At 51.9% G+C, this 72,089-nt stretch overlaps 1 protein-coding gene across 1 annotated transcript; it reads right to left on the bottom strand.

Annotated features, from left to right (window-relative positions):
• Positions 1 to 31,188: 31,188 nt before the first annotated feature.
• Positions 31,189 to 71,629, bottom strand: LOC140493440 (tetraspanin-4-like). Its single transcript, XM_072591881.1, has 6 exons — positions 71,450 to 71,629; positions 67,780 to 67,854; positions 60,653 to 60,754; positions 54,701 to 54,832; positions 49,830 to 49,913; positions 31,189 to 34,900 (listed from the first exon to the last, which is right to left on the bottom strand). The coding sequence occupies exons 1-6, from the start codon at positions 71,510 to 71,512 to the stop codon at positions 34,832 to 34,834; spliced, it is 525 nt and encodes a 174-aa protein (XP_072447982.1). The 5' UTR covers positions 71,513 to 71,629; the 3' UTR covers positions 31,189 to 34,831.
• Positions 71,630 to 72,089: the final 460 nt, after the last annotated feature.

Here is a 72,089-nt window from a genome sequence, read left to right as displayed (position 1 = left end):
CCGTCTGATACTGTAACACACCGTGACAGTCACTGCTCCACCCTGATACTGTAACACACTGTGACAGTCACTGCTTCCCCCGGATACTGTAACACACTGTGACAGTCACTGCTCCCCCCTGATACTGTAACACACCGTGACAGCCACTGCTCCCCCTGATACTGTAACACACTGTGACAGTCAATGCTCCCCCCGATCGTGTAACACACTGTGACAGTCACTGCTCCCCATGATACTGTAACACACCGTGACAGTCACTGCTCCCCCCGATACTGGAACACACCGTGACAGTCACTTCTCCCCCCTGATACTGTAACACACCGTGACAGTAACTGCTCCCCCGATCGTGTAACACTCCGTAACAGTCATTGCTCCCCCTGATACTGTGACATACCGTGACAGTCACTGCTCCCCCCGATACTGTAACACACCGTGACAGTCACTGCTCCCCCTGATACTGTGACACACCGTGACAGTCACTGCTCCCCCGATACTGTAACACACCGTGACAGTTACTGCTCCCCGATCGTGTTACACACCGTGACAGTCACTGCTCCCCCGATTGTGTTCCACTCCGTGACAGTCACTGCTCCCCCCGTTACTGTAACACACCGGGACAGTCACTGCTCCCCCTGATACTGTAACACACCGTGACAGTCACTGCTCCCCCTGATACTGTAACACACCGTGACAGTCACTGCTCCCCCCGATACTGTAACACACCGTGACAGTCACTGCTCCCCCTGATACTGTAACACACCGTGACAGTCACTGCTCCCCCTGATACTGTAACACACCGTGACAGTCACTGCTCCCCCAGATACTGTAACGCACTGTGACAGTCACTGCTCCCCCTGATACTGTAACACACCGTGACAGTCACTGCTCCCCCTGATACTGTAACTCACCGTGACAGACCCTGCTCCCCCTGATACTGTAACACACCGTGACAGTCACTGCTCCCCCAGATACTGTAACGCACTGTGACAGTCACTGCTCCCCCTGATACTGTAACACACAGTGAGAGTCACTGCTCCCCCTGATACTGTAACACACCGTGACAGTCACTGCTCCCCCTGATACTGTAACACACCGTGACAGTCACTGCTCCCCCTGATACTGTAACTCACCGTGACAGACCCTGCTCCCCCTGATACTGTAACACACCGTGACAGTCACTGCTCCCCCAGATACTGTAACGCACTGTGACAGTCACTGCTCCCCCTGATACTGTAACACACAGTGAGAGTCACTGATCCCCCTGATACTGTAACACACCGTGACAGTCACTGCTCCCCCTGATACTGTAACACACCGTGACAGTCACTGCTCCGCCTGATACTGTGACACACCGTGACAGTCACTGATCCCCCTCATACTGTAACACACCGTGACAGTCACTGCTCCCCCCGATACTGTAACACACTGTGACAGTCACTGCTCCACTGATACTGTAACACACCGTGACAGTCACTGCTCCCACGGATACTGTAACACACCGTGACAGTCAATGCTCCCCCTGATACTGTAACACACCGTGACAGTCACTGCTCCCCCTGATACTGTAACACACTGTGACAGTCACTGCTCCCCCTGATACTGTAACACACCGTGACAGTCACTGCTCCCCCCTGATACTGTAACACACCGTGACAGTCACTGCTCCCCCTGATACTGTAACACACCGTGACAGTCACTGCTCCCCCCTGATACTGTAACACACCGTGACAGTCACTGCTCCCCCCTGATACTGGAACACACTGTGACAGTCAATGCTCCCCCCGATAGTGTAACACACTGTGACAGTCACTGCTCCCCCTGATACTGTAACAACATGTGACAGTCACTGCTCCCCCTGATACTGTAACACACCGTGACAGTCGCTGCTCCCCCTGATACTGTGACACACCGTGACAGTCACTGCTCCCCCCGATACTGTAACACACCGTGACAGTCACTGCTCCCCCTGATACTGTAACACACCGTGACAGTCGCTGCTCCCCCTGATACTGTGACACACCGTGACAGTCACTGCTCCCCCTGATACTGTAACGCACTGTGACAGTCACTGCTCCCCCTGATACTGTAACACACCGTGACAGTCACTGCTCCCCCTAATACTGTAACACACCGTGACAGTCACTGCTCCCCCTGATACTTTAACACACTGTGACAGTCACTGCTCCCCCCTGATACTGTAACACACCGTGACAGTCACTGCTCCCCCGTTACTGTAACACACCGTGACAGACACTGCTCCCCCTGATACTGTAACACACCGTGACAGTCACTGCTCCCCCTGATACTGTAACACACTGTGACAGTCACTGCTCCCCCTGATACTGTCACACACCGTGACAGTCACTGCTCCCCCTGATACTGTAACACACCGTGACAGTCACTGCTCCCCCGATACTGGAACACACCGTGACAGTCACTTCTCCCCCCTGATACTGTAACACACCGTGACAGTAACTGCTCCCCCGATCGTGTAACACTCCGTAACAGTCACTGCTCCCCCTGATACTGTGACACACCGTGACAGTCACTGCTCCCCCGATACTGTAACACACCGTGACAGTCACTGCTCCCCCGATCGTGTTACACACCGTGACAGTCACTGCTCCCCCGATCGTGTAACACTCCGTGACAGTCACTGCTCCCCCTGATACTGTAACACACAGTGACAGTCACTGCTCCCTCTGATACTGTAACACACTGTGACAGTCACTGCTCCCCCCGATACTGTAACACACCGTGACAGTCACTGCTCCCCCTGATACTGTGACACACCGTGACAGTCACTGCTCCCCCTGATACTGTAACACACCGTGACAGTCACTGCTCCCCCTCATACTGTAACACACCGTGACAGTCAATGCTCCCCTGATACTTTAACACATTGTGACAGTCACTGTTCCCTCTGATACTGTAACAAACTGTGACAGTCACTGCTCCCCCTGATACTGTAACACACCGTGACAGTCACTGCTCCCCCTGATACTGTAACACAACGTGACAGTCACTGCTCCCCCCGATACTGTAACACACCGTGACAGTCACTGCTCCCGCTGATACTGTAACACACCGTGAGAGTCACTGCTCCCCCTGATACTGGAACACACCGTGACAGTCACTGCTCCCCCCGATACTGTAACACATCGTGACAGTCACTGCTCCCCCCGATACTGTAACACACCGTGACAGTCACTGATCCCCCTGATACTATAACACACCGTGACAGTCACTGCTTCCCCCGATACTGTAACACACTGTGACAGTCACTGCTCCCCCCGATTCTGTAACACAATGTGACAGTCACTGCTCCCCCTGATACTGTGACACATTGCGACAATCACTGCTCCCCCCGATACTGTAATGCACTGTGACAGTCACTGTTTCTCCCGATACTGTAACACACCGTGACAGTCACTGCTCCCCCTGATACTGTAACACACCGTGACAGTCACTGCTCCCCCCGATACTGTAACACACCGTGACAGTCACTGCTCCCCCTGATACTGTAACACACAGTGACAGTCACTGCTCCCCCTGATACTGTAACACACCGTGACAGTCACTGCTCCCCCTGATACTGTGACACATTGTGACAATCACTGCTCCCCCCGATACTGTAATGCACTGTGACAGTCACTGTTTCTCCCGATACTGTAACACACCGTGACAGTCACTGCTCCCCCTGATACTGTAACACACCGTGACAGTCACTGCTCCCCCCGATACTGTAACACACCGTGACAGTCACTGCTCCCCCTGATACTGTAACACACAGTGACAGTCACTGCTCCCCCTGATACTGTAACACACCGTGACAGTCACTGCTCCCCCTGATACTGTAACTCACCGTGACAGACCCTGCTCCCCCTGATACTGTAACACACCATGACAGTCACTGCTCCCCCAGATACTGTAACGCACTGTGACAGTCACTGCTCCCCCTGATACTGTAACACACAGTGAGAGTCACTGATCCCCCTGATACTGTAACACACCGTGACAGTCACTGCTCCCCCTGATACTGTAACACACCGTGATAGTCACTGCTCCGCCTGATACTGTGACACACCGTGACAGTCACTGATCCCCCTCATACTGTAACACACCGTGACTGTCACTGCTCCCCCCGATACTGTAACACACTGTGACAGTCACTGCTCCACTGATACTGTAACACACCGTGACAGTCACTGCTCCCCCCGATACTGTAACACACCGTGACAGTCAATGCTCCCCCTGATACTGTAACACACCGTGACAGTCACTGCTCCCCCTGATACTGTAACACACTGTGACAGTCACTGCTCCCCCTGATACTGTAACACACCGTGACAGTCACTGCTCCCCCCTGATACTGTAACACACCGTGACAGTCACTGCTCCCCCTGATACTGTAACACACCGTGACAGTCACTGCTCCCCCCTGATACTGTAACACACCGTGACAGTCACTGCTCCCCCCTGATACTGGAACACACTGTGACAGTCAATGCTCCCCCCGATAGTGTAACACACTGTGACAGTCACTGCTCCCCCCGATACTGTAACACACCGTGACAGTCACTTCTCCCCTCTGATACTGTAACACACCGTGACAGTCACGGCTCCCCCGATCGTGTAACACTCCGTGGCAGTCACTGCTCTCCCCGATACTGTAACACACCGTGACAGTCACTTCTCCCCCTGATACTGTAACACACCGTGACAGTCACTGCTCCACCCGATACTGTAACACACTGTGACAGTCACTGCTCCCCTGATACTGTAACACACTGTGACAGTCACTGCTCCCCCCGATACTGAAACACACCGTGACAGTCACTGCTCCCCCAGATACTGTAACACACCGTGACAGTCAATGCTCCCCTGATACTTTAACACATTGTGACAGTCACTGTTCCCTCTGATACTGTAACAAACTGTGACAGTCACTGCTCCCCCTGATACTGTAACACACCGTGACAGTCACTGCTCCCGCTGATACTGTAACACACCGTGAGAGTCACTGCTCCCCCTGATACTGTAACACACCGTGACAGTCACTGCTCCCCCGATACTGTAACACATCGTGACAGTCACTGCTCCCCCCGATACTGTAACACACCGTGACAGTCACTGATCCCCCTGATACTATAACACACCGTGACAGTCACTGCTTCCCCCGATACTGTAACACACTGTGACAGTCACTGCTCCCCCCGATTCTGTAACACAATGCGACAGTCACTGCTCCCCCTGATACTGTGACACATTGTGACAATCACTGCTCCCCCCGATACTGTAATGCACTGTGACAGTCACTGTTTCTCCCGATACTGTAACACACCGTGACAGTCACTGCTCCCCCTGATACTGTAACACATCGTGACAGTCACTGCTCCCCCCGATACTGTAACACACCGTGACAGTCACTGCTCCCCCTGATACTGTAACACACAGTGACAGTCACTGCTCCCCCTGATACTGTAACACACCGTGACAGTCACTGCTCCCCCTGATACTGTGACACATTGTGACAATCACTGCTCCCCCCGATACTGTAATGCACTGTGACAGTCACTGTTTCTCCCGATACTGTAACACACCGTGACAGTCACTGCTCCCCCTGATACTGTAACACACCGTGACAGTCACTGCTCCCCCCGATACTGTAACACACCGTGACAGTCACTGCTCCCCCTGATACTGTAACACACAGTGACAGTCACTGCTCCCCCTGATACTGTAACACACAGTGACAGTCACTGCTCCCCCCGATACTGTAACACACCGTGACAGTCACTGCTCCCCCTGATACTGTAACACACCGTGACAGCCACTGCTCCGCCTGATACTGTGACACACCGTGACAGTCACTGATCCCCCTCATACTGTAACACACCGTGACAGTCACTGCTCCCCCCGATACTGTAACACACTGTGACAGTCACTGCTCCCCTGATACTGTAACACATCGTGACAGTCACTGCTCCCCCCGATACTGTAACACACCGTGACAGTCAATGCTCCCCCTGATACTGTAACACACCGTGACAGTCACTGCTCCCCCTGATACTGTAACACACTGTGACAGTCACTGCTCCCCCGGATAATGTAACTCACTGGGACAGTCACTACTCCCCCCGATAGTGTAACATACTGTGACGGTTACTGCTCCCCCCGATCGTGTAACACACCGTGACAGTCACTGCTTCCCCTGATACTGTAACACACCGTGACAGTCACTGTTCCCCCTGATACTGTAACACACTGTGACAGTCACTGCTCCCCCCTGATACTGTAACACACCGTGACAGTCACTGCTCCCCCTGATACTGTAACACACCGTGACAGTCACTGCTCCCCCCTGATACTGGAACACACTGTGACAGTCAATGCTCCCCCCGATAGTGTAACACACTGTGACAGTCACTGCTCCCCCCGATACTGTAACACACCGTGACAGTCACTGCTCCCCCCGATACTGTAACACACCGTGACAGTCACTGCTCCCCCTGATTCTGTAACACACCGTGACAGTCACTTCTCCCCTCTGATACTGTAACACACCGTGACAGTCACTGCTCCCCCTGATACTGTAACACAGTACCTCTTCGAGGAGGTGACCAAGCATGTGGATGAGGGTAGAGCAGTGGATGTAGTGTACATGGATTTTAGTAAGGCATTTGATAAGGTTCCCCATGGTAGGCTTATGCGGAAAGTCAGGAGGCATGGGATAGAGGGAAATTTGGCCAATTGGATAGAAAACTGGCTAACCGGTCGAAGTCAGAGAGTGGTGGTAGATGGTAAATATTCAGCATGGAGTCCAGTTACAAGTGGAGTTCCGCAGGGATCAGTTCTGGGTCCTCTGCTGTTTGTAATTTTTATTAATGACTTAGATGAGGGAGTCGAAGGGTGGGTCAGTAAATTTGCAGATGATACAAAGATAGGTGGAGTTGTGGACAGTGAGGAGGGCTGTTGTCGGCTGCAGAGGGACTTAGATATGATGCAGAGCTGGGCTGAGGAGTGGCAGATGGAGTTCAACCCTGCCAAGTGTGAGGTTGTCCATTTTGGAAGAACAAATAAGAATGCGGAATACAGGGTTAATGGTAGGGTTCTTGGTCAGGTGGAGGAACAGAGGGATCTTGGGGTCTATGTACATAGATCTTTGAAGGTTGCCACTCAGGTGGATAGAGTTTGTAAGAAGGCCTATGGAGTATTATCGTTCATTAGCAGAGGGATTGAATTCAAGAGTCGTGAGGTGATGTTGCAGCTGTACAGGACCTTGGTTAGGCCACATTTGGAGTACTGTGTGCAGTTCTGGTCGCCTCACTTTAGGAAAGATGTGGAAGCTTTGGAGAGGGTGCAGAGAAGATTTACTGGGATGTTGCCTGGAATGGAGAGTAGGTCGTACGAGGATAGGCTGACAGTTCTCGACCTTTTCTCATTGGAACGGCGAAGGATGAGGGGTGACTTGATAGAGGTTTATAAGATTATCAGAGGAATAGATAGAGTAGACAGTCAGAAACTTTTTCCCCGGGTACAACAGAGTGTTACAAGGGGACATAAATTTAAGGTGAAGGGTGGAAGGTATAGGGGAGATGTCAGGGGTGGGTTCTTCACCCAGAGAGTGGTGGGGGCATGGAATGCGCTGCCCGTGGGAGTGGTAGAGTCAGATTCATTGGCGACCTTTAAGCGGCATTTGGATAGGTACATGGATGGGTGCTTAATCTAGGATAGAAGTTCGGCACAACATCGTGGGCCGAAGGGCCTGTTCTGTGCTGTATTGTTCTATGTTCTATGTTCTATGTTCTACACCGTGACAGTCACTGCTCCCCCGATACTGTAACACACCGTGACAGTCACTGCTCCCCCTGATACTGTAACACACTGTGACAGTCACTGCTCCCCCTGATACTGTAACACACCGTGACAGTCACTGCTCCCCCCGATACTGTAACACACCGTGACAGTCACTGCTCCCCCTGATACTGTAACACACCATGACAGTCAGTGCTCCCCCGTTACTGTAACACACCGTGACAGTCACTGCTCCCCCTGATTCTGTAACACACCGTGACAGTCACTGCTCCCCCTGATACTGTGACAGACACTGCTCCCCCTGAGACTGTAACACACCGTGACAGTCACTGCTCCCCCTGATACTGTAACACACTGTGACAGTCACTGCTCCCCCTGATACTGTAACACACCGTGACAGTCACTGCTCCCCCCGATACTGTAACACACCGTGACAGTCACTGCTCCCCCTGATACTGTAACACACCATGACAGTCAGTGCTCCCCCGTTACTGTAACACACCGTGACAGTCACTGCTCCCCCTGATTCTGTAACACACCGTGACAGTCACTGCTCCCCCTGATACTGTGACAGACACTGCTCCCCCTGAGACTGTAACACACCGTGACAGTCACTGCTCCCCCTGATACTGTAACACACTGTGACAGTCACTGCTCCCCCCGATACTGAAACACACCGTGACAGTCACTGCTCCCCCTGATACTGTAACTCACCGTGACAGTCACTGATCCCCCCGATACTGTAACACACCGTGACAGTCACTGCTCCCCCTGATACTTTAACACACCGTGACAGTCACTGCTCCCCCCGATACTGTAACACACTGTGAGAGTCACTTCTCCCCCCGATACTGTAACACACCGTGACAGTCACTGCTCCCCCTGATACTTTAACACACCGTGACAGTCACTGCTCCCCCCGATACTGTAACACACTGTGAGAGTCACTTCTCCCCCCGATACTGTAACACACCGTGAGAGTCACTGCTCCCCCCGATACTGTAACACACCGTGACAGTCACTGCTCCCCCTGATACTGTGACACACCGTGACAGTCACTGCTCCCCCAGATACTGTAACGCACTGTGACAGTCACTGCTCCCCCCGATACTGTAACACACAGTGACAGTCACTGATCCCCCTGATACTGTAACACACCGTGACAGTCACTGCTCCCCCTGATACTGTAACACACCGTGACAGTCACTGCTCCGCCTGATACTGTGACACACCGTGACAGTCACTGATCCCCCTCATACTGTAACACACCGTGACAGTCACTGCTCCCCCCGATACTGTAACACACTGTGACAGTCACTGCTCCCCTGATACTGTAACACACAGTGACAGTCACTGCTCCCCCCGATACTGTAACACACCGTGACAGTCAATGCTCCCCCTGATACTGTAACACACCGTGACAGTCACTGCTCCCCCTGATACTGTAACACACTGTGACAGTCACTGCTCCCCCTGATACTGTAACACACCGTGACAGTCACTGCTCCCCCCTGATACTGTAACACACCGTGACAGTCACTGCTCCCCCTGATACTGTAACACACCGTGACAGTCACTGCTCCCCCCTGATACTGTAACACACCGTGACAGTCACTGCTCCCCCCTGATACTGGAACACACTGTGACAGTCAATGCTCCCCCCGATAGTGTCACACACTGTGACAGTCACTGCTCCCCCCGATACTGTAACACACCGTGACAGTCACTTCTCCCCTCTGATACTGTAACACACCGTGACAGTCACGGCTCCCCCGATCGTGTAACACTCCGTGGCAGTCACTGCTCTCCCCGATACTGTAACACACCGTGACAGTCACTGCTCCCCCTGATACTGTAACACACCGTGACAGTCACTGCTCCACCCGATACTGTAACACACTGTGACAGTCACTGCTCCCCTGATACTGTAACACACTGTGACAGTCACTGCTCCCCCCGATACTGAAACACACCGTGACAGTCACTGCTCCCCCAGATACTGTAACACACCGTGACAGTCAATGCTCCCCTGATACTTTAACACATTGTGACAGTCACTGTTCCCTCTGATACTGTAACAAACTGTGACAGTCACTGCTCCCCCTGATACTGTAACACACCGTGACAGTCACTGCTCCCCCTGATACTGTAACACAACGTGACAGTCACTGCTCCCCCCGATACTGTAACACACCGTGACAGTCACTGCTTCCGCTGATACTGTAACACACCGTGAGAGTCACTGCTCCCCCTGATACTGTAACACACCGTGACAGTCACTGCTCCCCTGATACTGTAACACACTGTGACAGTCACTGCTCCCCCCGATACTGAAACACACCGTGACAGTCACTGCTTCCGCTGATACTGTAACACACCGTGAGAGTCACTGCTCCCCCTGATACTGTAACACACCGTGACAGTCACTGCTCCCCCCGATACTGTAACACATCGTGACAGTCACTGCTTCCGCTGATACTGTAACACACCGTGAGAGTCACTGCTCCCCCTGATACTGTAACACACCGTGACAGTCACTGCTCCCCCCGATACTGTAACACATCGTGACAGTCACTGCTCCCCCCGATACTGTAACACACCGTGACAGTCACTGATCCCCCAGATACTATAACACACCGTGACAGTCACTGCTTCCCCCGATACTGTAACACACTGTGACAGTCACTGCTCCCCCCGATTCTGTAACACAATGTGACCGTCACTGCTCCCCCTGATACTGTGACACATTGTGACAATCACTGCTCCCCCCGATACTGTAATGCACTGTGACAGTCACTGTTTCTCCCGATACTGTAACACACCGTGACAGTCACTGCTCCCCCTGATACTGTAACACACCGTGACAGTCACTGCTCCCCCCGATACTGTAACACACCGTGACAGTCACTGCTCCCCCTGATACTGTAACACACAGTGACAGTCACTGCTCCCCCTGATACTGTAACACACTGTGACAGTCACTGCTCCCCCTGATACTGTAACACACCGTGACAGCCACTGCTCCGCCTGATACTGTGACACACCGTGACAGTCACTGATCCCCCTCATACTGTAACACACCGTGACAGTCACTGCTCCCCCCGATACTGTAACACACTGTGACAGTCACTGCTCCCCTGATACTGTAACACATCGTGACAGTCACTGCTCCCCCCGATACTGTAACACACCGTGACAGTCAATGCTCCCCCTGATACTGTAACACACCGTGACAGTCACTGCTCCCCCTGATACTGTAACACACTGTGACAGTCACTGCTCCCCCGGATAATGTAACTCACTGGGACAGTCACTACTCCCCCCGATAGTGTAACATACTGTGACGGTTACTGCTCCCCCCGATCGTGTAACACACCGTGACAGTCACTGCTTCCCCTGATACTATAACACACCGTGACAGTCACTGTTCCCCCTGATACTGTAACACACTGTGACAGTCACTGCTCCCCCCTGATACTGTAACACACCGTGACAGTCACTGCTCCCCCTGATACTGTAACACACCGTGACAGTCACTGCTCCCCCCTGATACTGGAACACACTGTGACAGTCAATGCTCCCCCCGATAGTGTAACACACTGTGACAGTCACTGCTCCCCCCGATACTGTAACACACCGTGACAGTCACTGCTCCCCCCGATACTGTAACACACCGTGACAGTCACTGCTCCCCCTGATTCTGTAACACACCGTGACAGTCACTTCTCCCCTCTGATACTGTAACACACCGTGACAGTCACGGCTCCCCCGATCGTGTAACACTCCGTGGCAGTCACTGCTCCCCCGATACTGTAACACACCGTGACAGTCACTGCTCCCCCCGATACTGTAACACACCGTGACAGTCACTGCTCCCCCTGATACTGTAACACACTGTGACAGTCACTGCTCCCCCTGATACTGTAACACACCGTGACAGTCACTGCTCCCCCCGATACTGTAACACACCGTGACAGTCACTGCTCCCCCTGATACTGTAACACACCATGACAGTCACTGCTCCCCCGTTACTGTAACACACCGTGACAGTCACTGTTCCCCCTGATTCTGTAACACACCGTGACAGTCACTGCTCCCCCTGTTACTGTAACACACCGTGACAGTCACTGCTCCCCCTGATTCTGTAACACACCGTGACAGTCACTGCTCCCCCTGATACTTTAACACATTGTGACAGTCACTGTTCCCTCTGATACTGTAACAAACTGTGACAGTCACTGCTCCCCCTGACACTGTAACACACCGTGACAGTCACTGCTCCCCCTGATACTGTAACACACCATGACAGTCACTGCTCCCCCTGATACTTTAACACACCGTGACAGTCACTGCTCCCCCCGATACTGTAACACACTGTGAGAGTCACTGCTCCCCCAGATACTGTAACACACCGTGACAGTCAATGCTCCCCTGATACTTTAACACATTGTGACAGTCACTGTTCCCTCTGATACTGTAACAAACTGTGACAGTCCCTGCTCCCCCTGATACTGTAACACAACGTGACAGTCACTGCTCCCCCCGATACTGTAACACACCGTGACAGTCACTGCTCCCCCTGATACTGTAACACACCGTGAGAGTCACTGCTCCCCCTGATACTGTAACACACCGTGACAGTCACTGCTCCCCCCGATACTGTAACACATCGTGACAGTCACTGCTCCCCCCGATACTGTAACACACCGTGACAGTCACTGATCCCCCTGATACTATAACACACCGTGACAGTCACTGCTTCCCCCGATACTGTAACACACTGGGACAGTCACTGCTCCCCCCGATTCTGTAACACAATGTGACAGTCACTGCTCCCCCTGATACTGTGACACATTGTGACAATCACTGCTCCCCCCGATATTGTAATGCACTGTGACAGTCACTGTTTCTCCCGAGACTGTAACACACCGTGACAGTCACTGCTCCCCCTGATACTGTAACACACCGTGACAGTCACTGCTCCCCCTGATACTGTAACTCACCGTGACAGACCCTGCTCCCCCTGATACTGTAACACACCGTGACAGTCACTGCTCCCCCTGATACTGTAACACACCATGACAGTCACTGCTTCCCCTGATACTTTAACACACCGTGACAGTCACTGCTCCCCCCGATACTGTAACACTCTGTGAGAGTCACTGCTCCCCCCGATACTGTAACACACCGTGAGAGTCACTGCTCCCCCCGATACTGTAACACACCGTGACAGTCACTGCTCCCCCTGATACTGTAACACACCGTGACAGTCACTGCTCCGCCCGATACTGTAACACACCGTGACAGTCACTGCTCCCCCCGATACTGTAACACACCGTGACAGTCACTGCTCCCCCTGATACTGTAACACACCGTGACAGTCACTGCTCCCCCCGATACTGTAACACACCGTGACAGTCACTGTTCCCCCCGATACTGTAACACACTGTGACAGTCACTGCTCCCCCGATGCTGTAACACACCGTGACAATCACTGCTTCCCCTCGATACTGTAACACACTGTGACAGTCTCTGCTCCCCCCGATACTGTAACACACCGGGACAGTCACTGCTCCCCCCGATACTGTAGCACACCGTGACAGTCACTGCTCCGCCTGATACTGTAACACACCGTGACAGTCACTGCTCCCCCTCATACTGTAACACACCGTGACAGTCACTGCTCCCCCTGATTCTGTAACACACCGTGACAGTCACTTCTCCCCTCTGATACTGTAACACACCGTGACAGTCACGGCTCCCCCGATCGTGTAACACTCCGTGGCAGTCACTGCTCCCCCGATACTGTAACACACCGTGACAGTCACTGCTCCCCCCGATACTGTAACACACCGTGACAGTCACTGCTCCCCCTGATACTGTAACACACTGTGACAGTCACTGCTCCCCCTGATACTGTAACACACCGTGACAGTCACTGCTCCCCCCGATACTGTAACACACCGTGACAGTCACTGCTCCCCCTGATACTGTAACACACCATGACAGTCACTGCTCCCCCGTTACTGTAACACACCGTGACAGTCACTGTTCCCCCTGATTCTGTAACACACCGTGACAGTCACTGCTCCCCCTGTTACTGTAACACACCGTGACAGTCACTGCTCCCCCTGATTCTGTAACACACCGTGACAGTCACTGCTCCCCCTGATACTTTAACACATTGTGACAGTCACTGTTCCCTCTGATACTGTAACAAACTGTGACAGTCACTGCTCCCCCTGACACTGTAACACACCGTGACAGTCACTGCTCCCCCTGATACTGTAACACACCATGACAGTCACTGCTCCCCCTGATACTTTAACACACCGTGACAGTCACTGCTCCCCCCGATACTGTAACACACTGTGAGAGTCACTGCTCCCCCAGATACTGTAACACACCGTGACAGTCAATGCTCCCCTGATACTTTAACACATTGTGACAGTCACTGTTCCCTCTGATACTGTAACAAACTGTGACAGTCCCTGCTCCCCCTGATACTGTAACACAACGTGACAGTCACTGCTCCCCCCGATACTGTAACACACCGTGACAGTCACTGCTCCCCCTGATACTGTAACACACCGTGAGAGTCACTGCTCCCCCTGATACTGTAACACACCGTGACAGTCACTGCTCCCCCCGATACTGTAACACATCGTGACAGTCACTGCTCCCCCCGATACTGTAACACACCGTGACAGTCACTGATCCCCCTGATACTATAACACACCGTGACAGTCACTGCTTCCCCCGATACTGTAACACACTGGGACAGTCACTGCTCCCCCCGATTCTGTAACACAATGTGACAGTCACTGCTCCCCCTGATACTGTGACACATTGTGACAATCACTGCTCCCCCCGATATTGTAATGCACTGTGACAGTCACTGTTTCTCCCGAGACTGTAACACACCGTGACAGTCACTGCTCCCCCTGATACTGTAACACACCGTGACAGTCACTGCTCCCCCTGATACTGTAACTCACCGTGACAGACCCTGCTCCCCCTGATACTGTAACACACCGTGACAGTCACTGCTCCCCCTGATACTGTAACACACCATGACAGTCACTGCTTCCCCTGATACTTTAACACACCGTGACAGTCACTGCTCCCCCCGATACTGTAACACTCTGTGAGAGTCACTGCTCCCCCCGATACTGTAACACACCGTGAGAGTCACTGCTCCCCCCGATACTGTAACACACCGTGACAGTCACTGCTCCCCCTGATACTGTAACACACCGTGACAGTCACTGCTCCGCCCGATACTGTAACACACCGTGACAGTCACTGCTCCCCCCGATACTGTAACACACCGTGACAGTCACTGCTCCCCCTGATACTGTAACACACCGTGACAGTCACTGCTCCCCCCGATACTGTAACACACCGTGACAGTCACTGTTCCCCCCGATACTGTAACACACTGTGACAGTCACTGCTCCCCCGATGCTGTAACACACCGTGACAATCACTGCTTCCCCTCGATACTGTAACACACTGTGACAGTCTCTGCTCCCCCCGATACTGTAACACACCGGGACAGTCACTGCTCCCCCCGATACTGTAGCACACCGTGACAGTCACTGCTCCGCCTGATACTGTAACACACCGTGACAGTCACTGCTCCCCCTCATACTGTAACACACCGTGACAGTCACTGCTCCGCCTGATACTGTAACACACCGTGAAAGTCACTGCTCCCCCTGATACTGTAACATACCGTGACATTCACTGCTCCCCCCGAAAATGTAACACACTGTGACGGTCACTGCTCCCCCCGATACTGTAACACACTGTGACAGTCACTGCTCCCCCCGATACTGTAACACACTGTGACAGTCACTGCTCCCCCCGATACTGTAACACACCGTGACAGTCACTGCTCCCCCCGATACTGTAACACACCGTGACAGTCACTGCTACCCCCGATACTGTAACAACATGTGAGAGTCACTGCTCCCACCGATACTGTAACATACCATGACAATCACTGCTCCCCCCGATATTGTAACACACCGTGACAGTCACTGCTCCCCGCGATACTGTAACACAAAGTGACAGTCACTGCTCCCCCGATACTGTAACACACCGTGACAGTCACTGCTCCCCCCGATACTGTAACACACCGTGACAGTCACTGCTCCCCCCGATACTGTAACACACCGTGACAGTCACTGATCCCCCCGATACTGTAACACACCGTGACAGACACTGCTGCCCCCGATACTGTAACACCCTGTGACAGTCACTGGTCCCCCCGATACATTAACAGACCGTGACAGTCACTGCTCCCCCCTGATACTGTAACACACCGTGACAGTCACTGCTCCCCCTGATACAGTTACACACCGTGACAGTCACTGCTCCCCCTGATACTGTAACACACCGTGACAGTCACTGCTCCCCCTGATACTGTGACACACCGTGACAGTCACTGCTCCCCCTGATACTGTAACACACCGTGACAGTCACTGCTCCCCCTGATACTGTAACACACCGTGACAGTCACTGCTCCCCCGATACTGTGATACACCGTGACAGTCACTGCTCCCCCCCGTTACAGTAACACACCGTGACAGTCACTGCTCCCCCTGATACTGTAACACACCGTGATAGTCACTGCTCACCCGATACAGTAACACACCGTGACAGTCACTGCTCCCCCTGATACTGTAACACACCGTGACAGTCACTGCTCCCCCTCATACTGTAACACACCGTGACAGTCACTGCTCCCCCTGATACTGTAACACACCGTGACAGTCACTGCTCCCCCTGATACTGTAACACACCGTGACAGTCACTGCTCCCCCTGATACTGTAACTCACCGTGACAGTCACTGCTCCCCCTGATACTGTAACACAACGTGACAGTCACTGCTCCCCCTGATACTGTAACACACCGTGACAGTCACTGCTCCGCCTGATACTGTAACACACCGTGACAGTCACTTCTCCCCCTGATACTGTAACACACCGTGACAGTCTCTGCTCCCCCCGATACTGTAACACACCGTGACAGTCACTGCTCCCCCCGATACTGTAACACACCGTGACAGTCACTGCTCCGCCTGATACTGTAACACACCATGACAGTCACTGCTCCCCCTCATACTGTAACACACCGTGACAGTCACTGCTCCGCCTGATACTGTAACACACCGTGAAAGTCACTGCTCCCCCTGATACTGTAACATACCGTGACATTCACTGCTCCCCCCGATACTGTAACACACTGTGACAGTCACTGCTCCCCCCGATACTGTAACACACTGTGACGGTCACTGCTCCCCCCGATACTGTAACACACCGTGACAGTCACTGCTCCCCCCGATACTGTAACACACCGTGACAGTCACTGCTACCCCCGATACTGTAACAACATGTGACAGTCACTGCTCCCCCCGATACTGTAACATACCATGACAATCACTGCTCCCCCCGATACTGTAACACACCGTGACAGTCACTGCTCCCCGCAATACTTTAACACACCGTGACAGTCACTGCTCCCCCTGATACTGTAACACACCGTGACAGTCACTGATCCCCCCGATACTGTAACACACCGTGACAGTCACAGCTCCCCCCGATACTGTAACACACCGTGACAGTCACAGCTCCCCCCGATACTGTAACACACCGTGACAGTCACTGCTCCCCCCGATACTGTAACACACCGTGACAGACACTGCGGCCCCCGATACTGTAACACACTGTGACAGTCACTGCTCCCCCCGATACTGTAACACACTGTGACAGTCACCGCACCCCCCCCGAAACAGTAACACAACGTGACAGTCACTGCTCCCCCCTGATACTGAAACACACCGTGACAGTCACTGCTCCCCCTGATACTGCGACACACCGTGACAGTCACTGCTCCCCCCGTTACAGTAACACACCGTGACAGTCACTGCTCCCCCCGTTACAGTAACACACCATGACAGTCACTGCTCCCCCTGATACTGTAACACACCGTGACAGTCACTGCTCCCCCCGATACTGTAACACACCGTGACAGTCACTGCTCCCCCTGATACTGTAACACACAGTGACAGTCACTGCTCCCCCTGATACTGTAACACACAGTGACAGTCACTGCTCCCCCCGATACTGTAACACACCGTGACAGTCACTGCTCCCCCTGATACTGTAACACACCGTGACAGCCACTGCTCCGCCTGATACTGTGACACACCGTGACAGTCACTGATCCCCCTCATACTGTAACACACCGTGACAGTCACTGCTCCCCCCGATACTGTAACACACTGTGACAGTCACTGCTCCCCTGATACTGTAACACATCGTGACAGTCACTGCTCCCCCCGATACTGTAACACACCGTGACAGTCAATGCTCCCCCTGATACTGTAACACACCGTGACAGTCACTGCTCCCCCTGATACTGTAACACACTGTGACAGTCACTGCTCCCCCGGATAATGTAACTCACTGGGACAGTCACTACTCCCCCCGATAGTGTAACATACTGTGACGGTTACTGCTCCCCCCGATCGTGTAACACACCGTGACAGTCACTGCTTCCCCGATACTGTAACACACCGTGACAGTCACTGTTCCCCCTGATACTGTAACACACTGTGACAGTCACTGCTCCCCCCTGATACTGTAACACACCGTGACAGTCACTGCTCCCCCTGATACTGTAACACACCGTGACAGTCACTGCTCCCCCCTGATACTGGAACACACTGTGACAGTCAATGCTCCCCCCGATAGTGTAACACACTGTGACAGTCACTGCTCCCCCCGATACTTTAACACACCGTGACAGTCACTGCTCCCCCCGATACTGTAACACACCGTGACAGTCACTGCTCCCCCTGATTCTGTAACACACCGTGACAGTCACTTCTCCCCTCTGATACTGTAACACACCGTGACAGTCACGGCTCCCCCGATCGTGTAACACTCCGTGGCAGTCACTGCTCCCCCGATACTGTAACACACCGTGACAGTCACTGCTCCCCCCGATACTGTAACACACCGTGACAGTCACTGCTCCCCCTGATACTGTAACACACTGTGACAGTCACTGCTCCCCCTGATACTGTAACACACCGTGACAGTCACTGCTCCCCCCGATACTGTAACACACCGTGACAGTCACTGCTCCCCCTGATACTGTAACACACCATGACAGTCAGTGCTCCCCCGTTACTGTAACACACCGTGACAGTCACTGCTCCCCCTGATTCTGTAACACACCGTGACAGTCACTGCTCCCCCTGATACTGTAACACACTGTGACAGACACTGCTCCCCCTGAGACTGTAACACACCGTGACAGTCACTGCTCCCCCTGATACTGTAACACACTGTGACAGTCACTGCTCCCCCCGATACTGAAACACACCGTGACAGTCACTGCTCCCCCTGATACTGTAACTCACCGTGACAGTCACTGCTCCCCCTGATACTGTAACACACCGTGACAGACCCTGCTCCCCCTGATACTGTACCACACTGTGACAGTCACTGATCCCCCCGATACTGTAACACACCGTGACAGTCACTGCTCCCCCTGATACTGTAACACACCATGACAGTCACTGCTCCCCCTGATACTTTAACACACCGTGACAGTCACTGCTCCCCCCGATACTGTAACACACTGTGAGAGTCACTTCTCCCCCCGATACTGTAACACACCGTGAGAGTCACTGCTCCCCCCGATACTGTAACACACCGTGACAGTCACTGCTCCCCCTGATACTGTGACACACCGTGACAGTCACTGCTCCCCCAGATACTGTAACGCACTGTGAGAGTCACTGCTCCCCCCGATACTGTAACACACAGTGACAGTCACTGATCCCCCTGATACTGTAACACACCGTGACAGTCACTGCTCCCCCTGATACTGTAACACACCGTGACAGTCACTGCTCCGCCTGATACTGTGACACACCGTGACAGTCACTGATCCCCCTCATACTGTAACACACCGTGACAGTCACTGCTCCCCCCGATACTGTAACACACTGTGACAGTCACTGCTCCCCTGATACTGTAACACACAGTGACAGTCACTGCTCCCCCCGATACTGTAACACACCGTGACAGTCAATGCTCCCCCTGATACTGTAACACACCGTGACAGTCACTGCTCCCCCTGATACTGTAACACACTGTGACAGTCACTGCTCCCCCTGATACTGTAACACACCGTGACAGTCACTGCTCCCCCCTGATACTGTAACACACCGTGACAGTCACTGCTCCCCCTGATACTGTAACACACCGTGACAGTCACTGCTCCCCCCTGATACTGTAACACACCGTGACAGTCACTGCTCCCCCCTGATACTGGAACACACTGTGACAGTCAATGCTCCCCCCGATAGTGTCACACACTGTGACAGTCACTGCTCCCCCCGATACTGTAACACACCGTGACAGTCACTTCTCCCCTCTGATACTGTAACACACCGTGACAGTCACGGCCCCCCCGATCGTGTAACACTCCGTGGCAGTCACTGCTCTCCCCGATACTGTAACACACCGTGACAGTCACTGCTCCACCCGATACTGTAACACACTGTGACAGTCACTGCTCCCCTGATACTGTAACACACTGTGACAGTCACTGCTCCCCCCGATACTGAAACACACCGTGACAGTCACTGCTCCCCCAGATACTGTAACACACCGTGACAGTCAATGCTCCCCTGATACTTTAACACATTGTGACAGTCACTGTTCCCTCTGATACTGTAACAAACTGTGACAGTCACTGCTCCCCCTGATACTGTAACACACCGTGACAGTCACTGCTCCCCCTGATACTGTAACACAACGTGACAGTCACTGCTCCCCCCGATACTGTAACACACCGTGACAGTCACTGCTTCCGCTGATACTGTAACACACCGTGAGAGTCACTGCTCCCCCTGATACTGTAACACACCGTGACAGTCACTGCTCCCCTGATACTGTAACACACTGTGACAGTCACTGCTCCCCCCGATACTGAAACACACCGTGACAGTCACTGCTTCCGCTGATACTGTAACACACCGTGAGAGTCACTGCTCCCCCTGATACTGTAACACACCGTGACAGTCACTGCTCCCCCCGATACTGTAACACATCGTGACAGTCACTGCTTCCGCTGATACTGTAACACACCGTGAGAGTCACTGCTCCCCCTGATACTGTAACACACCGTGACAGTCACTGCTCCCCCCGATACTGTAACACATCGTGACAGTCACTGCTCCCCCCGATACTGTAACACACCGTGACAGTCACTGATCCCCCTGATACTATAACACACCGTGACAGTCACTGCTTCCCCCGATACTGTAACACACTGTGACAGTCACTGCTCCCCCCGATTCTGTAACACAATGTGACAGTCACTGCTCCCCCTGATACTGTGACACATTGTGACAATCACTGCTCCCCCCGATACTGTAATGCACTGTGACAGTCACTGTTTCTCCCGATACTGTAACACACCGTGACAGTCACTGCTCCCCCTGATACTGTAACACACCGTGACAGTCACTGCTCCCCCCGATACTGTAACACACCGTGACAGTCACTGCTCCCCCTGATACTGTAACACACAGTGACAGTCACTGCTCCCCCTGATACTGTAACACACTGTGACAGTCACTGCTCCCCCTGATACTGTAACACACCGTGACAGCCACTGCTCCGCCTGATACTGTGACACACCGTGACAGTCACTGATCCCCCTCATACTGTAACACACCGTGACAGTCACTGCTCCCCCCGATACTGTAACACACTGTGACAGTCACTGCTCCCCTGATACTGTAACACATCGTGACAGTCACTGCTCCCCCCGATACTGTAACACACCGTGACAGTCAATGCTCCCCCTGATACTGTAACACACCGTGACAGTCACTGCTCCCCCTGATACTGTAACACACTGTGACAGTCACTGCTCCCCCGGATAATGTAACTCACTGGGACAGTCACTACTCCCCCCGATAGTGTAACATACTGTGACGGTTACTGCTCCCCCCGATCGTGTAACACACCGTGACAGTCACTGCTTCCCCTGATACTGTAACACACCGTGACAGTCACTGTTCCCCCTGATACTGTAACACACTGTGACAGTCACTGCTCCCCCCTGATACTGTAACACACCGTGACAGTCACTGCTCCCCCTGATACTGTAACACACCGTGACAGTCACTGCTCCCCCCTGATACTGGAACACACTGTGACAGTCAATGCTCCCCCCGATAGTGTAACACACTGTGACAGTCACTGCTCCCCCCGATACTGTAACACACCGTGACAGTCACTGCTCCCCCCGATACTGTAACACACCGTGACAGTCACTGCTCCCCCTTATTCTGTAACACACCGTGACAGTCACTTCTCCCCTCTGATACTGTAACACACCGTGACAGTCACGGCTCCCCCGATACTGTAACACACCGTGACAGTCACTGCTCACCCCGATACTGTAACACACCGTGACAGTCACTGCTCCCCCTGATACTGTAACACACTGTGACAGTCACTGCTCCCCCTGATACTGTAACACACCGTGACAGTCACTGCTCCCCCCGATACTGTAACACACCGTGACAGTCACTGCTCCCCCTGATACTGTAACACACCATGACAGTCACTGCTCCCCCGTTACTGTAACACACCGTGACAGTCACTGTTCCCCCTGATTCTGTAACACACCGTGACAGTCACTGCTCCCCCTGATACTGTAACACACCGTGACAGTCACTGCTCCCCCTGATTCTGTAACACACCGTGACAGTCACTGCTCCCCCTGATACTTTAACACATTGTGACAGTCAACTGTTCCCTCTGATACTGTAACAAACTGTGACAGTCACTGCTCCCCCTGACACTGTAACACACCGTGACAGTCACTGCTCCCCCTGATACTGTAACACACCATGACAGTCACTGCTCCCCCTGATACTTTAACACACCGTGACAGTCACTGCTCCCCCCGATACTGTAACACACTGTGAGAGTCACTGCTCCCCCAGATACTGTAACACACCGTGACAGTCAATGCTCCCCTGATACTTTAACACATTGTGACAGTCACTGTTCCCTCTGATACTGTAATAAACTGTGACAGTCACTGCTCCCCCTGATACTGTAACACAACGTGACAGTCACTGCTCCCCCCGATACTGTAACACACCGTGACAGTCACTGCTCCCCCTGATACTGTAACACACCGTGAGAGTCACTGCTCCCCCTGATACTGTAACACACCGTGACAGTCACTGCTCCCCCCGATACTGTAACACATCGTGACAGTCACTGCTCCCCCCGATACTGTAACACACCGTGACAGTCACTGATCCCCCTGATACTATAACACACCGTGACAGTCACTGCTTCCCCCGATACTGTAACACACTGGGACAGTCACTGCTCCCCCCGATTCTGTAACACAATGTGACAGTCACTGCTCCCCCGATACTGTGACACATTGTGACAATCACTGCTCCCCCCGATATTGTAATGCACTGTGACAGTCACTGTTTCTCCCGAGACTGTAACACACCGTGACAGTCACTGCTCCCCCTGATACTGTAACACACCGTGACAGTCACTGCTCCCCCTGATACTGTAACTCACCGTGACAGACCCTGCTCCCCCTGATACTGTAACACACCGTGACAGTCACTGCTCCCCCTGATACTGTAACACACCATGACAGTCACTGCTCCCCCTGATACTTTAACACACCGTGACAGTCACTGCTCCCCCCGATACTGTAACACTCTGTGAGAGTCACTGCTCCCCCCGATACTGTAACACACCGTGAGAGTCACTGCTCCCCCCGATACTGTAACACACCGTGACAGTCACTGCTCCCCCTGATACTGTAACACACCGTGACAGTCACTGCTCCGCCCGATACTGTAACACACCGTGACAGTCACTGCTCCCCCCGATACTGTAACACACCGTGACAGTCACTGCTCCCCCCGATACTGTAACACACCGTGACAGTCACTGCTCCCCCCGATACTGTAACACACCGTGACAGTCACTGTTCCCCCCGATACTGTAACACACTGTGACAGTCACTGCTCCCCCGATGCTGTAACACACCGTGACAATCACTGCTTCCCCTCGATACTGTAACACACTGTGACAGTCTCTGCTCCCCCCGATACTGTAACACACCGGGACAGTCACTGCTCCCCCCGATACTGTAGCACACCGTGACAGTCACTGCTCCACCTGATACTGTAACACACCGTGACAGTCACTGCTCCCCCTCATACTGTAACACACCGTGACAGTCACTGCTCCGCCTGATACTGTAACACACCGTGAAAGTCACTGCTCCCCCTGATACTGTAACATACCGTGACATTCACTGCTCCCCCCGAAACTGTAACACACTGTGACGGTCACTGCTCCCCCCGATACTGTAACACACTGTGACAGTCACTGCTCCCCCCGATACTGTAACACACTGTGACAGTCACTGCTCCCCCCGATACTGTAACACACCGTGACAGTCACTGCTCCCCCCGATACTGTAACACACCGTGACAGTCACTGCTACCCCCGATACTGTAACAACATGTGAGAGTCACTGCTCCCACCGATACTGTAACATACCATGACAATCACTGCTCCCCCCGATATTGTAACACACCGTGACAGTCACTGCTCCGCCTGATACTGTAACACACCGTGACAGTCACTTCTCCCCCTGATACTGTAACACACCGTGACAGTCACTGCTCCCCCTCATACTGTAACACACCGTGACAGTCACTGCTCCGCCTGATACTGTAACACACCGTGAAAGTCACTGCTCCCCCTGATACTGTAACATACCGTGACATTCACTGCTCCCCCCGATACTGTAACACACTGTGACGGTCACTGCTCCCCCCGATACTGTAACACACCGTGACAGTCACTGCTCCCCCTGATACTGTAACACACCGTGACAGTCACTGCTACCCCCGATACTGTAACAACATGTGACAGTCACTGCTCCCCCCGATACTGTAACATACCATGACAATCACTGCTCCCCCCGATACTTTAACACACCGTGACAGTCACTGATCCCCCCGATACTGTAACACACCGTGACAGACACTGCGGCCCCCGATACTGTAACACACAGTGACAGTCACTGCTCCCCCCGATACTGTAACACACTGTGACAGTCACCGCCCCCCCCCGATACATTAACACACCGTGACTGTGACTGCTCCCCCCGATACTGTAACACACCGTGACAGTCACTGATCCCCCCGATACTGTAACACACCGTGACAGACACTGCGGCCCCCGATACTGTAACACACTGTGACAGTCACTGCTCCCCCCGATACTGTAACACACTGTGACAGTCACCGCCCCCCCCCGATACAGTAACACACCGTGACAGTCACTGCTCCCCCCTGATACTGTAACACACCGTGACAGTCACTGCTCCCCCTGATACAGTAACACACCGTGACAGTCACTGCTCCCTCTGATACTGTAACACACCGTGACAGTCACTGCTCCCCCTGATACTGTAACTCACCGTGACAGACCCTGCTCCCCCCGTTACAGTAACACACCGTGACAGTCACTGCTCCCCCTGATACTGTAACACACCGTGACTGTCACTGCTCCCCCTGATACTGTAACACACCGTGACAGTCACTGCTCCCCCGATACAGTAACACACCGTGACATTCACTGCTCCCCCTGATACTGTAACACACCGTGACAGTCACTGCTCCCCCGATACAGTAACACACCATGACAGTCACTTCTCCCCCTGATACTGTAACACACCGTGACAGTCACTGCTCCCCCTGATACTGTAACTCACCGTGACAGTCACTGCTACCCCTGATACTGTAACACACCGTGACAGTGACTTCTCCCCCTGATACTGTAACACACCGTGACAGTCACTGCTCCCCCTGATACTGTAACACACCGTGACAGTCACTGCTCCCCCTCATACTGTAACACACCGTGACAGTCACTGCTCCCCCTCATACTGTAACACACCGTGACAGTCACTGCTCCCCCGATACAGTAACACACCATGACAGTCACTTCTCCCCCTGATACTGTAACACACCGTGACAGTCACTGCTCCCCCCGATACTGTAACACACCGTGACAGTCACTGCTCCGCCTGATACTGTAACACACCGTGACAGTCACTGCTCCCCCTCATACTGTAACACACCGTGACAGTCACTGCTCCGCCTGATACTGTAACACACCGTGAAAGTCACTGCTCCCCCCGATACTGTAACACACCGTGACAGTCACTGCTCCCCCTCATACTGTAACACACCGTGACAGTCACTGCTCCGCCTGATACTGTAACACACCGTGAAAGTCACTGCTCCCCCCGATACTGTAACACACCATGACAGTCACTTCTCCCCCTCATACTGTAACACACCGTGACAGTCACTGCTCCGCCTGATACCGTAAAACACCGTGACAGTCACTGCTCCGCCTGATACTGTAACACACCGTGACAGTCACTGCTCCCCCTCATACTGTAACACACCGTGACAGTCACTGCTCCGCCTGATACTGTAACACACCGTGAAAGTCACTGCTCCCCCCGATACTGTAACATACCATGACAATCACTGCTCCCCCCGATACTTTAACACACCGTGAAAGTCACTGCTCCCCCCGATACTGTAACACACCGTGACAGTCACTGCTCCGCCTGATACTGTAACACACCGTGACAGTCACTGCTCCCCCTCATACTGTAACACACCGTGACAGTCACTGCTCCGCCTGATACTGTAACACACCGTGACAGTCACTGCTCCGCCTGATACTGTAACACACCGTGACAGTCACTGATCCCCCCGATACTGTAACACACCGTGACAGACACTGCGGCCCCCGATACTGTAACACACTGTGACAGTCACTGCTCCCCCCGATACTGTAACACACTGTGACAGTCACCGCCCCCCCCCGATACAGTAACACACCGTGACAGTCACTGCTACCCCCGATACTGTAACAACATGTGACAGTCACTGCTCCCCCTGATACTGTAACATACCATGACAATCACTGCTCCCCCCGATACTTTAACACACCGTGACAGTCACTGATCCCCCCGATACTGTAACACACCGTGACAGACACTGCGGCCCCCGATACTGTAACACACTGTGACAGTCACTGCTCCCCCCGATACTGTAACACACTGTGACAGTCACCGCCCCCCCCCCGATACATTAACACACCGTGACTGTGACTGCTCCCCCCGATACTGTAACACACCGTGACAGTCACTGATGCCCCCGATTCTGTAACACACCGTGACAGACACTGCGGCCCCCGATACTGTAACACACTGTGACAGTCACTGCACCCCCCGATACTGTAACACACTGTCACAGTCACCGCCCCCCCCGATACAGTAACACACCGTGACAGTCACTGCTCCCCCCTGATACTGTAACACACCGTGACAGTCACTGCTCCCCCTGATACAGTAACACACCATGACAGTCACTGCTCCCCCTGATACTGTAACACACCGTGACAGTCACTGCTCCCCCTGATACTGTGACACACCGTGACAGTCACTGCTCCCCCCGTTACAGTAACACACCGTGACAGTCACTGCTCCCCCTGATACTGTAACATACCGTGACTGTCACTGCTCCCCCTGATACTGTAACACACCGTGACAGTCACTGCTCCCCCGATACAGTAACACACCGTGACAGTCACTGCTCCCCCTGATACTGTAACTCACCGTGACATTCACTGCTCCCCCTGATACTGTAACACACCGTGACAGTCACTGCTCCCCCGATACAGTAACACACCATGACAGTCACTTCTCCCCCTGATACTGTAACACACCGTGACAGTCACTGCTCCCCCTGATACTGTAACACACCGTGACAGTCACTGCTCCCCCTGATACTGTAACACACCGTGACAGTCACTGCTCCCCCTGATACTGTAACACACCGTGACAGTCACTGCTCCCCCTGATACTGTAACACACCATGACAGTCACTGCTCCCCCGATACAGTAACACACCGTGACAGACACTGCTCCCCCTGATACTGTAACAAACTGTGACAGTCACTGCTCCCCCTGATACTGTAACACACCGTGACAGTCACTGCTCCCCCTGATACTGTAACACACCGTGACAGTCACTGCTCCCCCTGATACTGTAACTCACCGTGACAGACCCTGCTCCCCCTGATGCTGTAACACACCGTGACAGTCACTGCTCCGCCTGATACTGTCACACACCGTGACAGTCACTGCTCCCCCTGATACTGTAACACACCGTGACAGTCAATGCTCCCCCTGATACTGTAACACACCGTGACAGTCACTGCTCCCCCTCATACTGTAACCCACCGTGACAGTCACTGCTCCCCCTGATACTGTAACACACCGTGACAGTCACTGCTCCCCCGATACAGTAACACACCGTGACAGTCACTGCTCCCCCTGATACTGTCACACACCGTGACAGTCACTGCTCCCCCTCATACTGTAACACACCGTGACAGTCACTGCTCCCCCTGATACTGTAACACACCGTGACAGTCACTGCTCCCCCTGATACTGTAACTCACCGTGACAGTCACTGCTCCCCCTGATACTGTAACACACCGTGACAGTCACTGCTCCGCCTGATACTGTAACACACCGTGACAGTCACTTCTCCCCCTGATACTGTAACACACCGTGACAGTCACTGCTCCCCCTCATACTGTAACACACCGTGACAGTCACTGCTCCGCCTGATACTGTAACACACCGTGAAAGTCACTGCTCCCCCTGATACTGTAACATACCGTGACATTCACTGCTCCCCCCGATACTGTAACACACTGTGACGGTCACTGCTCCCCCCGATACTGTAACACACCGTGACAGTCACTGCTCCCCCTGATACTGTAACACACCGTGACAGTCACTGCTACCCCCGATACTGTAACAACATGTGACAGTCACTGCTCCCCCCGATACTGTAACATACCATGACAATCACTGCTCCCCCCGATACTTTAACACACCGTGACAGTCACTGATCCCCCCGATACTGTAACACACCGTGACAGACACTGCGGCCCCCGATACTGTAACACACAGTGACAGTCACTGCTCCCCCCGATACTGTAACACACTGTGACAGTCACCGCCCCCCCCCGATACATTAACACACCATGACAGTCACTTCTCCCCCTGATACTGTAACACACCGTGACAGTCACTGCTCCCCCTGATACTGTAACACACCGTGACAGTCACTGCTACCCCCGATACAGTAACACACCATGACAGTGACTTCTCCCCCTGATACTGTAACACACCGTGACAGTCACTGCTCCCCCTCATACTGTAACACACCGTGACAGTCACTGCTCCCCCTCATACTGTAACACACCGTGACAGTCACTGCTCCCCCTCATACTGTAACACACCGTGACAGTCACTGCTCCCCCGATACAGTAACACACCATGACAGTCACTTCTCCCCCTGATACTGTAACACACCGTGACAGTCACTGCTCCCCCTGATACTGTAACACACCGTGACAGTCACTGCTCCCCCTGATACTGTAACACACCGTGACAGTCACTGCTACCCCCGATACAGTAACACACCATGACAGTCACTTCTCCCCCTGATACTGTAACACACCGTGACAGTCACTGCTCCCCCTGATACTGTAACACACCGTGACAGTCACTGCTCCCCCTGATACTGTAACACACCGTGACAGTCACTGCTCCCCCTGATACTGTAACACACTGTGACAGTCACTGCTCCCCCGATACAGTAACACACCATGACAGTCACTTCTCCCCCTGATACTGTAACACACCGTGACAGTCACTGCTCCCCCTGATACTGTAACACACCGTGACAGTCACTGCTCCCCCTGATACTGTAACACACTGTGACAGTCACTGCTCCCCCGATACAGTAACACACCGTGACAGTTACTGCTCCCCCTGATACTGTAACAAACTGTGACAGTCACTGCTCCCCCTGATACTGTAACACACCGTGACAGTCACTGCTCCCTCTGATACTGTAACACACCGTGACAGTCACTGCTCCCCCTGATACTGTAACTCACCGTGACAGACCCTGCTCCCCCTGATGCTGTAACACACCGTGACAGTCACTGCTCCCCCTGATACTGTCACACACCGTGACAGTCACTGCTCCCCCTGATACTGTAACACACCGTGACAGTCAATGCTCCCCCTGATACTGTAACACACCGTGACAGTCACTGCTCCCCCTCATACTGTAACCCACCGTGACAGTCACTGCTCCCCCTGATACTGTAACACACCGTGACAGTCACTGCTCCCCCTGATACTGTAACACACCGTGACAGTCACTGCTCCCCCTGATACTGTAACTCACCGTGACAGACCCTGCTCCCCCTGATACTGTAACACACCGTGACAGTCACGGCTCCCCCTGATACTGTAACACACCATGACAGTCACTGCTCCCCCCGATACTGTAACTCACCGTGACAGACCCTGCTCCCCCTGATACTGTAACACACCGTGACAGTCACTGCTCCCCCCGATACTGTAACACACCATGACAGTCACTGCTCCCCCTGATACTGTAACTCACCGTGACAGACCCTGCTCCCCCTGATACTGTAACACACCGTGACAGTCACTGCTCCCCCCGATACTGTAACACACCGTGACAGTCACTGCTCCGCCTGATACTGTAACACACCGTGACAGTCACTGCTCCCCCTCATACTGTAACACACCGTGACAGTCACTGCTCCGCCTGATACTGTAACACACCGTGAAAGTCACTGCTCCCCCCGATACTGTAACACACCGTGACAGTCACTGCTCCCCCTCATACTGTAACACACCGTGACAGTCACTGCTCCGCCTGATACTGTAACACACCGTGAAAGTCACTGCTCCCCCCGATACTGTAACACACCGTGACAGTCACTGCTCCCCCTCATACTGTAACACACCGTGACAGTCACTGCTCCGCCTGATACCGTAACACACCGTGACAGTCACTGCTCCGCCTGATACTGTAACACACCGTGACAGTCACTGCTCCCCCTCATACTGTAACACACCGTGACAGTCACTGCTCCGCCTGATACTGTAACACACCGTGAAAGTCACTGCTCCCCCCGATACTGTAACACACCGTGACAGTCACTGCTCCGCCTGATACTGTAACACACCGTGACAGTCACTGCTCCCCCTCATACTGTAACACACCGTGACAGTCACTGCTCCGCCTGATACTGTAACACACCGTGACAGTCACTGCTCCGCCTGATACTGTAACACACTGTGGCAGTCACTGCTCCCCCCGATACTGTAACATACCGTGACATTCACTGCTCCCCCCGATACTGTAACACACTGTGACGGTCACTGCTCCCCCCGATACTGTAACACACCGTGACAGTCACTGCTCCCCCCGATACTGTAAATCACCGTGACAGTCACTGCTACCCCCGATACTGTAACAACATGTGACAGTCACTGCTCCCCCCGATACTGTAACATACCATGACAATCACTGCTCCCCCCGATACTGTAACACACCGTGACAGTCACTGCTCCCCGCAATACTTTAACTCACCGTGACAGTCACTGCTCCCCCTGTTACTGTAACACACCGTGACAGTCACTGCTCCCCCCGATACTGTAACACACCGTGACAGTCACTGATCCCCCCGATACTGTAACACACCGTGACAGACACTGCGGCCCCCGATAATGTAACACACTGTGACAGTCACTGCTCCCCCCGATACTGTAACACACTGTGACAGTCACCGCCCCCCCCGATACAGTAACACACCGTGACAGTCACTGCTCCCCCCTGATACTGTAACACACCGTGACAGTCACTGCTCCCCCTGATACAGTAACACACCGTGACAGTCACTGCTCCCCCTGATACTGTAACACACCGTGACAGTCACTGCTCCCCCTGATACTGTGACACACCGTGACAGTCACTGCTCCCCCCGTTACAGTAACACACCGTGACAGTCACTGCTCCCCCCGTTACAGTAACACACCGTGACAGTCACTGCTCCCCCTGATACTGTAACACACCGTGACTGTCACTGCTCCCCCTGATACTGTAACACACCGTGACAGTCACTGCTCCCCCGATACAGTAACACACCGTGACAGTCACTGCTCCCCCTGATACTGTAACTCACCGTGACATTCACTGCTCCCCCTGATACTGTGACACACCGTGACAGTCACTGCTCCCCCCGTTACAGTAACACACCGTGACAGTCACTTCTCCCCCTGATACTGTAACACACCGTGACAGTAACTGCTCCCCCTGATACTGTAACACACCGTGACAGTCACTGCTCCCCCTGATACTGTAACACACCGTGACTGTCACTGCTCCCCCTGATACTGTAACACACCGTGACAGTCACTGCTCCCCCGATACAGTAACACACCGTGACAGTCACTGCTCCCCCTGATACTGTAACTCACCGTAACATTCACTGCTCCCCCTGATACTGTGACACACCGTGACAGTCACTGCTCCCCCCGTTACAGTAACACACCGTGACAGTCACTTCTCCCCCTGATACTGTAACACACCGTGACAGTAACTGCTCCCCCTGATACTGTAACACACTTGACAGTCACTGCTCCCCCTGATACTGTAACACACCGTGACAGTCACTGCTCCCCCGATACAGTAACACACCGTGACAGTCACTGCTCCCCCCGATACTGTAACACACCATGACAGCCACTGCTCCCCCTGATACTGTAACACACCGTGACAGTCACTGCTCCCCCTGATACTGTAACACACCGTGACAGTCACTGCTCCCCCTGATACTGTAACACACCGTGACAGTCACTGCTCCCCCTGATACTGTAACACACCGTGACAGTCACTGCTCCCCCTGATACTGTAACACACCATGACAGACCCTGCTCCCCCTGATACTGTAACACACCGTGACAGTCACTGCTCCCCCCGATAGTGTAACTCACCGTGACAGTCACTGCTCCCCCTGATACTGTAACACACCGTGACAGTCACTGCTCCCCCTGATACTGTAACACACCGTGACAGTCAATGCTCCCCCTGATACTGTAACACACCGTGACAGTCACTGCTCCCCCTGATACTGTAACACACCGTGACAGTCACTGCTCCCCCCGATACTGTAACACACCGTGACAGTCACTGCTCCCCCTGATACTGTAACACACCGTGACAGTCACTGCTCCCCCCGATACTGTAACACACTGTGGCAGTCACTGCTCCCCCCGTTACTGTAACACACCGTGTCAGTCACTGCTCCCCCTGATACTGTAACACACTGTGACAGTCACTGCTCCCCCCGATACTGTAACATACCATGACAATCACTGCTCCCCCCGATACTGTAACACACCGTGACAGTCACTGCTACCCCTGATACTGTAACACACTGTGACAGTCACTGCTCCCCCTGATACTGGAACACACTGTGACAGTCACTGCTCCCCCCGTTACTGTAACACACCGTGACAGTCACTGCTCCCCCCGATACTGTAACACACCGTGACAGTCACTGCTACCCCTGATACTGTAACACACTGTGACAGTCACTGCTCCCCCTGATACTGGAACACACTGTGACAGTCACTGCTCCCCCCGTTACTGTAACACACCGTGCCAGTCACTGTTCCCCCCGATACTGGAACACACTGTGACAGTCACTGCTCCCCCCGATACTGTAACATACCATGACAATCACTGCTCCCCCTGATACTGTAACACACCGTGACAGTCACTGCTCCCCCCGATACTGTAACACACCGTGACAGTCACTGCTCCCCCTGATACTGTAACACACCGTTACTGTCACTGTTCCCCCCGATACTGTAACACAGCGTGACAGAGACTGTTCCCCCTGATTGTGTAACACACTGTGAGAGTGAGTGCTCGCTGTGACACTGTGACAGATGCTGTCAGTCAGTGACAGACGCTGAATTGATCATGTGAACTCTCATGTTGCTGGAGCGCTGTAGCAGGAACTGCCATCTGTGTGTGAAGTTTCCTTGCTGTGGGCCTGCATTGTTATAACCCCCCAGGACGTCTGATCCCAATTCCTGTCATTTCAGCTTGGGTCTGTTTGATGGGGTGTGCCTTTGGTGTCGATTTCGGGAACCCTGGCTCCGTGCTCAGTCGGACGCTTTGGGTTCGGTGTCTGAATCTGAGTCCCACAGCCTGCTGGGTTGTGCTGGTATCCCTGACTCCCTGCCCCATCCAGTTTCACAGCCTGACTCTCCGGAATGGCGGCTGAGCAGGAAAGGGTGAGGAAACCGATTGATATCGAGGTGTCGAATTTCCTGTGAGCGTTCACATGAGAACCAGGCTTTTCGGGTCCACTTGGGCTCATTGTCCTGCACCCTCAGACAGAGGTCTATGTGGACTGTTTGGTGAGTAGGATCCCTGTGGGTGAGACGGTGATGCTCCAACGCTGCAGGAGATGAATCAAACCCCCATTCAACTATGTCTGTGCTGCTCCCCACTCTGGGGGCCTGCCAGGTCAACGCTGGTGGTTCCTAGGTCATGGTGCTACAGGTGAAGGTTCGAACTAAAGCCCAGCTTTCTGCTCCTTGCCTCTCTCGAGCACAGAGTGATTCCGACTGACAATAAGCCTCTTCCTCTGCCACCTCTTCCTGTCAAGCAGCAACCGCCATCTCTCAGTGTTGCCCGTCCTCATTAGGGCCAAGACCCACCATGTTCGAGAGGGACAGACTCCAGGCAGCACCACCCCATGGTCTCCGGCCCACTGCCTCCAGCTCCAGACCAGCAGGAAGGGGTCACCGGCCCGGCCCCGGGGAGGTCAGGGGATTCAGACAGAATGGGAACCAATATCAAAGGTACAGCCAAGGCCCAGCGGGAGGGAGCAGCAGGAGAGTCAGGCACTAGCTGCTGTAGGTCTCAGTCTTCACCAGGTTACAGTACATGGTCAGGGCAAAGGTCAAACCCAGGAGCTGCACGGAATGAGAGAAAGAAGGTGATTCCTGATCAGACAGTCATCCCGGCAACACAGACACGCAAAGAGAAAAGGAATACAGAGCGGGATACGGAGAGGGGGATACGGAGAGGGGCATACGGAGAGGGGGATACGGAGAGGGTGATACGGAGAGGGGGATACGAAGAGGGGGATACAGAGATTACAGAGCGGGATACGGAGAGGGGGATACGGAGAGGGGGATATGGAGAGGGAGATACGGAGAGGGGGATACGGAGAGGGGGATACAGAGAGGGGGATACGGAAAGGGGGATACGGAGAGGGGGATACGGAGAGGGGGATACGGAGATTACAGAGGGGGATACGGAGAGGGGGATACGGAGAGGGAGATACGGAGAGGGGGATACGGAGAGGGGGATACAGAGATTACAGAGCGGGATACGGAGAGAGGGATACGGAGAGGGGGATACGGAGAGGGGGATACGGAGAGGGGGATACAGAGATTACAGAGCGGGATACGGAGAGGGGGATACGGAGAGGGGGATACGGAGAGGGGGATACGGAAAGGGGGATACGGAGAGGGGGATACGGAGAGAGGGAAACAGAGATTACAGAGTGGGATATGGAGAGGGGAATACGGAGATTACAGAGAGGGATATGGAGAGGGGAATACAGAGATTACAGAGCAGGATATGGAGAGGGGGATACGGAGAGGGGGATATGGAGATTACAGGGCGAGATACGGAGAGTGGAATACAGAGATTACAGACCGGAATATGGAGAGGGGGATACAGAGAGGAGGATATAGAGATTACAGACCGGAATATGGAGAGGGGGATACGGAGAGGAGGATACAGAGATTACAGAGAGGGATATGGAGAGGGGGATACGGAGAGGAGGATATAGAGATTACAGACCGGAATATGGAGAGGGGGATACGGAGAGGAGGATACAGAGATTACAGACCGGAATATGGAGAGGGGGATACGGAGAGGAGGATACAGAGATTACAGAGAGGGATATGGAGAGGGGGATACGGAGATTACAGAGCGAGATATAGAGAGAGGGCTATGGAGATATCCACCTCCAAAAAGACCCCACCACCAGGGATATATTTCCCTCCCCACCCCTTTCCACCTTCTGCAAAGACCGTTCCCTCCGTGACTACCTGGTCAGGTCCACACCCCCCTACGACCCACCCTCCCATCCTGGCACTTTCCCCTGCCATCGCAGGAACTGTAAAACCTGTGCCCACACCTCCTCCCTCACCTCTATCCAAGGCCCTAAAGGAGCCTTCCACATCCATCAAAGTTTTACTTGCACATCCACTAATATCATTTATTGTATCCGTTGCTCCCGATGTGGTCTCCTCTACATTGGGGAGACTGGGCGCCTCCTAGCAGAGCGCTTTAGGGAACATCTCTGAGACACCCACACCAATCAACCACACCGCCCCGTGGCCCAACATTTCAACTCCCCCTCCCACTCTGCCGAGGACATGGAGGTCCTGGGCCTCCTTCACTGCCGCTCCCTCACCACCAGACGCCTGGAGGAAGAACGCCTCATCTTCCGCCTCGGAACACTTCAACCCCAGGGCATCAATGTGGACTTCAACAGTTTCTTCATTTCCCCTTCCCCAACCTCACCCTAGTTCTAAACTTCCAGCTCAGTAACTGTCCCCTTGACCTGTCCGGACTTGTCCGACCTGCCTATCTCCTTTTCCACCTATCCACTCCACCCTCTCCTCCCTGACCTATCACCTTCATCTCCTCCCCCACTCACCCATTGTACTCTATGCTACTCTCTCCCCACCCCCACCCTCCTCTCGCTTATCTCTCCACGCTTCAGGCTCACTGCCTTTATTCCTGATGAAGGGCTTTTGCCCGAAACGTCGAGTTCGCTGCTCGTTGGATGCTGCCTGAACTGCTGTGCTCTTCCAGCACCACTAATCCAGAATATGGAGATTACAGAGCAAGATACAGAGAAGGGGATACGGAGATTACAGAGCGGGATACGGAGAGGGGGATACGGAGATTACAGAGCGGGATACGGAGAGGGGAATATGTAGATTAGACAGCGGGATATGGAGAGGAGGATACGGAGAGGAGGATACCAAGATTACAGAGTGGGATATGGAGAGGGGGATACAGAGATTACAGTGTGGGATATGGAGAGGAGGATACGGAGATTACTGAGCGGGATATGGAGAGGGGGATACGGAAATTACAGAGTGGGATACAGAGAGGGGGATACGGAGATTTCAGAGCAGGATATGGAGAGTGGGATACGGAGATTACAGAGCGGGATACGGAGAGGGGGATACGGAGATTACTGAGCGGGATATGGAGGGGGGGATACGGAGATTACAGAGCGGGATATGGAGGGGGGGATACGGAGATTACTGAGCGGGATATGGAGGGGGGATACGGAGATTACAGAGCGGGATATGGAGGGGGGGGTACGGAGATTACAGAGCGGGATATGGAGGGGGGGATACGGAGATTACAGAGCGGGATACAGAGAGGGGGATACGGAGATTTCAGAGCAGGATATGGAGAGTGGGATACGGAGATTACAGAGCGGGATACGGAGAGGGAGATATGTAGATTAGACAGCGGGATATGGAGAGGAGGATACCAAGATTACAGAGCGGGATATGGAGAGGGGGATACAGCGATTACGGAGCGGGATATGGAGAGGGGGATACGGAGATTACAGAGCGGGATACGGAGAGGGAGATATGTAGATTAGACAGCGGGATATGGAGAGGAGGATACCAAGATTACAGAGCGGGATATGGAGAGGGGGATACAGCGATTATGGAGCGGGATATGGAGAGGGGGATACGGAGATTACAGAGCGGGATATGGAGAGGGGGATACAGCGATTATGGAGCGGGATATGGAGAGGGGGATACGGAGATTACAGAGGGGGATATGGAGAGGGGAATACAGAGATTATGGAGCGGGATATGGAGAGGGGAATACAGAGATTATGGAGCGGGATATGGAGGGGGGATACGGAGATTACAGAGTGGGATACAGACAGGGGGATACAGAGATTATAGAGCAGGGTAGGAGAGGGTGTAATGGGGATTACAGTGCAGGATACAGAGAGTGGGATATAGGGAATACAGAGCAGAATACGGAGAGGGTGATACAGGGATTACAGTGTGGGATATGGAGAGGGTGATATGGGGATTCAAGTGCGGGATACGGAGAGGGTGATACAGGGATTACAGTGCAGGATATGGAGAGGGTGGTATGGGGATTACAGTACAGGATACGGAGAGGGTGATATGGGGATAACAGTGCGGGATACGGAGAGGGGGAAACAGGCATTACAGTGCAGGATATGGAAAGGGGGAAACAGGAATTTTAGTGCTGAATATGAAGGGGGGAAACAGGGATTACAGTGCAGGATATGGAGGGAGTGATATAGGGATTAAAGTACAGGATATGGAGAGGGTGATAGGGAGATTACAGAGCGGGATACGGAGAGGGGGATACGGAGATTACAGAGTGGGATATGGAGTGGGTAATACAGAGATTATGGAGCGGGATACGGAGAGGGGTATACGGAGATTACAGAGGGGGATACGGAGAGGGGGATACAGAAATTACTGAGCAGGATATTGAGAGGGCAATATGGAGATTACAGAACGGGATATGGAGGGGGGATACGGAGATTACAGAGCGGGATACGGAGAGAGGAATACTGAGATTACAGAGCGGGATATGGAGGGGGGATACGGAGATTACAGAGCGGGATATGGAGAGGGGGATACGGAGATTACAGAGTGGGATATGGAGTGGGTAATACAGAGATTATGGAGCGGGATATGGAGGGGGAATACGGAGATTACAGAGCGGGATATGGAGATGAGGTCACAGAGTTTACGGAGGGGGATATGAGGAGGGGTATACGGAGATTACAGAGCGGGATATGGAGGGGGGATACGGAGATTACAGAGTGGGATATGGAGGGGGGATACGGAGATTACAGAGCGGGATATGGAGGGGGGATACGGAGATTACAGAACGGGATATGGAGGGGGGGATACGGAGATTACAGAGCGGGATATGGAGGGGGGATACGGAGATTACAGAACGGGATATGGAGGGGGGATACGGAGATTACAGAGTGGGATATGGAGGGGGGATACGGAGATTACAGAACGGGATATGGAGGGGGGATACGGAGATTACAGAACGGGATATGGAGGGGGGATACGGAGATTACAGAGCGGGATATGGAGGGGGGATACGGAGATTACAGAACAGGATATGGAGGGGGGATACGGAGATTACAGAGCGGGATATGGAGGGGGGATACGGAGATTACAGAGCGGGATATGGAGAGGGGGATACGGAGATTACAGAGCGGGATACGGAGAGGGGAATACAGAAATTACTGAGCAGGATATTGAGAGGGCAATATGGAGATTACAGAGCAGGATATGGAGAGTGGGATACGGAGATTACAGAACGGGATACGGAGAGGGGGATACGGAGATTACAGAGCGGGATATGGAGGGGGGATACGGAGATTACAGAACGGGATATGGAGGGGGGATACGGAGATTACAGAGCGGGATATGGAGGGGGGATACGGAGATTACAGAACGGGATATGGAGGGGGGATACGGAGATTACAGAACGGGATATGGAGGGGGGATACGGAGATTACAGAGCGGGATACGGAGAGGGGGATACAGAAATTACTGAGCAGGATATTGAGAGGGCAATATGGAGATTACAGAGCAGGATATGGAGAGTGGGATACGGAGATTACAGAACGGGATACGGAGAGGGGGATACGGAGATTACAGAGTGGGATATGGAGGGGGGATACGGAGATTACAGAGCGGGATATGGAGGGGGGATACGGAGATTACAGAACGGGATATGGAGGGGGGATACGGAGATTACAGAGCGGGATACGGAGAGAGGAATACTGAGATTACAGAGCGGGATATGGAGGGGGGATACGGAGATTACAGAGCGGGATATGGAGGGGGGATACGGAGATTACAGAGCGGGATATGGAGGGGGGATACGGAGATTACAGAGCGGGATATGGAGGGGGGATACGGAGATTACAGAGCGGGATACGGAGAGAGGAATACTGAGATTACAGAGCGGGATATGGAGGGGGGATACGGAGATTACAGAGCGGGATATGGAGGGGGGATACGGAGATTACAGAGCGGGATATGGAGGGGGGATACGGAGATTACAGAGCGGGATATGGAGGGGGGATACGGAGATTACAGAGCGGAAAAAAGGGAGAGGAGGATACAGAGATTACAGAGGGGGATATGGAGAGGGATGTACGGAGAATACAGAGCAGGATACGGAGAGGGGGATACAGGGATTACAGAACGGGATACAGAGTGGAGGTTACAGAGATTACAGAGTGGGATATGGAGGGGGGGATATAGAGATTAAAGAGGGATATGGAGGAGGGGATATGGAGATTACAGAGCAGGATATGGAGGGGGGATACGGAGATTACAGAGTGGGGTAGGCGAGGGTGTAATGGGGATTACAGTGCAGGATACAGAGAGTGGGATATAGGGAATACAGAGCAGAATACGGAGAAGGTGATACAGGGATTGCAGTGCAGGATATGGAGTGGGTGATATGGGGATTACAGTGCGGGATACAGAGAGGTGAATACAGGGATTACAGTGCAGGATATGGAGAGGGTGATATGGGGATTACAGTGCGGGTTATGGAGAGGGGGTAATGGGGATTACAGTGCAGAATATGGAGAGGGGGATTTCAGGATTACAGTGCAGGATATGGAGAGGGGGATATAGGGATTACAGAGCAGGATATAGAGAGGGGGATGTAGGGATTACAGTGCAGGATACAGAGAGGGCAACATGGGGATTACAGTTCAGGATATAAAAGGGGGGTAATGGGGATTACAGTGTGGGATATGGAGAGGGCGATATAGGGATTATAGTGCGGGATATGGAGAGGGTGAAATAGGAATTACAGTGCGGGATACAGAGAGGGAAATATAGGAATTACCATGCGGGATATGGAGGGGAGTAATAGGGATTACAGTGCGGGATACGGAGAGGAAGTAATGGGGATTACAGTGTAGGATATGGAGAGGAGGTAACGGGGATGACAGTGTGGGATACGGAGAGGGTGATATGGGGATTACAGTGCAGGATACGGAGAGGGTGATGTGGGTATAACAGTGCGGGATACGGAGAGGGTGATATGAGGATTACAGTGTGGGATATGGAGAGGGTGACATGGGGATTACAGTGCAGGATACGGAGAGGGCAATATAGGGATTAGAGTACTGGACATGGAGAGGGCGATATGGGGATTACAGTGCGGGATATAGAGAGGGCGATATGGGGATTACAGTGTGGAATATGGAGAAGAGGTAATGGGGATTACATTGCAGGATATGGAGAGCGGGTAATAGGGATTACAGTGCAGGATATGAAGAGGAGGTAATGGGTCTTACAGTGCAGGATACAGAGAGGGCGATATGGGGATTACAGTGTAGGATACGGAGAGGGCAATATAGGGATTAGAATGTGGAATGAGGGTGATACAGGGATTACAGTGCGGGATATGGAGAGGGAGTAATGGGGTTTACAGTGCGGGATATGGAGAAGGGGCAATAGGGATTACAGTGCGGGATATGGAAAGGAGGTAATGGGGATTACAGTGCGGGATATGGAGAGGGCGATATGGGGATTACAGTGCGGGATATGGAGAGGAGGTAATAGGAATTACAGTGCAGAATATGGAAAGGGGGTAATAGAGATTACAGTGCGGGAAATGGAGAGGGGTGCATAGGGATTACAGTGCAGGATATAGAGAGGAGGTAATGGGGATTACAGTGCGGGATATGGAGAGGAGGTAATGGGGATTACAGTGCGGGATATGGAGAGGAGGTAATGGGGATTACAGTGCGGGATATGGAGAGGAGATAATGGGGATTACAGTGCGGGATATGGAGAGGAGGTAATGGGGATTACAGTGCGGGATATGGAGAGGAGGTAATGGGGATTACAGTGTGGGATATGGAAAGGAGGTAATGGGGATTACAGTGCGGGATATGGAGAGGGGGCAATAGGGACTACAGTGCGGGATATGGAAAGGAGGTAATGGGGATTACAGTGCGGGATATGGAGAGGGGCAATAGGGATTACAGTGCGGGATATGGAAAGGAGGTAATGGGGATTACAGTGCGGGATTTGGAAAGGAGGTAATGGGGATTACAGTGCGGGATATGGAGAAGGGGCAATAGGGATTACAGTGCGGGATATGGAAAGGAGGTAATGGGGATTACAGTGCGGGATATGGAGAGGGCGATATGGGGATTACAGTGCGGGATATGGAGAGGAGGTAATAGGAATTACAGTGCAGAATATGGAAAGGGGGTAATAGGGATTACAGTGCGGGATATGGAGGGGGGATATAGGGATTACAGTGCAGGATATAGAGAGGGGAATATAGGGATTACAGTGCAGGACACGGAGAGGGCGACATGGGGATTACAGTTCAGGATATAGAGGGGGATAATGGGGATTAAGTGTGGGATATGGAGAGGGCAATATGGGGATTATATTGCAGGATATGGAGAGGAGGTAATGGGGATTACAGTGTGAGATATGGAGAGGGCGACATGGGGATTGCAGTGTAGGATATAGAGAGGGCAATATGGGGATTAGAGTGCGGGACATGGAGAGAGCAATATAGGGACTACAGTTCGGGATATGGAGAGGGGGTAATAGGGATTACAGTGCGGGATACGGAGAAGAAGTAATAGGGATTACAGTGTAAGATACTGAGAGGGTGATATGGGGATTACAGTGTGGGATATGGAGAGGGCGACATGGGGATTACAGTGTAGGATATAGAGAGGGCAATATGGGGATTAGAGTGCGGGACATGGAGAGGGCAATATAGGGACTACAGTTCGGGATATGGAGAGGGGGTAATAGGGATTACAGTGCGGGATATGGAGAGGAGGTAATGGGGATTACAGTGCGGGATATGGAGAGGAGGTAATGGGGATTACAGTGTGGGATATGGAAAGGAGGTAATGGGGATTACAGTGTGGGATATGGAGAGGGGGCAATAGGGATTACAGTGCGGGATATGGAAAGGAGGTAATGGGGATTACAGTGCGGGATATGGAGAGGGGCAATAGGGATTACAGTGCGGGATATGGAAAGGAGGTAATGGGGATTACAGTGCGGGATTTGGAAAGGAGGTAATGGGGATTACAGTGTGGGATATGGAGAAGGGGCAATAGGGATTACAGTGCGGGATATGGAAAGGAGGTAATGGGGATTACAGTGCGGGATATGGAGAGGGCGATATGGGGATTACAGTGCGGGATATGGAGAGGAGGTAATAGGAATTACAGTGCAGAATATGGAAAGGGGGTAATAGGGATTACAGTGCGGGATATGGAGGGGGGATATAGGGATTACAGTGCAGGATATAGAGAGGGGAATATAGGGATTACAGTGCAGGACACGGAGAGGGCGACATGGGGATTACAGTTCAGGATATAGAGGGGGATAATGGGGATTAAGTGTGGGATATGGAGAGGGCAATATGGGGATTATATTGCAGGATATGGAGAGGAGGTAATGGGGATTACAGTGTGAGATATGGAGAGGGCGACATGGGGATTGCAGTGTAGGATATAGAGAGGGCAATATGGGGATTAGAGTGCGGGACATGGAGAGAGCAATATAGGGACTACAGTTCGGGATATGGAGAGGGGGTAATAGGGATTACAGTGCGGGATACGGAGAAGAAGTAATAGGGATTACAGTGTAAGATACTGAGAGGGTGATATGGGGATTACAGTGTGGGATATGGAGAGGGCGACATGGGGATTACAGTGTAGGATATAGAGAGGGCAATATGGGGATTAGAGTGCGGGACATGGAGAGGGCAATATAGGGACTACAGTTCGGGATATGGAGAGGGGGTAATAGGGATTACAGTGCGGGATACGGAGAAGTAATGGGGATTACAGTGTAGGATACGGAGAGGACAATATGGGGATTACAGTGTGGGATATGGCGAGGGCGATATAGGGATTACAGTGTGGGATATGGAGAGGAGGATATAGGGATTACAGTGTGGGATATGGAGAGGGTATATAGAGATTACAGTACAGGATATGAAGAGGGTGATATGGGGATTACATTGTGGGACATGGAGAGTGGGATACAGGGATTACAGTGTGGGATACGGAGAGGGTGAGACAGGGATTACAGTGGAGAGGTGGTAATGGGGATTACAGTGTAGGATATGGAGAGCGGGTAATAGGGATAACAGTGCGGGATACGGAGAGGAGGTAATGGGGATAACAGTGCGGGATACGGAGAGGGCGACATGGGGATTACAGTGTAGGATATAGAGAGGGCAATATGGCGATTAGAGTGTGGGACATGGAGAGGGTGATATGGGGATTACAGTGTGGGATATGGAGAGGGCGATATGGGGTTTACAGTGCGGGATATGGAGAGGGTGATATGGGGATTACAGTGCAGGATTTGGAGAGCGCGATATGGGGTTTACAGTGCGGGATATGGAGAGGAGGTAATAGGGATTACAGTGCAGGATATAGAGAGGAGGTAATGGGGATAACAGTGCGGGATATGGAGAGGAGGTAATGGGGATTACAGTGCAGGATATGGAGAGGAGGTAATGGGGATAACAGTGCGGGATATGGAGAGGGTGATATGGGGATTACAGTGTTGGATATGGAGAGGGGGATACAGGGATTACAGTGTGGGATACAGAGAGGGGGATATAGGGATTACAGTGTGGGATACATGGGAAGTTCATACGGGGATTACAGTGCAAAATACAGAGAGGGTCATGTTGAGTTTCTGGAGGATATTGGCATTCAGGTTAACATATTAAAGCGACATTTTACCCCCTCGACCCTGCCCTGTATTTACCAACACACAGATTGACCAGTGCCCCAGCAGAGAAGCTAGGAGCAGCAGTGGGCCATTCAGCTCTTTGAGCTTGCTCTGCCATCCAATATGATGTTGGCCAATTGTCTATTGCAGTGCTATAATCCAGCTTTCTCTCTGTACCACTTGACATCTTAAAACTCTTTGCATTTACCTCCCTCTTGAATATATTCAATGAGTAGGCACCCCCCCCGCTGTCTGTCATCGTGACCACCCTCTGAGTGAAGAAATGTCAGTCCTAAATGGTCCATCCTGTATCCTGAAACTGTTACTGAGGGTCCGAGACTCCCCAACAGGCAGTAGCCTCCCTGCATATTTGTCTCATCCTATTTGCATTTTATATGCTTCAATCACATCTCTCACTTTTCTAAACTCCAATGACTAGAAGTCCAGTCAAACCAATTTCTCCTCATAGGACAGTCCTGAAATTCTTGGTATTGACCAAGTGCACCTTCACTGCACTCCCTATCACAAGTATGACCTCTCTCAGGTGGGAAACCAAACTGCTCACAATAATCCAGATACGGTTTAACCAAGGCTCTGTAGTAAAACATACCCACTGCATTAAAACATGCCTTTTTCTGAACTGAAATCTATGTGTGATGAAGACCAGCATGTTATTCACCTTTCTAATTGATTGCTGCACCATCCTGCTTACATTTTCATTGACTGGTGTTCAATGACAACCAGATCCTTTTGTACATCCACGTAGCCAAATATATCACCGTTTAAATAATATTCTGCATTTTTCTCACACTGAAGTGTATAACTACACATTTATCCATACAAAATACCGCGTCTGCCATGTATTTGCCCACTTCAGTTTTCAAAATTTCCCTCCTCGCATCCTCCTTACAACTCCCAATCCATCCCCCAGATTTGTGTCTTCAGCAAACTTGAAGATATTGCATTTAGTTCCTCACCCATATATATATATATATATAGTGAATAGCTGGGGCTATTCCTGTGGTACACTGATTCCTGCGGTACATCACTCGTCACCACCTGCCACTGAGAAAAAGATGCGTATTTCCACTCTGTTTCCAGTCTGTCAATAATTCTCAATCAATGCCAATATATTACCCCCAGTCCTGTGTGCATCAATGTTGCCGACTAACCTCTTATGTGGGGTCTTATCAAAAGCCTTGAAATCCAAATATACACATCCACTGGATGTCCCCCATTAATACTGTCCTGGTTCCATCCTCCAGAAGAGCAGTTCAGCATGATTTCCCTTTCTTAACCCCTTGCTGACGTGGTCTAACCCAGTTAATACTTTCCAAATGTTCTGCTACCACATCTTTTATAATAGGTGCTAGCATTTACCCCACTTTTGATGTTAGGCTAAGGGGTCTGCAATCCATTTTCTTTCCTGTCCCTTCCTTGTTAAATAACGGGGTTACATTTGCTGCCCTCCAATCTGGAGGAACGGTTTAGGGTCTATAGGGATTTCGGATGGTGACCACCAATACGTCCACGATTCCCACTTCCTTTAGTAATGTTGGATTTGTCAGCCTTGAACCACATTCATTTATCTGGGGCTAATTTCTTCACTAACACTAGTTTTAGAATATAGAGCACTGTGCAGTACAGCGCAGTACAGGCCCTTCAGCCCTTGATGTTCCACTGCCCTAATCTGCAGCCCAACTACCTCTACTATTCCATTCTCATCCACATGTCTCTCCAGTGACCATTTCAATGCCCTTCAAGTTGACAAGTCTATGACTGCTGCAGGCAGGGCTTTCCACACCCTTCTAACCCTCTGAGTAAAAAGAACTGACCTCTGACATCTGAACTGTATCCAACACCCCTCAATTTAAAGCTATGTCCCCTCGTGCTAGCCATCACCATCGGAGGAATTAGGCTCTCACGCGCCACCCTATCTAACCCTCTGATTAGCTTATATGTTCTCAAAATTTCTTCAATTCCTCCCTCTCACTTGACCCTTTCTTCCTCAAAGTTGCTGGGAATTTATTTATGAATTAAATGTTGCGTTCAATGTCTTTGTTCCCCATTAGAATGTCACCTGTTTCTAACTGCATTTGTCCTGACTATTTTTTCTTACACTGATCGACACCATCCCTATATCCGTCCTGAAATAGCTTTCCATCCAAAACTGTATCGACCTCAGTCGGTCAACATGGGAATGTTTGTGCCAGTTTCTAAAGTGTCCCAATTCCTTCGGCTGATGACATCACCCCGTCTCTCAGACCCCGTCCACAATAATAAACAGTGCCATATAATTTTGCTTTAACTTCCCCTCGTTTGTTTGAGGTCCCACTTGATCTTCAAGACTATCCTGATTTTCCAGTTTTCCGATCAAAGGGAATCGGCCCATGGGTGAAAGTGAGGACTGCAGGTGCTGGGCATCAGAGTCGAGAGGGTGGTGCTGGAAAAGCACAGCAGGTCGGGCAGCATCCGAGGAGCAGGAGAATCGACACTATGGGCATAAACCCTTTGTCAGGAATGTGGAAGGGGTAACAGAGATAAATAGGAGGGTGGGGGGGGTGGGGCTTGTGGGAAGGTGGGTGGGAAGGCGATAGGTGGATGCAGGTGGGGGGGTAAGAACATTACAGCCCAGGAACAGGCCCTTCGGCCCTCCAAGCCTGCATTGATTCAGATCCTCCATCTAAACCTGCTGCCTATTTTCCAAGGATCTGTATCCCTCTGCTCCCTGCCCATTCATGTATCTGTCCGCATACATCTCAAATGATGCTATCGTGCCCGTCTCTACCATCCCCACTGGCAACGCATTCCAGGCACCCACTACCCTCTGCGTGAAGAACCTTCCCGGCATATCTCCCCTAAACGTCTCCCCTCTCACCTTGAACTCATGACCCCTAGTAATTCAGTCCTCCACTCTGGGAAAAAGCTTCTTGCTATCCACCCCATGTCTGTATCTCTCATGACTTTGTAGACCTCATCCTTCAACCTCCTTCTTTCCAATGAAAATAATCCTAATCTACTCAACATCTTCTCATAGATAGCATCCTCCATACCCATTCCTGGTGACCCTCTTCTGCACCATTTCCAAAGCATCCTTACACTTTTGGTAATGTGGCGACCTGAACTGTGCATAACATTCCAAATTATGGCCGAACCAAAGTAACATGACCTGCTAACTCTTGTACTCAATACCCCAATAGATGAAGGAAAGCATGCCATATGCCTTCTTGACCACTTTACCGACCTGCGTTGCCACCTTCAGGGAACAATAGGCCTGAACACCCAGATCTCTCAGTACATCAATTTTCCCCAGGACTTTTCTATTTATTATATAGTTCACTCTTGAATTGCATCTTCTAAAATGCATCACCGCGTATTTGTCCAGATTGAACTCCATCTACCGTTTCTCTGCCCAACTCTCCAATCTATCTATATTCTGCTGTATTCGCTGACAATCCCTTCACTATCTGCTACTCCACCAACCTTAGTGTCATCTGCAAACTTTATAATGAGGCAACCTATACCTTCCTCCAGATCATTTATGTATATCAGAAAAAACAGCAGTCCCAGGACCGATCCCAATGGAACACCACTGGTCACAGTTCTCCATTTTGAGAAACTCCCTTCCACTACTACTCTCTGACTCCTGCTGCCCAGCCAATTCTCTATCCATCTAGCTAGTACACCTGGACCTCACGCGACTTGACCTTCTCTGATTTCCTACCGTGGGGCACCTTATCAAACACCTTACTGATGTCCATGTTTATGACATCTACAGCCCTTCCCTCATCAATCAACTTTTTCACTTCCTCAAAGAATTCTATTCATTTGGTGAGACACGACCTTCCCTGCACAAAACCATGTTGCCTATCAATGATAAGCCCATTTTCTTCCAAATGTAAATAGATCCTTTCCCTCAGTATCTTCTTCAGCAGCTTCCCAACCACTGATGTCAAGCACACCGGTCTTTACTTACCTGGATTATCCTTGCTACCCTTCTTAAACAAGGGTAGCAATTCTCCAACCCTCTGGGACCTCACCCGTGTTCAAGGATGCTGCAGAGATATCTGTTAAGGCCCCAGCTATTTCCTCTCTCACTTCCCTCAGTAACCTGGGATAGATCCTATTCAGACCTGGTGACTTGTCCACCTTAATGCCTTTTAGAATGCCCAACACTTCCTCCCTCCTTTGCCAACTTGACCTAGAGTAATCAACATCTATCCCTGACCTCAACATCTGTCACGGTCAGTGGGGAGGGTGGAATGGACAGGTGGGAGGAAAGATGGACAGACAGGACATGAAGGTGGTGCCGAGCTGGAGGGTTGGATCTGGGATGAGGTGGAGGTGGGAGAGATCTGCAAACAGATGAAGTCAGTGTTTGATGCCGTGTGGTTGAAGGGTCCCAAGGTGGAAGGTGAGGCGGTCTTCCTGTTCTTGGGGGAGTAGGAGGGGGAGTTGAAGTGGCTGTCCCACAGGATGGTGGGGTTGGTTGGTGCATGTGTCCCAGAGATGTTCCCTGATATGCTCTGTGAGGTGGCGTCCTGTCACCCTGACGTAAAGGAGACCACATCGAGAGCGATGGGTGCAGTAGATGAGGTGTTGGGGCATGTGCAGAAAAATCTCTGCCGGCCGTGGAAAACCTCCTTTGGGGCCTTGGACGGAGGTGAAGGGGGGAGGTTATGTGCACACCTCTTTACACCTCTTGCGGCAGTAGGGGAAGGCACTGAGTGTGGACACTGGGTTGGTAAAGGGAGTCCTGGAGGGAACAGTCTTTACGGAACGCAGATAGGCGTGGGAAGGGAAATATATCTCTGGTAGTAGGATCTGACTGTAGGTAGTGGACATGGTGGAGGAGATTAGTGGGGTGGAAGGTGCGGACTGGGGAAGGGGGGGGGGTGGTTCTGTGGTTCGGGAAGTGGAGGAGATGCGCTGGAGGGTGGGGGAGGGGGACATTGTTGATCACGTGAGAAGAGCTGGTAGCAAGTGCAAATCGAGGGCAGTCCCTTGACCTTACCTGGACCAGGGCTGTGCAAAGGGCGAAGATCCCCAGAGTGATGAGGTTGTCCTGAAGCCACAGCTTGACCTTTTCGTAGCAGGCCTGGTGGAAGGGAGACAGACAGACAGACAGACAGACAGACATCACTGACAGGCTCCAGGGAGCAGACTAATGCTGCCTGCTGCTCCTACTGGGGGAGATCTCCGTCTGCTTTAACACCAGCCACCACAAGATTCCCCGACTACACCTCCAGCTCGATCCCCTCCCCACCCCACCCCACCATGAAATCCCCCATTAAATCTCCAATCCGATCCCCCATTCGACTTCCCTTTCACACCAGTTGATCAGAGCCTCAGTTGAAGTCAGTGGGTTCTGAGGCCTGAACAGGGCCAAGGGAAGGGGATGAGCATGGCACCACTCGGCAGAAGGTTCCGGAAGAGCTGGCCCTGGCCTGGAGGCCTACTGTGGGCTAGCGGCTCCCCCTCCCCACCACCCCCTCCACACCCTTCAGAACTAGCGAGAGTCAGGGGCAGACTCCACACAATCCCACCGCCCCACTGCCCAACTCCCTCCCTCAGCAGGCACTGTGCTGCTCAGGAGCTGCAAGCGAGGCCCCAGGCCCCTACCCACACTGTCAGGTTGTTGGGGACAGGCGAGGCTTTCACAGGCGGAGAGGACAGTCTGACACCTGCAGGCACCCGCTCGGCCAGCTTTACAGTCCTCTTCACATTAACTTGCATTCGTATAGCGCCAGGAGGTGCTGTAGCTGGGCTCATAGCAGCAGGACCTGCCAACACTATTCCAACCCCGGCCAGACGGAGAGATTTTCAGGTCAGATAGAAGGTTCAAAGGAGGACAGAGGCAGGGAGGGGTCAGAGGGAGTCCCAGAGACAGGGAGGGGGTGTAGGGGCTGAGGACGGTTACTGAGATAGGGAGGGGGTGTAGGGGGTGGAGGGGGTTACAGAGATAGGGAGGGGGTGTAGGGGCTGGAGGGGGTTACAGTGATAGGGAGGGGTGTAGGGGCTGGAGGGGGTTACAGCGATAGGGAGGGGGTGTAGGGGCTGGAGGGGGTTACAGTAATAGGGAGGGGGTGTAGGGGCTGGAGAAGGTTACAGAGATAGGGAGGGTGTGTAGGGGCTGGAGGGGGTTACAGAGATAGGGAGGGGGTTTAGGGGCTGGAGGGGGTTACAGAGATAGGGAGGGGGTGTAGGGGCTGGAGGGGGTTACAGAGATAGGGAGGGGGGTGTAGGGGTTGGAGGGGGTTACAGAGATAGGGAGGGTGTGTAGGGGCTGGAGGGGGTTACTGAGATCGGGAGGGGGTGTAGGGGGCTGGGGGAGGTTACAGAGATAGGGAGGGATAGGGGCGGGAGGGGGTTACAGAGATAGGGAGTGGGTGTAGGGGCTGGAGGGGGTTACAGTGATAGGGAGGGGGTGTAGGGGCTGGAGGGGGTTACAGAGATAGGGAGGGAGTGTAGGGGCTGGAGGGGGTTACAGAGATAGGGAGGGATAGGGGCGGGAGGGGGTTACAGAGATAGGGAGTGGGTGTAGGGGCTGGAGGGGGTTACAGTGATAGGGAGGGGGTGTAGGGGGTGGAGGGGGTTACAGAGATAGGGAGGGAGTGTAGGGGCTGGAGGAGGTTACAGTGATAGGGAGGGGTTGTAGGGGCTGGAGGGGGTTACAGCGATAGGGAGGGGGTTTAGGGGCTGGAGGAGGTTACAGTGATAGGGAGGGGTTGTAGGGGCTGGAGGGGATACAGAGATAGGGAGGGGGTGTAGCGGATAGAGCAGGGTTACAGAGACGGGGCGGGGTGTAGGGTCTGGAGGAGGTTACAGAGATAGGGAGGGGGTGTAGGGGCGGGAGGGGGTTACAGAGATAGGGAGTGGGTGTAGGGGCTGGAGGGGGTTACAGTGATAGGGAGGGGGTGTAGGGGCTGGAGGGGGTTACAGAGATAGGGAGGGAGTGTAGGGGCTGGAGGGGGTTACAGAGATAGGGAGGGGTAGTGGGGGCTGGAGGGGGTTACAGAGATAGGGAGGGGGTGTAGGGGCTGGAGGGGGTTACAGAGATAGGGAGGGGGTGTAGGGGCTGGAGGGGGTTACAGAGATAGGGAGGGGTAGTGGGGGCTGGAGGGGGTTACAGAGATAGGGAGGGGTTGTAGGGGCTGGAGGGGGTTACAGAGATAGGGAGGGGATGTAGGGGCTGAGGGTGGTTACAGAGATAGGGAGGGGGTGTAGGGGCTGGAGGGGGTTACAGAGATAGGGAGGGGTTGTAGGGGCTGGAGGGGGTTACAGAGATAGGGAGGGGGTGTAGGGGCTGGAGGGGGTTACAGAGATAGGGAGGGGCTGGTGTGGGTTATAGAGATAGGGAGGGGGGTGTAGGGGTTGGAGGGGGTTACTGAGATCGGGAGGGGGTGTAGGGGCGGGGTGGCTTACAGAGATAGGGAGGGGGCCGTAGGGGTTGGAGGTGGTTACAGAGATAGGGTGGGGCTGGGGTGGGTTATAGAGATAGGGAGGGCGGTGTAGGGGTTGGAGGGGGTTACTGAGATCGGGAGGGGGTGTAGGGGCGGGAGGGGGTTATCGAGATAGGGAAGGGTGTGCGGGCTGGAGGGGATTACAGAAATAGGGAGGGGTGTAGGGGCTGAGGGAAGTTACAGAGATAGGGAGGGGTGTAGGGGCTGGAGGGGATTACAGAGATAGAGAGGGGGTGTAGGGGCTGGAGGGGGTTACAGAGATAGGGAGGGGGTGTAGGGACTGGAGGAGGTTACAGAGATAGGGAGGGGGTGTAGGGACTGGGGGAGGTTACAGAGATAGAGAGGGGGTGTAGGGGCTGGAGGGGGTTACAGAGATAGGGAGGGAGTGTAGGGGCTGGAGGGGGTTACAGAGACGGGGAGGGGTGTAGATTCTGGAGCAGGGTTACAGAGATATGGAGGGGATGTAGGGGCTGGAGGGGGTTACAGAGATAGGGAGGGGGTGTAGGGGCTGGAGGGGGTTACAGAGATAGGGAGGGGGTGTAGGGGCTGGAGGGGGTTACAGCGATAGGGAGGGGGTGTAGAGGCTGCAGGGGATACAGAGATAGGGAGGGGGTGTAGGGGCGGGGGGGTTACAGAGATATGGAGGGGGTGTAGGGGCTGGAGGGGGTTACAGAGATAGGGAGGGAGTGTAGGGGCTGGAGGGGGTTACAGAGACGGGGAGGGGTGTATGGGCTGGAGGGGGTTACATAGATAGGGAGGGGGTGTAGGGGCTGTAGGGGTTTACAGAGATAGGGAGTTGTGTAGGGGCTGGAGGGGGTTACCGAGATAGGGAGGGGGTGTAGGGGCTGGAGGAGGTTACGGTGATAGGGAGGGGTTGTAGGGGCTGGAGGGGGTTATAGAAATAGGGAGGGGGTTTAGGGGCTGGAGGAGGTTACGGTGATAGGGAGGGGGTGTAGGGGCTGGAGGGGGTTACAGAGCTAGGGAGGGGGTGTAGGGGCTGGAGGAGGTTACAGAGATAGGGAGGGGGTGTAGGGGGTGGAGGCGGTTATAGAGATAGGGAGGGGGTGTAGGGGCTGGAGGAGGTTACAGTGATAGGGAGGGGTTGTAGGGGGTGGAGGCGGTTATAGAGATAGGGAGGGGGTTTAGGGGCTGGAGGAGGTTACAGTGATAGGGAGGGGTTGTAGGGGCTGGAGGGGGTTACAGAGATAGGGAGGGGTTGTAGGGGCTGGAGGGGGTTACAGAGATAGGGAGGGGGTGTAGGGGCTGGAGGGGGTTACAGAGATAGGGAGGGGTTGTAGCGGATAGAGCAGGGTTACAGAGACGGGGCGGGGTGTAGGGGCTGGAAGAGGTTACAGAGATAGGGAGGGGGTGGAAAGAATTGAAGGGTCTGGAGGGGGTTGCAGAGATAGGGAGGGGGTGTAGGGGCTGGAGGGGGTTACAGAGATAGGGAGGGAGTGTAGGGGCTGGAGGGGGTTACAGAGATAGGGAGGGGGTGTAGGTGCTCGAGGGGGTTACAGAGATAGGGAGGGAGTGTAGGGGCTGGAGCAGGGTTACAGAGATAGGGAGGGTGTGTAGGGGCTGGAGGGGGTTACAGATATAGGGAGGGGGTGTAGGGGCTGGAGGGGGTTACAGATATAGGGAGGGGGTGTAGGTGCTCGAGGGGGTTACAGAGATAGGGAGGGAGTGTAGGGGCTGGAGCAGGGTTACAGAGATAGGGAGGGTGTGTAGGGGCTGGAGGGGGTTACAGAGATAGGGAGGGGGTGTAGGGGCTGGAGGGGGTTACAGAGATAGAGAGGGGGTGTAGGGGCTGGAGGCTGGAGGGGGTTACAGAGATAGGGAGGGGGTGTAGGGGCTGGAGGCTGGAGGGGGTTACAGAGATAGGTTGGGGGTGTAGGGGCAGGAGCTCTCAACCAGAAGGCTGTAGGGAAGACTCATTGAGATTGTACATCAGGAAAGGATACACAAGCCAGTTCAGAACTCTCTCTTGAACGTAAAAGGTTGACATGTGACGTAATCTCCCCTTTTAAAACGATGAAAGTTTTTGGCCAAGTCGATACAGAGAGAATGTTCCCACTCACTGACATGAGCAGAGCCAGTTGGGTTTCTGGAGACAGACAATGTTGTGCGATTGCAAACGCTGCTGTGGTACAATAAGATATTGAGGTAACATTTGCTCACTATGTTCTAACCTCCGCACTTCCTCTTATCTGCCCTTCGCTTCCAGCTTGCAGAGACCTCATCCATCGGTAAGAGCATTCCCTGCAATTCCTCTGACTAGGGATCCGAGGCTGTGAATATCTGTAGGCCTCTGGCTTTTAAAAGCCAGAAGCTCGCTTGGATCTTCCCTCTGAACCAGGGTTTCCTGGTCCTGCCCCTTTCCCCCAATGGGACATCTGTGTCCCACCCAGACGACAGTACTCACATCTTTCCACCATGTGTCTGGGGAGTGGAGGCCACAGCTCACACTGTATTCCTGGCAGCAGGAGTCTGGCACTTGCGTCATGTTGAAGGCCTCAAACCAGTCGGTGTAGTTCGAAACTCCACAGCAGCCAAACTGGAAGAGCCAATAGATTACACATCTGATCAATCCCAAATCGCCGCTCCGCTGTTAACCTTTCATCAAACCCACCTACATCCAATCGTCATAGCAGCATTAACTGTGTGGGCCCAAAGCCTTCTTACATTGTCGTTCCCTGCATCTGAACTTCGACCCATCCTGTACTGCTCTCCCACTCCACAGTTTGTGCTCTGGAATATTTCCTCAAGTCAATTGGGGTGACACGGTGTCAATTCCTGCACTGACCAAGGTTATGACAAAGGACTCTCCTTCTCAACCTCTCCCTGAGGTGTAGTGACCCTCAGACTAAACCACCACCATTTGCCTCCAACTAATTAGAGAACCAGAGAGAGAGAGACCCCGCTTTGGTCTGGTCGGACTCAGGTGATTGGAGCCACACACCATGTGCTTAATTCCTGGAGTGGGTCTTGAACCCTCTAACTCTGAGACAAGAACAATGGTGGTTAGCACTGCTGCCTCACAGTGTTCGATTCCACTCTTTGGTGACTTTCTGCGTGGAGTTTGCACATTCTCCCCATGTCTGCATGTGTTTCCTCTGGGTGTTCCGGCTTCCTTCAAAGATGTGCAGGTTGGGTGAATTAGCCATGCTGAATTACCCTCGATGTCCAGGGATGTGCAGGTTGGGTGGATTAGCCATGCTGAATTACCCTCGATGTCCAGGGATGTGCAGGTTGGGTGAATTAGCCATGCTGAATTACCCTCGATGTCCAGGGATGTGCAGGTTGGGTGGATTAGCCATACTGAATTACCCTCGATGTCCAGGGATGTGCAGGTTGGGTGAATTAGCCATGCTGAATTACCCTCGATATCCAGGGATGTGCAGGTTGGGTGAATTAGCCATGCTGAATTACCCTCGATGTCCAGGGATGTGCAGGTTGGGTGGATTAGCCATGCTGAATTACCCTCGATGTCCAGGGATGTGCAGGTTGGGTGAATTAGCCATGCTGAATTACCCTCGATGTCCAGGGATGTGCAGGTTGGGTGGATTAGCCATGCTGAATTACCCTCGATGTCCAGGGATGTGCAGGTTGGGTGAATTAGCCATACTGAATTACCCTCGATGTCCAGGGATGTGCAGGTTGGGTGGATTAGCCATGCTGAATTACCCTCGATATCCAGGGATGTGCAGGTTGGGTGAATTAGCCATGCTGAATTACCCTCGATGTCCAGGGATGTGCAGGTTGGGTGAATTAGCCATGCTGAATTACCCTCGATATCCAGGGATGTGCAGGTTGGGTGAATTAGCCATGCTGAATTACCCTCGATGTCCAGGGATGTGCAGGTTGGGTGAATTAGCCATGCTGAATTACCCTCGATGTCCAGGGATGTGCAGGTTGGGTGGATTAGCCATACTGAATTACCCTCGATGTCCAGGGATGTGCAGGTTGGGTGGATTAGCCATGCTGAATTACCCTCGATGTCCAGGGATGTGCAGGTTGGGTGGATTAGCCATGCTGAATTACCCTCGATGTCCAGGGATGTGCAGGTTGGGTGAATTAGCCATGCTGAATTACCCTCGATGTCCAGGGATGTGCAGGTTGGGTGGATTAGCCATGCTGAATTACCCTCGATGTCCGGGGATGTGCAGGTTGGGTGGATTAGCCATACTGAATTACCCTCGATGTCCAGGGATGTGCAGGTTGGGTGGATTAGCCATGCTGAATTACCCTCGATGTCCAGGGATGTGCAGGTTGGGTGAATTAGCCATGCTGAATTACCCTCGATGTCCAGGGATGTGCAGGTTGGGTGAATTAGCCATGCTGAATTACCCTCGATGTCCAGGGATGTGCAGGTTGGGTGGATTAGCCATGCTGATTTACCCTCGATGTCCGGGGATGTGCAGGTTGGGTGGATTAGCCATACTGAATTACCCTCGATGTCCAGGGATGTGCAGGTTGGGTGGATTAGCCATGCTGAATTACCCTCGATGTCCAGGGATGTGCAGGTTGGGTGGATTAGCCATGCTGAATTACCCTCGATGTCCAGGGATGTGCAGGTTGGGTGGATTAGCCATGCTGAATTACCCTCGATGTCCAGGGATGTGCAGGTTGGGTGGATTAGCCATGCTGAATTACCCTCGATGTCCAGGGATGTGCAGGTTGGGTGGATTAGCCATACTGAATTACCCTCGATGTCCAGGGATGTGCAGGTTGGGTGGATTAGCCATGCTGAATTACCCTCGATGTTCAGGGATGTGCAGGTTGGGTGGATTAGCCATACTGAATTACCCTCGATGTCCAGGGATGTGCAGGTTGGGTGGATTAGCCATGCTGAATTACCCTCGATGTCCAGGGATGTGCAGGTTGGGTGGATTAGCCATACTGAATTACCCTCGATGTCCGGGGATGTGCAGGTTGGGTGGATTAGCCATGCTGAATTACCCTCGATGTCCAGGGATGTGCAGGTTGGGTGAATTAGCCATGCTGAATTACCCTCGATGTCCAGGGATGTGCAGGTTGGGTGAATTAGCCAGGCTGAATTACCCTCGATGTCCAGGGATGTGCAGGTTGGGTGGATTAGCCATGCTGAATTACCCTCGATGTCCGGGGATGTGCAGGTTGGGTGAATTAGCCATGCTGAATTACCCTCGATGTCCAGGGATGTGCAGGTTGGGTGGATTAGCCATACTGAATTACCCTCGATGTCCAGGGATGTGCAGGTTGGGTGAATTAGCCATGCTGAATTACCCTCGATGTCCAGGGATGTGCAGGTTGGGTGGATTAGCCATACTGAATTACCCTCGATGTCCAGGGATGTGCAGGTTGGGTGGATTAGCCATGCTGAATTACCCTCGATGTCCGGGGATGTGCAGGTTGGGTGGATTAGCCATACTGAATTACCCTCGATGTCCGGGGATGTGCAGGTTGGGTGGATTAGCCATACTGAATTACCCTCGATGTCCGGGGATGTGCAGGTTGGGTGAATTAGCCATGCTGAATTACCCTCGATGTCCAGGGATGTGCAGGTTGGGTGGATTAGCCATGCTGAATTACCCTCGATGTCCAGGGATGTGCAGGTTGGGTGAATTAGCCATGCTGAATTACCCTCGATGTCCAGGGATGTGCAGGTTGGGTGAATTAGCCATGCTGAATTACCCTCGATGTCCAGGGATGTGCAGGTTGGGTGGATTAGCCATGCTGAATTACCCTCGATGTCCGGGGATGTGCAGGTTGGGTGAATTAGCCATGCTGAATTACCCTCGATGTCCAGGGATGTGCAGGTTGGGTGGATTAGCCATACTGAATTACCCTCGATGTCCAGGGATGTGCAGGTTGGGTGGATTAGCCATACTGAATTACCCTCGATGTCCAGGGATGTGCAGGTTGGGTGGATTAGCCATGCTGAATTACCCTCGATGTCCGGGGATGTGCAGGTTGGGTGGATTAGCCATACTGAATTACCCTCGATGTCCGGGGATGTGCAGGTTGGGTGGATTAGCCATACTGAATTACCCTCGATGTCCAGGGATGTGCAGGTTGGGTGGATTAGCCATACTGAATTACCCTCGATGTCCAGGGATGTGCAGGTTGGGTGGATTAGCCATACTGAATTACCCTCGATGTCCAGGGATGTGCAGGTTGGGTGGATTAGATTAGATTTTTTTAGATTAGATTACTTACAGTGTGGAAACAGGCCCTTCGGCCCAACAAGTGCACACCGCCCCGCCGAAGCGCAACCCACCCATACCCCTGCATTTACCCATTACCTAACACTACGGGCAATTTCCCATGGCCAATTCACCTGACCTGCACATCTTTGGACTGCGGGAGGAAACCGGAGCACCCGGAGGAAACCCACGCAGACACGGGGAGAATGTGCAAACTCCACACAGTCAGTCGCCTGAGGCTTGTGCAGGTTGGGTGGATTAACCATGGGAAATGTAAGGTTATGGGGATGGAGGATGGATCTGGGTGGGACGCTCTTTGGAGAGAAGGTGTCGACTAAATGGGCTGAATGGCCTGCTTCCACACTGTAGGAGTTCTATGATTCAAAAAAAGGCTACAACACTTTCCAAATCCCATACTAGCTCCTGTCTGACAACTGGCTGGAGACAGGCAGTGAGGGAAGGAGGCGATTGTTCCAATTCAGAGAGCAAGTTGTTGAAGGATAGGACTGGAGCCAATCATTTCACATTCTTGCATTTATTTACAGACTGAAACATTCCACACACAGGCCTCCTCGTGTCAAAGTCTCAATAAGTATTTCTTGACAGATGCTCAGTGAAAGCCACAGTTAATGCTCTCTACTTGTGTACAATTCAACACAATTAATAGACAGTTCACAGAGTCTGGCAGGAGGAGGCTTGGGAAAGTGAAGGCCTTTGGGAATTTTCTGGCTGGGTCAGGGAAGAGACCGGCGCCGCCAACATCAGGACAGCTCAGAGTGGAACAAAACCTCCACCAAGTGTTCCCGGATCCAAGGAAACGACTCCATTTTGCAGTGCATTGTTCTTGTCTCAGAGTTACAAGGGGTCAAGACCCACTCCAAGAATTACGTACAAACTCCATGGTATGTGACTCCAGTCACCTCAGTCCCACCAGACCAAAGCGGGCTCTCTATAATTTGAGGGAGGGGGGTCAGTACACCTCAGGTGTGGGGAGGGGTTGAGAAAGAGGGTCCGTTGTGGTCACCTCATCCAGCGCAGGGATTGAACCTGTTGGTTTAATCTGGTTACTGAGCTAACATCTCCCTCGATGGGTATCTCTTTATAATTGTATCACCTTCCTCCAAATCCTTAATTATTCATTTCTGCAGACCAGAATTTTATAAAGGCAATTTGGATCCTTTTAACATTGAACTGCTAACTGAGTAAATGACATCTCCATTGATCTAATTAATTGCCCTTTTGTAAACAGGATAGTGAAGAAGGTGTCTGGTATGCTCGCCTTTATCGGTCAGAGTATTGAGTACAGGAGTTGGGAGGTCATGTTGCGGCTGTACAGGACATTGGTTAGGCCACTTTTGGAATATTGCGAGCAATTCTGGTCTCCCTGCCATAGGAAGGATGTTGTGAAACTTGAAAGGGCTCAGAAAAGATTTACAAGTATGTTTCCAGGGTAGGAAGATTTGAGCTATAGGGAGACACTGAACAGGCTGGGGCTGTTTTCCCTGGAGCGTTGGAGGCTGAGGGGTGACCTTATAGAGGTTTACAAAATTATGAGGGGCATGGATAGGATAAATAGGCAAGGTCTTTTTCCCTGGGGTCGGGGAGTTCAAAACTCCTGGGGCATAGGTTTAGGGTGAGAGGGGAAAGATTTAAAAGGGGCCTAAGGGACAACTTTTTCACACAGAGGGTGGTACGTGTATGGAATGAGCTACCAGAGGATGTGGTGGAGGCTGGTACAATTGCAACATCTAAAAGGCATCTGGATGGGTATATGAATAGGAAGGGTTTGGAGGGATATGGGCCAAATGCTGGCAATTGGGACTAGATTAATTTAGGATATCTGGTCAGCATGGACAGGTTGGACCGAAGGGTCTGTTTCTGTGCTGTACATCTCTATGACTCTAATTATATGTAATTTATTATTGCCACTTAAAATTAATGAACACCTCCTTTCTCCTCTGCCCTGAACTCTGACGATCATTCTTGTTCATAGCCCCAGCTTCCAAAAAGAAACCCCTTCCAAATAGAAATGAACAGACAAATCGCTGGAGAAACTCAGCAGGTTGGGCAGCAGAGGAGCAAACATGACTAATATTGCAGCTCTGTGACCTTTCAGACAACACGAGGCCTTGCAGTTTAGAGATCCTGCTCTCCCTGAAGTGTGAACTGGCAACGTCGAGTGGACCTACATCAGTTTGGATGATGCTCCAAGCATTTGTCAGGCCAATGTTTCCGTCCGTCTCAAACAGCCAAAGACCTTCCTTCAGATCATCTCGGGCATAAGTGTCAATCTGAGGGAGAGAGGGAGAGGCTTGTGTTAATCAGAGGTTAAAAGCTGTGCAGTTACAAACTCCAGGGAACGGGGAGGCAGCTGCATGGTGATATTATCACTGGCCTGTTAATCCAGAGAGGCAGTTAATTTCTGGGACCCACGTTTAAATTCAAGAACAACATTTGATATGAAGAGTCCAATGATGACCATGAGTCCATTGTTGATTGTTGGGGAAACCCATCTTGTTCATTTAATGTCCTTGAGGGAAGGAAACTGCCATTCTTACCTGGTCTGGCCTACATGTGACTCCAGACCCACAGCAAGATGGTTGCCCCCTGGGCAATTAGGGATGGGCAATAAATGCTGGTCTAACCAGGGATACCCTCATCCCGTGAATGAAGAAACAAAAAGACTCAGGCAAGTTCATAGTCTGGGAGAGGATTATCGAGGTGGCTGTTTTATTGATTGATGAGACCACTTTTGACATGAAATGCTGATGGCATTGACATCTGCCAATCCTTGGGGAACTAGGAGCTGCCAGAGGATGTGGTGGAGGCTGGTACAATTGCAACATTTAAGAGGCATTTGGATGGGTATATGAATAGGAAGGGTTTGGAGGGATATGGGCCGGGTGCTGGCAGGTGGGACTAGACTGGGTTAGAATATCTGGTCAGCATGGACGGGTTGGACCGAAGGGTCTGTTTCCATGCTGTACATCTCTATGACTCTACGACTGAGGGTCAGCATATGGGAGGTTTGGGAGGGCACTGTGTCTGCCCACTCCGTCCAGACTGCCCTCCAAATCTTTGGAACTTCTACACTTGACTCTTTGACAGCACCCAACCTCCAACACTGAGGTACCCCTGTCCTAACACTCAGCAAACCCCCACCTCCTCGACTTCCCCTTAGCTCACCTTCCTGTGTCCCCATTTAACAGCACCTTGAGGTGATGATTCCCATCCTTGCTTTCAAATATCACCGTGTCACCATCACCAACAACCCCCGCACCCCCCCATCCCCCCACCACCGCTGGTCTCTGTAATCCCCTCTAGCCCCCACAGCCCTCTGAGTTATCTGCACCCCTCTTATCCTGGTTTCTTGTGGCCCACCATAATCCCCTGACACTCAACTGCTCCATATTTGATGACCATGCCTTCTGCTTCCATGGCCCCAAAGTTCCAAAATTTGCCTCTCTCTGCCCTTTCACGATGCTCTTTCAAAACCTACTCCCTTTGTTATAGCTTTTGGTGTTTTGAAATATGCTTCAGCTTCATGTTTAATTCCATAACACAGCTGTGAAGTATGTTCCACTATGCTAAAAGGCGCTATTCAAATGCAATCTCTTGTAGCTCCAGGCTTTCATACTCAGAGAGCTCCGTTAGGGTTAGGGGTTAGGCCCATCTCTTTAGAGATCCTGTTGGGACTCTTACCAAAGGGCAAAGGTCAAGTGTCACTGGCTCCAGTTGACGCTGCACCTCATCGCCATAGTTACGTCATCGTGTTCCAGGCATGGTGATGGTGCCTTGGTGACACCCAGAGAGCTTCCTCACCTCATTACTGATTGGTCACTTGACCAAAGGTGAAAGGTGAAAGGCCGGGTGACGTGTGTGTGTGTGTGTGTGATTGGACCTTTGTGAACAAGCTGCAGCATCCCCTTCGTTCTTGACAGGGTGTTCATTCTAAAGCAGAGCAAGGTGACTCGCTCAGAGGGGTGCTCTGGGAGCGGCTTCAAACAGGAACAAATCCCAAGATGAGCCCTCGTTTCCCTGAGGGACTTAGTGAAACGGAGAGGAATGGTGCAGAATTTGACATTGATGCAATGTGAAATGTCAGGCAGTCCACTGAAGTTTCCTGACAGAATCTGCCTCTCAGTATCAGTCACGGCCTACAAAGGCCTACAGTCTGTCACTCACTGAATGGGGATCCCAGTGAGAGCACGGTCAAGTCTTCGATGTGATGACGAGTGTCAGTGGGAACAGCCAGATCTTGGAATCTTTCCCTCTCTCACTGCACCGAGGGGAATGAGGAATCGAATCCTCTGGTAGGGAGTAGCATGGAGGAAGAAACAGACGCTGTGAGGGAACTCCCACGGCCGACTCTGAAAGCTGATTCACCTCAATATCAAGGCCCAGTCAGGAATAAAGGCCCCGTTGTCAGTCCCAGTCACTGGATCCGTGTCTCATCGGATTCACATGCTGAAGCAGGTTGTGTCCAGCATAACCCAGAGTGGAGCTTAGCATCACCCACCGCCCCAGGTCCTCTCCAAAGGCCTGACCCCTCCCAACATCCATCCACCTTGAATCTGAGCTTATCCAAACCTTTGCTGACCCCTGTCCCGACTCGCCATACCTCCCCATTGACCTACACTGGGGTCTAGTCCAGCAATAGTTCATTTTAAAATCTCTCATCCTCTGATTGTTTCTCCATAATCTTCCTGTGGTTCCTACAGACCTCTGAGCCTCCTGTACAGGCCTCTGAGCCTCCTGTACAGATCTCTGAGCCTCCTGTACAGATCTCTGAGCCTTTTGTACAGGCCTCTGAGCCTCCTGAACAGGCCTCTGAGCCTCCTGTACAGATCTCTGAGCCTTTTGTACAGGCCTCTGAGCCTCCTATACAGACCTCTGAGCCTCCTGTACAGGCCTCTGAGCCTCCTGTACAGGCCTCTGAGCCTCTTGTACAGGCCTCTGAGCCTCCTGAACAGGCCTCTGAGCCTCCTGTACAGGCCTCTGAGCCTTTTGTACAGATCTCTGACCCTCTCCATCGGCCTTGGACCCCCCCGTACAGAAAGCCAATCTCTGCAGAGAATTCTTTCTTCTCTCTTTTCCTGAAGAGTTAGTGGGTGCTTTAGGGATATTTAGAGGGATAATACCTCTATATTACTGAACTGTTAACATGTGAAGACTGGCTGAGTGGTCAGCACTGCTGCCTCACAGCGCCAGGTTCGATTCCAGCCTTGGGTGACTGTCCGTGTGGAGTTGGCACGTTCTCCTCGTGTCTGCGTGGGTTTCCTCCGGGTGCTCTGGTTTCCTCCCACAGTCCAAAGATGTGCAGATTCGGTGGATTGGACGTGCTAAATTGCCAGAACTGTGTAGGTTAGGTGGATCAGCCATGGGAAATAGAGGGGGTGGGTCTGGGTGGGGTGTTCTTCCCAGGGTTGGTCGAGACATGATGGGCCAAATGGCCTGGTTCCACACTCTAGGGATTGTTTGACTGCAGCTTCATTGAACAATTTGATGGTAATTATGGTGTTTATTAAGAAATCTAATGTTGTTTAGCTTGTATGTTATTGTTCAAAATCTGATAAAGTTAATTGGTCATCTTAGAAAATACAGGCGTAATCTTTATTGCCATTGGTGATCTGGGGAGTGGTGATGGGACTAGATTGGCAGTGCCACCCACCCCCCCCCCCCCCCACCTCCAGCCGCCGTCAATACAGTCTCCAAGGAGACAGTTTCAAACTTTGTCGATGATACGAGACTTGGAAGAACAGGAAACTCTTGAGGAGGACCGTGTGGAACTCCCAACAGGACACCGACAAGCTGGTGAGGTGGGCAGTGAGATGGCAGAGCAAGTTCAATTTAGAGACGAAAGCAGAAATTGCTGGAGAAACTCAGCTGGTCTGGCAGCACTTGTGGAGAGAAAATAGAGTTAACGATTCAGATCTGGTTCTTCAGCCTTCCTCAGAGCTAATTATAGCTGGGAAAAGATTCGATTAGATTAGATTGCCTACAGTGTGGAAACAGGCCCTTCAGCCCAGCAAGTCCACACTGACCCTCTGAAGAGTAACCCAGCCAGACCCATTGCCCCTACCCTATATATACCCCTGATGAATGTACCTAATGCTATGGGTAGTTTACACATGTAGAATGAACGTCCTGAGGAAGTGCTGGCTATGGGTACAGGTACAGCATTCAGAAGGCATTTGGATCTGTACCTGAATAGGAAAGGCTTGGAGGGATGTGGGCTGGGAGCAGGCAGGTGGGGCTGGTTTACTTTGGGATTCAGTTCGGCATGCAGTTGAAAAGTTTTCAGGCAGCAGTTAATAAAGGGGTGCTTTTGGGCGATGGTGACTTGGATTTGTCACTGTGGATGTGAAAGACTTTTCTATGTAAAAATTTGCCCCCATCCCTTTTTTTAAAATGTCCCTCCTCTCACCTTAAAAACGTGCCCCCGTGTCCTGACATCCACCACCCTATGGAAAAGACACCTAGCATTAACTCTATCGATAGCCCTCATTATTTTATAAGCTTCTAAAAGGTTGCCCCTCAACCTCTTGTGTTCCAGAGAGAAGGTCCCAGCTGATGCAGCCTTTCGTTATAACCTAGACCTTCAGAAGTAAATCTCTTCTGAACCCTCTCCAGCTTAACAAGATCCTTCCTATAACAGGGTGACCAGAACTGGACACGGTACTCCGAAAGAGGCCTCCTTACAGTGTGGAAACAAGCCCATCAGCCCACCGACCCTCTGAAGAGTAACCCACCCAGACCCATTTCCCTCTGACTCATGCACCTGACACTACGGGCAATTTAGCCTGGCCAGTTCACTCTAACCTGCACATCTTCAGACAGTGAGAGGAAACCCACGCAGACTCGGGGAGAATGTGCAAACTCCACACAGTCAGTCACCCGAGGCTGGAATCGAACCCGAGTCCCTGGTGTTGTGAGGCAGCAGTGCTGACCACTGAGCCACCATGCTGCCCCCAACATGGCTTCCCAACTCCTACACTCAAAGGACTGAGTGATGAAAGCAAGCGTGCTAAATGCCTTCGTAACCACCCAGTCTACAGGTAATGCAGATGTCAAAGAATTGTGCACCTGAATCCCCAAGTCCCGAGGTTCTCCAACACTATGGGACTGTGCGTGTGTGTGTCTGTCTGTGTGTGTGTGTGTGTGTGTGTGTGTGTGTCTGTGTCTGTGTGTGTGTGTCTGTTGTGTGTGTGTCTGTGTGTGTGTGTCTGTTGTGTGTGTGTCTGTGTGTGTGTGTGTGTGTCTCTGTCTGTCTGTGTCTGTGTGTCTGTTGTGTGTGTGCGTCTGTGTGTCTGTCTGTCTGTCTGTGTGTGTGTGCGTCTGTGTGTGTGTGTGTGTGTCTGTCTGTCTGTGTGTCTGTTGTGTGTGTGTCTGTGTGTGTGTGTCTGTCTGTCTGTGTCTGTGTGTCTGTTGTGTGTGTGTGCGTCTGTGTGTGTGTGTATGCCTGTCTGTCTGTGTGTGTGTGTGTGTGTCTGTCTGTCTGTCTGTTTGTGCATGTGTGTGTGTGTTTTTCCAGCTCTCTCGATAATAACGTCCAGCTGCAGACATTATGAAAAGTCTTTCACATCCACAGTGACAAATCCAGGTCACCATCGCCCAATGCACCCCTTTATTGACTGCTCTCTGAAAACCTTTCAACGAGAAGCAGTCTCCATTCGGATGATGAGATTTAATTACCCCGCACCTTCAGCAGGCTATCAGCCAGCTTCTTTCAACGATTCATCACCGAGTCTCTGGATATTTCGAACCTTGAACTCTGCTTTATGTTATTTAAGAGATGACAATAACTGCACGATTTAATCAGCTTTCTCTGCTAGCTGCTTGTTTATATCCTGTAAACCTCACTGGGAATTGCTAAATGTGGTGCCTCAGAAATGGAACGAAATGTTTATCAGCTGAGGCCATGAACTGATGGAGATTGACGCGAGCTACAACAAGCTGCCATCCATTTCTTTGAGGAGAAAGTGAGGACTGCAGATGCTGGAGATCAGAGCTGAAAAATGTGTTGCTGGAAAAGCGCAGCAGGTCAGGCAGCATCCAAGGAGCAGGAGAATCGACGTTCCTGCGCTTTTCCAACAACACATTTTCAGCTGCCATCTATTTCTTACCAACATTGATGCTGGAAACAGGGAGGGATTGAGGGATGCGGCAGGGTCTGGCAGCATTGTACCAAGAACCAAGGTTTCAGGTGCAGTGACCATCTTTACGCCAGAGTTGTTTCGATGGTTGTACATACAGATTCAAAGAATTGCTACAAGAATAGGCCAGATTGATTGGTGTCTCGTCCAGAGGGAATGGTAGCAAAGACCAGCAGATGTAGGAGCAGACTTAGGCTATTCAGCCCATCGAGTCTGTCCCACCATTCCATCATGGCTGATACATTTCTCAACCCCACTGTCCTGTCTCCTCTCCATAACCTCTGATCCCCTTACTAAACAAGAACTGACCTATCTCTGTCTTAAAGACACTCAATGACGTGGCCACCATAGCTCTCTGCAGCAATGGGTTCCATAAGACCATAAGACATAGGAGTGAGAGCAAGGCCATTTGGCCCATCACGTCCACTCCGCCATTTAATCTTCCCTCTAGCTGAAGCAATTCTTCCTCATCTCAGTTTTAAAGGGTCGTCCCTTCACTCAGAGGCTTGGGTCCCAGTCTCACCTCCTACTGGAATCATTTTCTCCACAACCAGTTTATGCAGACCACTCAGTGTGCGTGAAGTTTCAATCAGATCCTAGCCTCATCCTTCTAAACTCCATGGAGTACACGCTCAGAGTGCTCAACCGCTCCTCATAGGACAGGCCCTTCATCCTCAGGATCAATCTTGGGAATCTTCCTCTGGACCCCCCTCCAAGGGTAGCACATCCTTCCTTCGATACAGGGCCCAAAACTGCTCACCATATTCTGAATGCAGTCTGACCATAGCCTTGTACAGCCTCAGCAGTACATCCCTGCTCTTGTATTCTAGTCCCCTCGAAATGAATGCGAACGTTGCAGGTGCCTTTATAACTGCCAACTGAACTTGCATGTTCGCCTTAAGAGAACCCTGAACTGGGAACTGTCATCTCATCCACAGAGACTGGTATCGCTGCCAGGGCGACTGGCATCTCACCCACAGAGACTGGCATCGCAGCCAGTGCCAACCAGGAGCCACTTCACAAGAATGTGGGGCACAGTTTCTCAGCCATTGATACTGGGGGAGAAAGATAGCTGTTCTGTGAGGATTGATGAAGACAGCACACATTCCTATGAACCTACAGTGACAGTTCACGGAACTGTTCGGCGATGGTTTCTTTACCTGATTCCTGTAGACACAGAAGAGAATTCCGCCAACAATCTCCAACAGAAAGATCATGAGCAACAAGGTGAAGAACTGGAGAAAAACAAACAGAAACAAGGGTAACTGTCAGTGGAAGGAGTTGGAAGGAGAGAATGCATCAATTAGTCCCAGTGACCAAAAACACAACACTGTCCTTTACAGAGTAATCACTGCACCCTCACACATATACACACTCACACTGTGTCCTTTACAAAGTAATCACTGCACCCTCACACATATACACACTCACACTGTGTCCTTTACAGAGTAATCACTGCACCCTCACACATATACACACTCACACTGTGTCCTTTACAGAGTAATCACTGCACCCTCACACATATACACACTCACACTGTGTCCTTTACAGTGTATACACTGCACCCTCACACATATACACACTCACACTGTGTCCTTTACAGAGTAATCACTGCACCCTCACACATATACACACTCACACTGTGTCCTTTACAGTGTATACACTGCACCCTCACACATATACACACTCACACTGTGTCCTTTACAGTGTATACACTGCACCCTCACAAATATACACAGTCACACTGTGTCCTTTACAGTGTATACACTGCACCCTCACACATATACACACTCACACTGTGTCCTTTACAGTGTATACACTGCACCCTCACAAATATACGCACTCACGCTGTGTCCTTTACAGTGTATACACTGCACCCTCACACATATACACACTCACACTGTGTCCTTTACAGTGTACACACAGCACACACACACATACACACACTCACACTGTGTCCTTTACAGTGTATACACTGCACCCTCACACATATACACACTCACACTGTGTCCTTTACAGTGTACACACAGCACCCTCACACATAAACACACTCACACTGTCCTTTACAGTGTACACACAGCACCCTCACACACATATACACACTCACACTGTGTCCTTTACAGTGTACACACAGCACCCTCACACATATACACACTCACACTGTGTCCTTTTCAGTGTACACACAGCACCCTCACACATATACACACTCACACTGTGTCCTTTTCAGTGTACACACAGCACCCTCACACATATACACACACACACACAGTGTCCTTTACAGTGTACACACAGCACCCTCACACATATACACACTCACACTGTGTCCTTTTCAGTGTACACACAGCACCCTCACACATATACACACTCACACTGTGTCCTTCACAGTGTACACACAGCACCCTCACACATATACACACTCACACTGTGTCCTTTACAGTTTATACACTGCACCCTCACACATATACACACTCACACTGTGTCCTTTACAGTTTATACACTGCACCCTCACACATATACACACTCACACTGTGTCCTTTACAGTGTACACACTGCACCCTCACACATATACACACTCACACTGTGTCCTTTACAGTGTACACACAGCACCCTCACAAATATACACACTCACACTGTGTCCTTCACAGTGTACACACAGCACCCTCACACATATACACACTCACACTGTGTCCTTTACAGTTTATACACTGCACCCTCACACATATACACACTCACACTGTGTCCTTTACAGTGTACACACTGCACCCTCACACATATACACACTCACACTGTGTCCTTTACAGTGTACACACAGCACCCTCACACATATACACACTCACACTGTGTCCTTTACAGTTTATACACTGCACCCTCACACATATACACACTCACACTGTGTCCTTTACAGTGTACACACTGCACCCTCACACACATATACACACTCACACTGTGTCCTTTACAGTGTACACACTGCACCCTCACACACATATACACAGTCACGCTGTGTCCTGTACAGTGTACACACAGCACCCTCACACATATACACACTCACACTGTGTCCTTTACAGTGTACACACTGCACCCTCACACATATACACACTCACACTGTGTCCTTTACAGTGTACACACTGCACCCTCACACACATATACACACTCACACTGTGTCCTTTACAGTGTACACACTGCACCCTCACACACATATACACAGTCACGCTGTGTCCTGTACAGTGTACACACAGCACCCTCACACATATACACACTCACACTGTGTCCTTTACAGTGTACACACAGCACCCTCACACACATACACACACTCACACTGTGTCCTTTACAGTGTACACACAGCACACACACACGTACACAAATATACACACACAGACACACACATATCCACACACACACACACGCACACATATACACATGCACATATACACACACAGCACATATACACACACACGTATACACACATATACACACACGCATCCACCTACCCACACACATATACACACACAGACTCACATACACACACACACATATACAGACTGATAACTGGAAAAGCTGTTTGATCTCACAGTAATGTCAGGATGAATGTTAGACCTGTGGCTGCACTATGATCTCTTCATTGGTTTCCTGTCAGTTTTAAAGACAAAAGGATCAGTTATGTCCCTGCTCGCCCTGTTCTGTAACATTGTTTAAAAGGAAGCTGAAGTGAAACGTTGTCAGCTTGTGTTCATCGACACCCCGAGCTAACAAAGCCAACTCCGAAACTGAAGATCAAATTGTCCTCTCCTGTGTGAATATATTGATTGGTTGAATTGTCTTTGCAATTGAGCAGGAAGTGTTATCTGTCAATCCTTGCTGAATCAACTCAGTCCCCTTTCGATTGGTCAGATTTCCTCCAGGAATGAAGCAATCCAAAGATGGACAAATTCCTTTTTGTTCTTTGCCGAGACAATGCAGACCAGATGGGTCGAATGGCCTTATTCTACAGCGTTGGGATTCGATTACTGATCAAGAACAGAGTCGCGAGTGTGGTGCTGGAAAAGCACAGCCGGGCAGGCAGCATCCGAGGAGCAGGAGAATCGACGTTTCGGGCATCAGGAATGGACTTTTGCCTGAAACGTCGATTCTCCTGCTCCTCGGATGCCACCTGACCTGTTGTGCTTTTCCAGCCCCACACTCTCAGCTCTGATCGCCTCCATCCGCAGTGTTCACTTTCTCCTGATGAAGAACAGTGTCCCATGTGAGGAAACATGCAGCATCTACAACGTGCAAATCCAGCACTGTGATCCCTCGTTACAGTGAGAAACGGGTTCCCACTTCCATTAGCATAATCGGGATTACTTCGTAAAGGCCGTCCGATAGCAACTCACATCTCCTGTTGGTGTGGGTGCCCTGAGATTGGTTAATACAGTTTAGTTGAGCACAATCGGCATGCTGCCTCTAATCAAGTCAGTTGGATGTGTTCTTTGACAGGGTCCATTAGTTATGGCCTTCATACAGGCCTGGCAACACACTGGCACTGAAACTCAGATACTATGTTAAAGTGGGACCCACGTCATAGCGATGTAAAGTTGCAGTGTGAGATAGCTTACTCAGCTCTTGGCCACCTCCCGTCTCGAGGATATTCTGGGACACCGCTCAGGGACAAACATCTCAGGCTTTTCTGTGTGACATGCAGTGAGTGATGGTATGATCAGGATCCAGCAGGGAATGTGGGATTAGCTGGGAGAGTGAGGAATGAGAAAGGGAACGTGTGGGAGCACTGAGGGGGAGAGGAGGGGAGCAGTTGGCATGAGGGCTGAATGGCAAGGTGATTTATTTGCTACTTACAGACAATAGGAGACATTTATTTTCCTTAATTGCACCAACACATCCAAGAAATCCGACCAGCATCACCACGGAGCCTGTGCCAATGAGCAGGTTGGCAGCGGATAGGAAGGGGATGGTTGTGGAGAGGGTGGCAAAGTTCCCCTGTGTTACAGCCAACCAAATCCCAACGCACAGGACAGCACAGCCTCCCAACTAGGAAACAAGCAAAGAACACTCATCAGATGTTGCTGTGTCCCACTCTCACCGAGCAGCCCTGGATACAACAGGCATGGAGAACTGGCAGGAAATGCAGTGATGTCCTCCAGGGAGACGGACAACTTAGCTCTGACACAAGTATGTCCTGCTCAATAATAATCGCACAGAACATGAGTATCGATCCTGGGGATAGGCACACTGACAAAATACACACTTGTAAACACACACATGCACACGTGCGTACACACACATGCACACACATGTACACACACACACACACACACACACACATGCATTAATGAAACTCTTAAAAACACACAAACAACACGGTTACAAAGCACACTCTGACAAATTCATAGACATCCTGACAAAATACACAATTACAACACAAGCACTCTGCCAAAACACACAGACAAACGGACAGACAAACGGTCAATGTGACGGT

The sequence above is a fragment of the Chiloscyllium punctatum genome, chromosome 22 (assembly GCF_047496795.1).
Source record: "Chiloscyllium punctatum isolate Juve2018m chromosome 22, sChiPun1.3, whole genome shotgun sequence".
Classification (NCBI taxonomy): domain Eukaryota; kingdom Metazoa; phylum Chordata; class Chondrichthyes; order Orectolobiformes; family Hemiscylliidae; genus Chiloscyllium; species Chiloscyllium punctatum.
This window is presented reverse-complemented; position numbering and strand designations above follow the sequence as displayed.

Excerpts from the sequence above, each read along its gene's own strand:
- LOC140493440 (XM_072591881.1), bottom strand. The coding sequence starts at position 71,512 with ATGCTGGTCGGATTTCTTGGATGTGTTGGTGCAATTAAGGAAAATAAA. Across the intron at positions 49,914-54,700 it reads CAGACACATGGTGGAAAGAT|GCCTGCTACGAAAAGGTCAA; the intron begins GTGAGTACTGTC and ends CCCTTCCACCAG. Across the intron at positions 34,901-49,829 it reads TTTGCACAGCCCTGGTCCAG|CTCCTGGGTTTGACCTTTGC; the intron begins GTAAGGTCAAGG and ends CATTCCGTGCAG.